The sequence below is a fragment of the Oratosquilla oratoria genome, chromosome 23 (assembly GCF_046742065.1).
Source record: "Oratosquilla oratoria isolate Oo_2021 chromosome 23, ASM4674206v1, whole genome shotgun sequence".
Lineage (NCBI taxonomy): Eukaryota > Metazoa > Arthropoda > Malacostraca > Stomatopoda > Squillidae > Oratosquilla > Oratosquilla oratoria.
The window spans coordinates 39760894-39821841 of NC_134799.1; the positions used below are offsets into that span (position 1 = coordinate 39760894).

General features: G+C 41.5%; 2 protein-coding genes across 9 annotated transcripts; one reads left to right on the forward strand and one right to left on the reverse strand.

Annotated features, from left to right (window-relative positions):
* Positions 1 to 27462: 27462 nt before the first annotated feature.
* LOC143038087 (estradiol 17-beta-dehydrogenase 8-like) lies at positions 27463 to 42181 on the reverse strand. Of its 3 annotated transcripts, none has more exons than XM_076207021.1 (7): positions 42125 to 42181; positions 41030 to 41101; positions 39106 to 39222; positions 38358 to 38551; positions 37732 to 37913; positions 30684 to 30814; positions 27463 to 29625 (listed from the first exon to the last, which is right to left on the reverse strand). In XM_076207021.1, exons 2-7 carry the CDS (start codon positions 41067 to 41069, stop codon positions 29534 to 29536), a joined length of 756 nt encoding a protein of 251 aa, XP_076063136.1. In that variant the 5' UTR covers positions 41070 to 41101; positions 42125 to 42181; the 3' UTR covers positions 27463 to 29533. The 3 variants fall into 3 exon arrangements, with proteins under 3 accessions (XP_076063136.1, XP_076063137.1, XP_076063138.1); XM_076207022.1 differs by lacking the exon at positions 42125 to 42181 and adding an exon at positions 39739 to 39800; XM_076207023.1 differs by lacking the exon at positions 42125 to 42181 and adding an exon at positions 39739 to 39820 and having other exon boundaries at positions 41030 to 41099.
* Positions 42182 to 42802: 621 nt separating this feature from the next.
* LOC143038088 ((3R)-3-hydroxyacyl-CoA dehydrogenase-like) lies at positions 42803 to 60433 on the forward strand. 6 transcript variants are annotated; one of them, XM_076207025.1, is made up of 7 exons: positions 42803 to 43066; positions 52991 to 53073; positions 56465 to 56581; positions 57015 to 57208; positions 57647 to 57828; positions 58194 to 58324; positions 59036 to 60433. In XM_076207025.1, the coding sequence occupies exons 1-7, from the start codon at positions 42990 to 42992 to the stop codon at positions 59125 to 59127; spliced, it is 876 nt and encodes a 291-aa protein (XP_076063140.1). In that variant the 5' UTR covers positions 42803 to 42989; the 3' UTR covers positions 59128 to 60433. The 6 variants fall into 6 exon arrangements, with proteins under 6 accessions (XP_076063140.1, XP_076063143.1, XP_076063141.1 ...); XM_076207028.1 differs by having other exon boundaries at positions 42809 to 43066; positions 53002 to 53073; XM_076207026.1 differs by lacking the exon at positions 42803 to 43066 and adding an exon at positions 51932 to 52008 and having other exon boundaries at positions 53002 to 53073.
* Positions 60434 to 60948: the final 515 nt, after the last annotated feature.

Sequence of the window (60948 nt, forward strand, 5' to 3'; positions counted from 1 at the left end):
CATCGTGATCTTTTGTCCTCCACTGTCATTACATCCCATTGTGACATTTTGTCCTAAGACATTACATCCTAATGTGTCATTTCGTCCTCTAGCGATATTACATCCTATCATGATATTTTGGCCTTCATTGACATTCTGTCCGGTATCCCTTCCTAAAATTACATTTTGGCCTTCAATGACATTATATCCTACCGTGATATTTTCTCCTCCATTATCATTACATCCTATCGTGATATTTTGTTCTCCTTTATCATTACTTCCCATCGTGATCTTTTGTCCTCCACTGTCATTATATCCCATTGCGACATTTTGTCCTATGACATTATATCCTAATGTGACATTTCGTCCTCTAGCGACATTATATCCTAAAATTATATTTTGTCCTATACTGGTACATTGTTCTACATTAATGCTATACTCTACACTGTTTTCCCAAGTACATTCTATTTCCCCTTCCCTTTGGCCTTCTACCCTAAAAAAGGAGCTGGTTCATTACAAACTCCCACAATGAGGTTTGTAAGAACATCTTTGCCTTTGCGGGTAAGATGGATCCCATCACAAGCGTAAAGGTCATGGCGCCTAGAAAAGAGATACCAAGGATCAAGAAAGTGGTATCCCAATTGTGTGCACAAATGCGATATCCTATCATTGATCCCTATGGCTCTACTGTTCCAACACGAACCTGCGTAGATCCTCGGGAGGATCCCACAGACTACGTGACGGCTCCCACGTTCCTTCATCTCCTGAAGGAGGACCTTGTAATTCCGAACAAGCTCCTCTGATCTCACCCTACCTACATCGTTACTACCCGTATGTACAATCGTAACCGTGTTCTTCCGTCCTTGCTCCCTGATGGACCGGGTACAATCAACGATCCCACGGCCCGGTTGACATACAAGCTTGCAACGTCGCTTAGTCTTTCGCTGCAGGATGTCGTCATAGCCTCGAACCATGGAGTCCCCCACCACCAAGAACTCCTGGTTTTCAGCCACTTCATCCTCCAGTAGAGCAAAACGATTGACTAGAGCCAGCGGTTGCTCCACAGGGCACACGTCTACCGAACGCGGGCTCGGCAAACGGGACCCCACGGAGCGCCACTCGCTCATGGCAGTGACAGTAGGTGAAGAAGTGGAACGCTCTTTGGGTTGTGGGGAGGGTTCACTCTTCTCACGGAGCGCACTCCTGAGAAGACGAATTTCCTCCTCACACATCCTGAGACGGACCTCTAGGTTCACGCAACCTTCACAAGCCATTTCGCTCCCCCTTTAGCAATAAAAACGGCAAAGAGAAAATACAAATCAACAACAACAAAAAATCAAAGCGGTCTCTAATAAACTAAATACGCGAAGCTTACTCTGCTTACCTTATACTATTTCTCCTACCTTTGGAATACGGTAACAGAAAACTGTTTTGAAATTAAATAGAACCCTGCACTTTATCTTATATCTGTAACTGTATAGCGCTATACGTATACAATTACAAAAACACAACACAATCACTTAACACTATTCGGAGATATAAAATTCACAGGTATTCACTAGCTGGTGTCTGTGCAGAAAAAAATATATATATACATATATATATGATATATATATATATATATGTATATACATACATATATATACATATATATATATATATATATATGTATGGATATATATATGTATATATATATACATTGTAACGTAATATTAGATATTACGTCATATGTGTAATTATGTTATAGAATTGTGTTCCTTTGTATTACATAACTATGTTCATATTTCTTGTCTATGTATGTATTGTAACAATGTTAAGCAGTAACGCCCGTCCACTATATGTAATCTTGCCTACGTGCGGAGAAAGGTGCGCACTCTTGTAGAACAAACAGACAAGCGAAATCCTGAATAGTTCGGAGCGCACAGATTTGACAGTTACTAAATAAGTAGATTGTTCAAGCGAGTCGAGGGTCTTAAAACTACCCATGTTGACGTGTGTTACCTTACCCTCCTCCCCCCTTTGCGCTCACCCGCACCCTTCACCGGAAGTGTCCCGCTTCCGGTCCAATGGTATATAAGCGGTGGAAATCACTCTCACCTTGTCATTTCCCGCATATTGATCTCTTGATAACAATACAATTTTGGACTCATGAGACGATTGGTGGGAAGTGAACACCCTTTTTGCCTACATTACGTGTCTTATATACATTGCATTACTTTATACTTATATTTGTACTTATTACTTATTTTGATACATGTTCCTGATCTCTTTGTACATAGATAGTACCATATTGTATACGTATCTTGTGTTTCTTATTTGAACGATACTTTCCATATTCTTATAATCATGTAACGGTCCCATTGACCCAACTACCCATTCTCTTTTGTGTTGATTACCTGTAAATATTTTCCATGATATTAATAATTTCGTTTACTAGTTTTATCGCTAGTTTAATATTCCTTTCCTGGAATCTTCTTTGTTACCTTTACTTCTAGTCTTACGAATTATCTAGGCCCTGACCAGATAGTTCAGTCCTACAGTGGCTTCTAGAAGTGAGCTGGTTCTTAAGCACTTATCCGTTATACGTAACGTCTCTTCACATAACCAGCCCGTGTGTGTGTGTGTGTGTGTGTATACATACATAAACACATACATATATATATATATATATATATATATATATATATATATATATATATATTACACCGGTAAACTAATGAAAAAAGTGTCAGTAATTGTATACATCATGACACCCAGTATTGAACATATCTGGGTTGCGTATACTGATGGAAATGGACATACGTTGTTAGTTTCTTCGATCACTACTTTTGGGGCCAGAAGATTTTTCCCACTATGGGAGTCCGTTGTCAGCTGGCGGGGTTCCCACCTCAGCCAATATCAGTGGCCGATGCGACAACGTGATGAGCCTTTAAAAGGCGCAGCAATTATGTTGCTGTGACCCAGGCTCCAGCTGGTGGGGTTCTTTTCCGAATTCCTGCAAGGAAATTAATTTTGTCCTGCATAGAGTTTTCGGATTTAAAGAACGGGACTGAGTCCCTTGACTCCCTGTCAGTCTTTTGTGGCGCAACAATTTGTCCTCGTAGTGGCCGAGGCTCGAGCTGTAAGAAATCTATTTTCCAGCTGCAGCCAAAAGGACTGACCTATGGCCAATATTACCGACTCCATATTGTGCGGTGCAGCAAAGCTGCCGCATCTAGAAGAATCTAATGCAGGAGGTTGCCACAGAGAACCTCGCTGTCGGAGGTCATGTAGCAGGGTCCCTCACAGGCGTTTTATTCACGCACTTTAAAAACGGCAGTAATAATCTTTATCCCCAAAACAGGCACTAACTTAAGACAAGTAAACAATAACAGACCCATATCACTCTTAGAAATACACGGAAAACTCTTCGAAAAAATACTAAATCACAGACTCTACACACACCTCCATCAACAAAACATACTAAAACCGTCACAACACGGCTTCAGACCAGGATTCGGCACACACACAGCTCTGGCCACACTATACCAATCAATTGCAATAGCTAAAGCCCAGAAGCATCAGGTCAACCTGGTGCTCAGGGATGTGAGCAAAGCCTTTGATAAGGTATGGTGGACAGGGCTAAAATACAAAATAATTCAACTACACCTCCACCCATACCTCACACGTATACTTTGTAATTTCATAACAGACAGGAAAGCATGCATACGCATACATCACCACATAGGACAAGAATTCTCCATCACCTGTGGAGTCCCGCAAGGAAGCTCCATCAGCCCAACACTACACAACATTTACATACAAGATATTCCGGAGCCACAGCCGGGATGTCGACACATCATATACGCGGATGACATCACACAAATAATTACACAACCAGGTAAATCAACACGCATGCTTGCGAAAAAGACAGAGCGCGAGATCAAAAGCATCAATGCTTACGAGCGCTGCTGGAAAATTCGCACAAACCAACAGAAATTCACATTAATACATATACAAGGACAAGGGAAGTCACCTGTCACGACAGATGGCATCCAACACAAATACTCAACACATGGCAAAGTACTTAGCTGGAACTTCTCCTCCTGTGGACGAGCAGCCCATGTCGAGAGGGCAGCAGCTTTAGCTAAACGGAGCCTTCACAGGCTTCAACGCTTCAAAGAGCTGCCAACGAAACAAAAACGGACACTTTACTTCGCCTATGTGAGGGAGGAGTGTTCTAACATATCCTGCGATACCACTCCACACACTTCGAAAGACACCACTACAGAAATTACAGAGTGTACAAAACAGAGCACTACAATTCATCACAAACACGAAATGTACAGACAGAAAAACAGCCGAAAAATTACACACAGAAACTAACACTCCAGCAATAAACACGCAACTAAAACTTGGGAAAGATTATTCACACTCGACACACCACTCTTACAAGAACTCACGTCACTACCGGAACACACAAAACAACATAGAAACTGGCCACTAAGTTATGAAAAAACATTAGAAAATCAAACTCCACAATTCACAATATAATCACATTTGAGAAAACTCACATCGACATCATCAAACAACTTGCAGACAGACGAGGAAAATTTATACACCACACCCACTCTCTAACACCCTCCCACCCGACAGGCAAGCTATGACGCGAATGAAACTGTATACACCACACCCACTCTCGAACACCCTCCACCACCCGACAGGCAAGCTAAAGTTTATACACCACACCCGCCCTCAAACACCCTCCAGTAACTCGACACTCATGAATAACTAACTCAGACATAATGGGCAGGAACTAAATCACGTCGGCTGGACCGGATGGGACGCGACGGACACATAGGACACTAACCACGTCGGCTAGACCGTGGAGACCGACCAATACACAATACAAAAATGACGATAGTGAAGTGTGAAGGTGTGGGAGCAAGAGGGGGGGTGGGGGTGGGGGTGATAGGTTTTTTTTTTTTTTTTTTTTTTATTTAACTTATTACGCATTAGCGTCATACAGTGGGGGAGGTTTTCATAATGAATGTAGGAAGGCAACTGGTATGCACATGCTTACACACGTACACATACACTTATATACACATACAAATACATGGGTTGCAGGTAACATATACGACACTGGGTATTGTACATTCATTCAAAGGGGAATAAGACTGAGATGTCACGCAGGGCATCAGGTATTATGAGAACCCACCAAAGCGGGGGTAACGGACAAGTATTTCATCTAATCTATTTTGTGATAGGAGATGACGACAGATTGCATCTAATGGTAGTCCCTGGGGTATTAGATGTTTTACAGTGGGGCACGCTAGGCAGTAGTGCTCGATGGTGTTGGCTAGTGGAGCGTGGCATAGGCGACATTCTGTGAATACAGGCTCGCCCTCCACCCCGGCGACCTGCCACGGTGGACGGTAGCCTAGTCGCAGTCGGGCTGAAACAACATTGTGGCGACGAACCATAAGTCCCTTGCGGCGGTACTTGTATTTGTGGCGGCATACGGATTCGTAGTGGGTGATGGTGACACTGAAGGGTCTCTCGGTGTCCCGTCGACGTTGCTCAGGCAGAAGTGCAGCGGAGCGGACCCTGTTGAGGTAACATAGCAGGGAGAGAGGTCGTCCATCACCACGACGGAGGAGTCGGCAGGCTTCTTTTGCTAGGCGGTCTACTTTGGTGTTGTGGTGCAAACCTACATGAGATGGAATCCAAATAAATTCAATGCGGAGATTACGGATAGTTAGTAGGGATAGAAAGGAAAGGATTTGTTGTACAACAGAATGGTGAGTGGGATGAATAGCGGTGAGGGATTGCAGTGCAGGCTTAGAGTCACATATAATGACAGCATTCACTCCTCTTTGGCAAACGAGACTGATAGCATCTAAGATGGCGTATAGTTCACACAATGTGGAGCTGGAGTGATCTCTGAGTCGACGGCCGACCCAGCCCTCAGGAGGCGGCGGTAGGTCAGGTGAGTAGACTGCTCCTCCAGCTGCACCATCCGATTGTAGTGACCCGTCAGTGTAGAGGCGATGCGGAGCAGTGATGGAGGATGTTACCTGGGTAACATGTTCCAAGGCTAGCTGTAGTTGTAGAAGAGGTGGGTCACATTTTGCTGTAGGAGTGAAGCTAACCACAGGCGATGGTAGCGTCCACGGGGGAGGGCCTGGGGGTATGTCAGCTACTGGTACTTGTAAATCTAGGCTGCGAATGAAGGAGGAGATAGACTTTATAAGACGGCGACCGGGGGGCATGAGGCGGGGGACGGGCGGAGCGGGGCCGAGAGAATCTCTGACCAGTGCTGTGAAGTGCGGTGAGATGTGGGGAAAGTGTATACACTTAACTGTGAGGCAGGTGACATTAGAATAAATCCTCTCAACTAGGGATGGAAGCCGTAATTCCCGTTGCATGTTGACAATTCTGGTAGTCATTGGGCAACCGAGAATGATTCTCATGGCTTTATTCTGAAAAATCTCCAGTGGCTCTAAAGCATATCGAGGAAGTTGAATTAAGGCAGGGGAGAGGTAATCAACAACAGAGCGTATAAAAGTAATATAGACAGTTCTGGCCACGGGGATGGAGATACCGGAAGAGTTGTTGGTGAGCCACTGGAGAGGCCGGAGCCGACGTTGTAGACGATCTAGCAATTCACGAATTACGGTATGAGATTGACGCCGGGCAGAAAGAGTTTCCGAGATTCGTACTGGTGCACCAAGGTAGCAGTACTGGGAGCTTAGTGGGATGATGCAGTCTCCAATCATGAACTCTGGCAGCGTGGCAGGAGGGCGGTAGGAGAAAATCCTGCTCTTCTGTGGGGAAGCAACAAGGCCACAGTTAGCAGAAGCTTGGGAGAGAGAAGTAAGAAAGAGTTGTAGGTGTGTTGGGGAGGTAGTGTGAATACATAGGTCATCTGCATAGCATGTAATTGTGACCTCAGGAATAGTGGGCAAAGACGTGAGGAGACGATGCATAAGTATATTAAAGAGAAATGGACTTAGTACCCCTCCTTGAGGAGTGCCGAGATGAAAATCCCGTGAGGAGCTGTAGGCACCGCTAAAGAAGACACGGGAGGTTCGGTTACTGAGGTAGCCCTTAATCCATCGTAGTAATTTACCCTTAATTCCAAAGTCAATTAATTGATCTAAAATAACGTCTCGGTTTGCTATATCAAATGCACTTTTTAGATCTATAAATGCCACAACACTGTCACGGGAGAGGCGAGAATATAAGTCGACGAGGCAGTGATGGGTGCTGCGTTGGGGTAGAAAGCCGAAGAGACGTGGAGAAAGGCGATCTTGTAGTTGGTACATCAGTCGGGTGAGCAAGATTCTTTCCATTACTTTGCAGAAGCAGGATGTAAGGGAGATGGGCCTGAAATTTGCTGTACCGGGCTTGGGTATGGGGATTATTGTACTCGTGGTCCAGGCATGTGGGATATATCCATCTCGTAGACACATATTGTAGAGGCGAAGGAGGGGGTTACCGGGTACACGGTGCAGTAATCGTAGCACATTGTAGGTAATGCCATCATCCCCAGGGGACGTGGCTTTACCTCTCAAGAGAGCACGTCGTAGTTCATCTTCAGTGATTGGTATATTTTCTTCATCATCCTCTTGCAGCAGAGCATGTACTAAGCGGAGTCCACGAGCAAAAGCACCGGAGGAGAGGGCATCCTGGACGGGGGTAGGTAGGTTGGCAGGGTTGGACTGGTTTGACCACGTGACGATGAGCTGTTCGGCAAATACGGTGGGGGAATGATGACGGGCAGTAGCAGGAGTCTTCTTAATTACCCTGCGAATAAGGTGCCACATGGAGGCTACACTAGTTTGGTGATTAATTCTGTCCGTGAATCTCTTCCAGGAGTCAGTACTTACACATTCTAGGAGGGTTGTCAAATCGTCTCTGGATTGCTGGTAACGATGAAGTAGTTCAGGAGATGGGTTAGTTTGGAACATGAGTCCAACGCGCTCCGCTTCTTTCTGTGCGTCCTGAAGTCGGGTGTCTAGGTACCACGAGTGAGGAGGAGGGCGACGTTGGAGGTGGGGTCGTGATACGTAAAGCCTGTAAAAGTCGTGGGTGGCGGAGACAAGGCTATTGTATAACTGGTCGGGGGAGGAACAGTCTAAGGTAGGTAGTATGCAGGTCATGTATGAAATGTACGTCGGGCAGTATTTGGGGGGTATGGTGAGGCGTAGGCGTGTGATAGGGGGTGTAGGTATCGTAGGAAGAGAATAGTGGAAGAGAAGAGCAATATGGTCTGAGAATAATGCAGGTGCTGAGGAGCACTGGATGCGGGATGATACCAAGCCAGAGGTGAGGACGTGGTCCAGGGTGCCTCCCCGGGAGTGTGTGGCGCCACCTGTGTCCCAGCGGGTCAGATGATGTTGTCGGATGAAGGATAGTAGGTGAACACCAGGGCGGTTAGTGGTGCCAGGACGATCTCCCAATGCAGGATGTCGAGCATTGAAATCCCCTGCGTATATTATACCTTTGATCGTAGGTGGTGGAAGAGTGGTTGGACGAAGACGTGCGGGAGCAGAGTAGATATTGCAGAGCTGTAGGATTCCGCCCCCAATTTCTATCTCGAAGAGTTGGAATGTTATGTCAGGGTCTGTAGAGGAGCGCAGAAGACGGTGTATCAGTGTATTGTGTATGTATGTTAGAAGACCGTTTCGTATCGTATGAATATAGGGGATATATCCGGGAAGGGAGGGTGCCTGTGGTGCAGTGTTGGGCCGGTTTGGAAACGCCTCCTGTAGAAAAATGACACAAGGGTGATGTGTCTGTACATATGCCTTCAATTGTGTGTACTTTTTGTGGTTGGTGATACCATTGATGTTCCATGAAAGGAGGTCTAGGTGAATGTTAGTTACGAACGTTGCGTTTGCTAGTAGGAGACCGGAGTGTGGAGGTGGATGGACGATTCGAGGAAGACTGGCTAGTACTGGGTTGTAACTTACAGAGTTTGTCGAGACGAGTTGCAATGGATTCCATTCTCTCGGCAAGCATGGAGATGGAGGAGACGAGGGTTTGTTGGGATTCCGCCAGTGTGGAGAGTCTGGTGGCAGTAGTAGTTTGGCCTGAGACAAGGCTGTCAATCCTGGTGTCAATGGAGGCGAAGCGGTCCTCGAGTGCTGCACATCGCGCCTGAAGGGCTGCAACGGCCTTACGGAGGGCAGCGTCTTGCTGAGGGGGGGTGGGAGCAGAGAGGACAGTCCGGGCAGGCAGGAGGTGGTGGGGCTGAGGTGGGGCCATTGGTCTGGGTCTGGCGCCGAGTACAGCCGTGCCAGACGTTGACACCTGGCTGTAGACATCGGGGGCACTTCCATTGTGATGGGTTCGGCTGTGGTGGCGGTTCAGAGGTGGAAGTAGTCGCAGATGGGGGCGGGGGCGCACTTCGGACGGGACATTCTCTGGATTCATGGGCGGCGGCACACCAGGCACATTTAGGGGAGGCGGAGCAGTACCTGGATATGTGACCGATACCCCAACACCTGTAGCACCAGGGTCGGTCGTCACGGAGTCTTTGGACTTGACACGGGGGGAGGAGAGGGAGGAAGTCAAAGGTAATGGTGTCGGGGGGTGTTTCGGGGAGGCTCCACACAATAACAATGCGGTTGATGGGGGTACCGTTCTGCATGAAGCGCCTGGCTGAGTGTACTCCTGGGAGCTGTAGGGCAAGCTTGTGATCCACGTCAACGGGATAGCGAGTGAGCAGGTATTGGGGGTACTTACGTGGTCTTTCGGGGGAGTCTTGAGGGAGAAGAGGCAGTGACATAAATTCATTTGTAGTAACTCGGTCCAGGATGTCTGTGCGTTGTCTTGATATGTAGATGAATCGAGAGGTGAGTGCAGCCATCTTAACCTCGGCCGTATCCCGTTGCAGGTGGAAAGTCTTGGTGATAGTTGACAGCCAGCGGAGTTTAACTTCTGTGGATGGGTTCCCGCTAAAGGCCAACTTAATATACTTGTCTCGGGGAGCAAATGCTGGAAGGGCGGGTGAGGGTCGGGTGGGGGCAACGGGAGTAGCACTGTGATTAGGCAGGGTAGGGCGAATAGGAGCCTTATTACACTCACTTGAGGTTCCCTTGATCGTCTTGGCAGCAGGCGGTTGACATTCTCCTGCGGGGAAGGTAGAGGTGTCGTCGGCCCGCCGTTTGGTACTGGGGAGCGCTGTAGACTGGTGGGTATCATGCTGGGTGGTTGTTGGAGGGTGATGGGGAGTGGAGGTAGGATGAGGCAGGTCGGGCCAGTGGTTAACACTAATGTCGTCATCAGTGTCGGAAATCATTAAGTCCTGCTCTAAGCTGGACGCCGCTTCCGACCCCGAGTATTCCATCGAGGAAGGGAGGGCCTTGATAAGAAGGTAGGCTGATTTACTAGCGCGCAGTAGATTGTAGCACTGTAACACAACTTGAGACAGCGTCTCACAATGTCTCACAGTGTCTCAAAATACCTCACAATCCCTCACAATGTCTCAAATGTCTCAAAATGTCTCAGTGTCTCAAAGTGTCTCAAAATTACTCACATTACCTCAAAATGTCTCAAAATGTCTCACAATGCCTCACAATGCCTCACAATATCTCACAATGTCTCAAAATATCTCAAAGCGTCCCAAATATCTCGAAGCGTCTCAAAATGTCTCAAAATGACTCACAATGCCTCACAATGTCTCACAATCTCTCACAATGCCTCAAAATGACTCAAAATTACTCACAGCATCTCAGCGTCTCACAATGTCTCACAATGTCTCAAAATATCTCACAGCGTCTCAAAATATCTCACAGCAGCTGAAAATGTCTCACAGCGTGTCAAAATGTCTCAGAATAACTCACAATCCCTCACAGTCTCACAATCCCTCACAATCCCTCACAATGCCTGACAAGGCCTCACAATGGCTCACAATACCTCACAATGCCTCACAATGTCTAACAATGTCTCACAATGCCTCAAAATCCCTCACAATGCCTCACAATTACTCAAAATGTCTCACAGCGTCTCAAAATGTCTCAAAATGTCTCAATACCTCACAATGTCTCACAATCCCTCACAATGCCTCACAATGTATCACAATATATCAAAATGTCTCACAATGTCTCAACATGTTTCAAAATGTCTCACAATGTCTCACAATGCCTCACATACCTCAATGCCTCACAACCCCTCACAATCTCTCATAATCCCTCGTAATCCCTCACAATCCTTCAACATGCCTCACAATGTCTCAAAATGTCTCACAATGCCTCACAATCCCTCACAGTCTCACAATCCCTCACAATCCCTCACAAGGCCTCACAAGGTCTCACAATGCCTCACAATGTCTTACAATGTCTCACAGCGTCTCAAAATGTCTCACAATGCCTCACAATGCCTCACAATCCCTCACAATCCCTCATAATCCCTCATAATCCCTCATGATCCCTCACAATCCCCCACAATCCCTCACAATGCGTCGAAATGTCTCGAAATGCCTCACAATGTCTCAAAATGTCTCACAAGGTCTCACAATCCCTCACAATCCCTCACAATGCCTCAGAATGACTCACAATGTCTCACAATGTCTCACAATGCCTTACAATCCCTCACAATATCTCACAATGTCTCACAATCCCTCACAATCCCTCACAATGCCTCACAATCCTTCACAACGCTTCACAATGCCTCACAATATCTCACAATGTCTCACAATCCCTCACAATGCCTCACAATAGCTCACAATGCCTCACAACAGCTCACAAGGCCTCACAATGACTCAAAATGTCTCACAGCGTCTCAAAATGTCTCACAATGCCTCACAATGCCTCACAATGTCTCATAATCCCTCACAATCCCTCACAATGCCTCACAATGCCTCAAAATACATTACAATGTTTCACAATCCCTCACATTTTCTCACAATGCCTCACAGCGTCTCAAAATGTCTCACAATGTCTCAAAATGTCTCACAGGGTCTCAAAATGTCTCAAAAGGTCTCACAGCGTTTCAAAATGTCTCAAAATGTCTCACAATGCCTCCCAATGCCTCACAATGCCTCACAATGTCTCACATTCCCTCAAAATGCCTCACAATGTCTCACATTCCCTCACAATGCCTCACAATGTCTCACAGCGTCTTAAAATGTCTCAAAATATCAAACAATGCCTCCCAATGCCTCACAATGCCTCACAATGTCTCACAATCCCTCAATGCTTAACAATGCCTCACAATGCCGCACAATGTGTCAAAATGTCTTACAATGCCTCACAATGCCTCACAATGCCTCACAATGCCTCACAATGTCTCACAATCCCTCACAATGACTCAAAATGTCTCACAGCGTCTCAAAATGTCTCAAAATGTCTCACAATGCCTCACAATGCCTCACAATGCCTCACAATCCCTCACAATCCCTCATAATCCCTCACAATCCCTCACAATCCCTCACAATGCCTCGAAATGTATCGAAATGCCTCACAATGTCTCAAAATGTCTCACAAGGTCTCACAATCCCTCACAATGCCTCACAATGACTCACAATGTCTCACAATGTCTCACAATGCCTTACAATCCCTCACAATATCTCACAATGTCTCACAATCCCTCACAATCCCTCATAATGCCTCACAATCCTTCACAATGCCTCACAATGCCTCACAATATCTCACAATGTCTCACAATCCCTCACAATCCCTCACAATAGCTCACAATGCCTCACAACAGCTCACAAGTCCTCACAATTACCCAAAATGTCTCACAGCGTCTCACAATGTCTCACAATGTCTCAAAATATCTCACAGCTTCTCAAAATCTCATAGCGTCTCAAAATATCTCACAGCGTCTGAAAATATCTCACAGCGTCCCAAAATGTCTCAAAATGTCTCAATTTATCTAAGAATGCCTCACAATCCCTCACAGTCTCACAATCCCTCACAATGGCTCACAAGGCCTCACAAGGCCTCACAAGGCCTCACAATGTCTTACAATGTCTCACAGCGTCTCAAAATGTCTCAAAATGTCTCACAATGCCTCACAATGCCTCACAATGTCTCACAATCCCTCACAATGCCTCACAATCTCTCACAATATATCTAAATGCCTCACAATGTCTCAAAATGTCTCACAGCGTCTCAAAATGTCTCAAAATGTCTCACAGCGTCTCAAAATGTCTCACAATGTCTCACAATGCCTCACATACCTCACAATCCCTCAGAATCCCTCATAATCCCTCATAATCCCTCATAATCCCTCACAATGCCTCACAATGTCTCAAAATGCCTCATAATGTCTCAAAATGTCTCAAAATGTCTCACAGCGTCTCAAAATGTCTCAAAATTTCTCACAATGTCTCACAATGTCTTACAATGTCTCACAATGTCTCACAATCCCTCACAATGACTCAAATTGTCTCACAGCGTCTCACAATGTCTCACAATGTCTCACAATCCCTCACAATGCCTCAAAAAGCCTCAAAATGTCTCACAGCGTCTCACAGCGTCTCAAAATGTCTCACAATGTCTCACAATGTCTCACAATCATTCAGAATCCCTCAGAATCCCTCATAATCCCTCACAATCCCTCACAATGCCTCACAATGTCTCAAAATGCCTCACAATGTCTCAAAATGTCTCAAAATGTCTCACAGCGTCTCAAAATGTCTCACAATGTCTCACAATGTCTCACAATCCCTCACAATCCCTCACAATGACTCAAAGTGTCTCACAGCGTCTCAAAATGTCTCAGAGCGTCTCAAAATGTCTCAAAATGCCTCACAATGTCTCAATCCCTCACAATCCCTCACAATGCCTCACAATGACTCAAAATGTCTCACAGCGTCTCAAAACGTCTCAAAATGTCTCACAGCGTCTCAAAATGTCTCAAAAAAATTCACAATCCCTCACAATGCCTCACAATGCCTCACAATGCCTCACAATGCCTCACAATGCCTCACAATGCCTCACAATGCCTCACAATGTCTCACAATGTCTCAGTGTCTCAGTATCTCACAGTGTATCAGTGTCTCAAAATGTCTCAGTGTCTCAAAATGTCTCAGAGTGCCTCAAAATGTCTCACAGCGTCTCACAGTGCCTCAAAATGTCTCACAGCGTCTCAAATGTCTCACACTGCCTCACAGCGTCTCAAAATGCCGCACTATGCCTCACAGTCTCAAAATGCCTCACAGTCTCAAAATGCCTCACAATGCCTCACAGTGTCTAAAAATGCCTCAATGCCACACATTGCCTCACAATGCCTCACAATCCCTCACAATGCTTCACAATGCCTCACAATGTCTCACAATCCCTGACAATGCCTCACAATGCCTCACAATGTCTCACAATGTCTCAGTGTCTCAGTATCTCACAGTGTCTCAGTGTCTCAAAATGTCTCAGTGTCTCAAAATGTCTCAGAGTGCCTCAAAATGTCTCACAGCGTCTCACAGTGCCTCAAAATGTCTCATGCCCAGTGATGTGGTAAGGAGGTCATCGACTTTAGGAGGCGTCAGGGGAAAGGTGTGCGTCGGAGAGTTAGACGGTGAGGTGCCGCGTCACTCCTATCGAGGTGATTCATGGGTGGAAAAGGAAGGTACTGAAGGTACTGTCTATCACTGGTGTATCCCCAACGTTTTTCTGATGCAAATTCTTACTTTTGATTTTTTACTTATTTGTTTATTTCCCAGATCCTTTGATATGTGTAAAAAAAAAAAGTAGTTAATTTCCGCTACACGTGTAGTGGCTAGTATAGCCTACAAGGTCCTTAAAGGGATGCTTACGAATTTAAAGTGTTTAATCAGTGGGGACCAAAACAGAACGCAGCATTCGAGATGAGGTCTACAAGAGTGATAAGAGTATCACATTTTTCAGTCATGTGTTCAAGCGTTCTTCAAATAAATCCTTCTATTTGCTGGACATTTTTTGCAGCTTTTGTACACAGGAGGATCAGTTTTAGATACTTAGAGCCTATGACACCTAGTTTTTTGCTTAATCTGGTTTCTGAATCTGAGTAACTATCGCTACAAGTATGAAGTCAATCGCATTAAAATGTCTGTTCACTCTCAATGATTTCTCTGACGTACCTTTATTCATCCTCATGAGAATTCAAGTTCGCCGTTTCAGAATCCTATATATGCCTGGGTCTTCAGTTAATATGTCGAAATGGGTCATCTCTATATTTTTCAATGTCTCATGCTGCGCCACACCACTGCTCGACCTAGGACTCTCTTCAATGCACTTCTTGGTAACTCTTAGAGTTTCACGTGAGGAGGTGTCTCACATTTATTAATGAAATTCATGATGAATATAATTTACTCTGCGGTTGTTTATTCAAACGTAGGGAATTTAAATTTATTTTGTGATCTGGTGTCATACAAGTGGCCACATTATTTACAAATACTTTACACATTTGTTTTTCAGTTCAGCTACCCTAGTTACAGCTATTTGTCTGTCAGTAAGATTATGCAAGAACAGCATTTTTTATTAATTGTACAGTATCCATCTAAAATGTCCTCGACAACAAGCATTCCCATTCATAAATAAACTGCATCTCGAAAATGCCTTCAGACCAGTACGTCTCCGGAATAGAATGTCTTCTGGAGAGTTTTAGATAAAACAATAATGATAATAAAAAGAGAGAAATAATGTATATCATATATATAATTTCAGACAGAAATAATTTTGGATATTTAATTGGCGATCCCCTCATGCAGGAAAAGAGAAGACTGGGAGAAATCACTTCGGGTTGCGTCAAAATATCAGCCACACCTAAACACACCCTATCCTTACACCACCGCCCCTCCATTGCATAATATCATCTATACTCAGCCACTTTCCACTCATCCCTATATCCTGCCTTCTCTCCTTCTTGCTCAGCACACATCCCCCTCTTGCTCAATGCTCCCTTCACCCCATCCATTCAAAAAATGAATAAGTTTGATTCAAAATATCTAGTTATTTTGACCCATTATCAGTTGATTTGCTGTTTTGGCAAAGGTGGATTGGTGAAGTTTGCCCCGGGGCGGCAATTAGGCATGTAAAAGATCTAGTCCAGTCACCCTAAACCACATTTAAGACACCTTGTGTCACATTAACCCACACTATATCTCACCAAGTCACCTCACGGAGTACAAAATCACAGCCCGAAGTATGTTTTACTATCACAAATTCGTTTAACACCATTTGAAACAGAGGATAGTGTCGTCTTTATCTCACCATACGCAGATCGGTCATATATGCGTTGTAAGCTCTCATCCGGGAGGGTAATAGCTGTCGATCACGAGTCCTACATTCGATCCACGACCATGGTGATTCACTATCATTTTTAACACAATTTGACTGAAATATTCCTATCGACATTTGTCTTCTGAAAAACTCCAGCTAACCACAGTTTCTCTGCAACTGTTTTCTGTGCTCGGGACCTCAGAGGCAATATGGAGACTAGCTTACAGGGCAAAGTGGCACTTGTTACAGGTAAGTGGACAATTTCGTAAGTGCACTATCATACTACTATAAGTGAATGAGAAAATAAGTTTTAGCATAAAGACTAAAGTGGAGTAGTGTAAGAAAAGTAAACACAAGATAGATAGAATTACTATTGTCACACTTATTTGTGAACAATGACGCACTGGTAGGGTTATCGTCACATAAACAAGAAATTGGAAGTTAGAATATCTAAACCTAATGGAATTGTTTAGTATTAGCCTTGGAGTGAAATAAACTTATTAGTCATTTGTGAGGGGCAGGTTGAGGCAATTCATCTGAGTTATTTTATCAGCTTTTTCTAGTTGAGGGATTCTTAAAGACTGAAAAAAATTGATTTGTGTAAGTCAAGATATATAGATATAAAGGTCTCTCTTTTGCGAATAAGTAGATGAAATTCCAGCGGTATTTCTCCGGGCACTAGCAAGGAGGAGAGATCAATGACGAGGATGGAGGGAAAAGGAAGGGAAACGGCGGAGGGAGAAGGGTGGATGGAAGAGGGAAGAGAGAAAGGCGTCTGGAAGAGGAGCGAAAAGGACCGATGGAAGAAGACGGGGAAAGTAGAGAAGAAAAGAGAAACTGTGGAAGGAATAGGATGGAGGGGAAAAGGGGGGAGGGAGGAGGAAATTGAAAGAGTGGAGGAGGAAGAAGGTGGAGTGAGGAGGGAAGACATTAGATGAGGGGAGAAAGGAAGTTCTTTTAACACACGCACGCACGCACACACACACACACACACACACACACACACACACACACACAAACACACTTTTGTCGGATGGACGGCGAAGATTGGAGTTCTGAAGAAAAAGTTAAATTTTCGTGGATCTCAACGCAAAGGAAGTACCTTACTGTATTTACAGGGAAGGGGAAAGCTCGTGGTGTAGTGAGAAAGTGAGGAAAAAGGAGAAAGAGAGGGATTACTGAGGGAAATGGAAGGAAATGAGGAAGGTGAGGACTTGGTCCAGGAGGTCAGGCGTCTTGTAAACAAGAGAAGGACCGATGATTTTGGTGAAGGGATTAACAAAAATGTAAAGAATAGAAATATAGATAAGATCACAAAACAAAAAACATCTAACGTTCGCAGGAATAAAACACAAGGCTCCACTTCACCCGGAAGAGGTTAATGCTCGTTAATCACCTTAAGATTGACGTTAATTATCCGGTCGAACGCCTCCTCCGGGACGTCGACAACAGGGGCGAAGTGGACGATGGGTGAGGAGGGACCTGCTTTACGGAGGCGATGCCCTTCGTCACCGATTCCTTGTTGGCGACGTCCATGTGCACCGTCACATGGTTCTTCGGGCCAGCATGGAGGATTGTTTTACAAGAAAAGTGATAATAACAATGAAAACTTAATTTGAAAAATTTGCAGAGGCCATAAAAGTAGCCATTAAAGAGGATGGGAAATGGGGATTGTGTGTTACTGACTGGACGCCGCTAGACGAGTGGGAGAGACTAAGCAGATGGAGAGACGAGTTAGAGAAATTTGCAAGGGTGATGACTGATTATATGTATATACATATATGTGTGTGTGTGTGTGTGTTAGTGTGTGTGTGTGTGTGTGTGTGTGTGTGTGTGTGTGTGTGTGTGTGTGTGTGTGTGTGTGTGTGTGTGTGTGTGTGTGTGTGTGTGTGTATGTGTCTGTGCAAGTGTGTGTATGTCTGTGTGTGTGAATGCATGTATACATATGTATATATGAATGAATGCGTATGTATACGTGTGCGCGCGCATATGTGTGTGTGATTGAAAGCTGTTTCTCTCCCGAATGAGAGTTTTGACAGACACTTACTCTTAAGCATTGCAAGAGTCTCCTGAGCACCAGCGAAGTTGATGTCAGCAACAGCAACCCGAACTCCTTGTTCCAGCTGCTGGCAGACTTCTCTTCCCATGCCACTGCCATCACCTGTAGGTGGTTGAGAAAATTAATCTTAGATGGTAATCGAGAGGCTAATATATAACATGTTATGCAGAAAAAATAATAATAATGAAAATAAATATATAGGTAAATATATAGGTGTTATCTAGGTATCAAATGAATACCATATACTCTACTCCCGTCCTGGTTTGCCCCCTCCCCCTTCCACACACACACAGCAAGGCAATACGGAGATAAGACCTTGCTCCATTCGCTGCCCTGAACCCGGCCGGGGACCGGCGTATGTTATATATATTACATATATGGCGTATGTTATATATATATATATGGCGTTTGTTATATATGTCATATATATGGCGTATATTATATATATTATATATGCAATATATATGCGTATATGTGTAAATCCGTCTATGCGTATAAATGTATATATTATATACTGTATATGGCGTATATCATATATATGGCTTATATTATATATATGGCGTATGTTTTATGTATTATATATATTATATATATTTTATACATTATATATACACCATATATGTAATATATACATATATATATATATATATATCATACGCCATATATATAACATACGCCATATATATACATATATATATATATATATATATATATGTATATATGTATATTATATATATTGTATATGTTGTGTATATTGTGTATATTTTGTATATTTTCTATATGTATATTGTGTATATTGTGTATATTTTGTATATTGTCTATATTGTGTATATTGCGTATATTGCGTATATTGCGTATATTATAGATATAGATATAGATGTTATAGATATTATAGATATTATAGATGTTATATTATATATATTACATATAGTATATATATTGCGTATATTATATATATTGCATATATCGCGTATAATATGTATATTGCATATATTGCGTATATTATATATATTACATATATTACGTATATTACATAAATTGCATATATTGCGTATGGTATATATTGCAATATATGCAATAATATACGCAACATATGCAATATAATATACGTAATATATAATACGCAATAAATATAATATATATAATATACGTAATATACGCAATATATACAATATATATAACATACGCAATAAATGCAATATATATAATATAGGCAATATATGCAATATACGTAATGCACGCAATATATGCAATAGATATAGTTTACACAATATATGCGATATACACAATATACGCAATATATACAATATGTATAATATACAATATACGTAATATATATAATATACGCAAAATATGCAATATATATAAAATACGCAATATGTGCAATATATGTAATATACACAATATATGCAATATATATAGTATACGTAATAATATAATATATATAATATATAATATAATATAATATAATATTAATATAGTATATATGATATATATAATATATAGAATATATATATGTAATATATACATACGCCTTATACGTAATGTACGCAATGTACGCAATATACGCAATGTACGCAATATACGCAACATAAGCAATATACGCAATATACTTAATATATATAATATATGTAATATACGCAATATATAATACATGCAATATATATAATATACGCAATATACGCAATATATATAACACGCAATTTACGCAATGCATATACTATACGCAATACATGCAATGTATAATATACGCAATATATGCAATATATATAATATATGCAATATATATTATATACTCAATTTATGGAATATATATAATATACGCAATATATGCAATATATAATATACGCAATATATGCAATATATATAATATATGAAATATATGTAATATATATAATATACGCAATATATATATATATATATATATATATATATATATAAGTATATATATTGCAATATATACAAAATATACAATATATGCAATATATATAATATACACAATATATACAATGTAAAAATATATATATATATATATATATATATATATATATATATTTATATATATATATATATATGTATATATATATATATATATATATGTGTGTGTGTGTGTGTGTGTGTGTGTGTGTGTGTGTGTGTATTATACATATATATATATATATATATTGCAATATATGCAATAATATACGCAATATATGCAATATATATAATATACGCAATATATTGCATATTTACATTGAGTATATTGCGTATAGTATATATATTGCATATATTGCAAATATTGCGTGTAATATATATATATATATATATATATATATATATATTGCGTATATTATATATATTATATATATATTGCGTATATTATATTGCATATTTATATTGTATATATTGCGTATAATATATATATTGCATATATTGCGTATATATATTGCATATATTGCGTATATTATATAGCATATATTGCGTATATTATAGATATTGCATATATTGCGTATGTTATATATATTGCATATATTATATTGCATATATATCATATATATTGCTTATATTGTGTATAGTACTTATATTGTATATATTGCGTATATTACGTATATTGCATATATTGCCTATATTACGTATATTGCATATATTGCGTATATTATATATATTATACGCAATATATTGCGTATATTATATATATTGCATATATTGCATATGTTATATATATTTCATATATTGCTTATAATATATATCTTGTATATATTGCGTATATTATATATATTGCGCATGTTGTGTATATTGCATATATTGCGCATATTACGTATATTGCGCATATTGCGCAAATTGAGCATATTGCGTATATAGCGTATATTGCCTATATTATAGTTATAGATATTATAGATATATATATATTATATAAATTGCATATATTATATATACTGCGTATTGTATATATTACATTTATTGCGTATATCATATATATTGCATATATTGCGTATATTATATATTGCATATATTACATATATTGCGTATATTATATATTGCATATATAACGTATATTATATATATTGCATATATTGCCTATATGTATATTGCATATAGTGCGTATATTATACATATTGCATATATTGCTTATATATATTGCATATGTTGCGTATAGTATATCTTGCATATATTACGTATATCATATATATTCCATATATTACGTGTATTATATATATTGCATATATTGCGTGTATTATATATATTCCACATATTGCGTATATATATATTACGTATATTGCGTATATTATATATATTGCGTATATTATATATATTGCATATATTGCGTATATTATATATATTGCATATATTGCGTATATTATATATATTGCATATATTGCGTATATTATATATATTGCACATATTGCATATATTATATATATTGCATATATTGCGTATATCATATTTTGCATATATTGCGTATATTGCATATATTTCGTATATTGCGTATATTGCTTATATTGCGCATAATGCGTATATTATATATATTGCATATATTGCGTATATTACGTATATTGCATATATAGCGCATATTGCGTATATTGCGCATATTACGCATATTGCGCATATTGTTGATATTGCGTATATTACGTATATTGCGTATATTATAGATAATATATATATATATTATAGATATAGATACAGATATATATATATTATAAATATTTGATATGTTATATATATTGCGTATTATATATATATTACATATATTGCGTATATTATTTATATTGCATATATTGCGTATACTATATATATTGCGTATATTATATATATTACATATATTGCGTATATTATATATATGGCATATATTTCGTTTATATGTATTGCATATATTGCGTATATTATTGCATATATTGCAATATATATATTGCATATTCATATTGCATATATTGCGTATATTACTTATATTGCATATATTGCGTATATTACGTATATTGCATATATTGCGTATATATATTGCATATATTGCGTATATATATTGCATATATTGCGTATATTACGTATATTGCATATATTGCGTATATTATATATATTGCGTATATTATGTATATTGCGTATATTACGTATATTGCATATATTGGAATATATATATATATATATATATATATGTATATATATATATATACATATATATATATGTATATATATATATATATATATATATATATATATATATATATGTATGTATATATATTGCATATTTATATTGTATATATTGCGTATAATATATATATTGCATATATTGCGTATATTATATATTGCATATGTAGCGTATATTATATATATTGCATATATTGCGTATATTATATATATATATCATATATTGAGTGTAATATATACAGCCTATTGCATATATTGCTTATGATATATATATTGCATATATTGCATATATCATATATTGCATATATTGTGTATATTATATATATTGCATGTATTGCGTATATTATATATATTGCATATATTGTGTATATCTTATATATTACGTATATTGTGTATATTGTATATATTGCGTATATTATATATATTGCATATATTGCGTATATTATGTATTGCATATATTACGTATATTATATATATTACATATATTATGTATATTGCATATATTGCGTATATTACGTATATTGCGTATATTACATATATTGCGTGTATTGCGTATATTGCGTATATTGTTTATACTGCGTATATTGTGTATATGGTATATATTGCATATATTGCGTATATTGCATATATTGCATATAGTGCGCATATTGCGTTTGTTGTGCATATTGCGCATGTTGTGCACATTACGGATATTGCGTATATTGCGTATATTATAGATATTATATAGATATTATAGATATAGATATTATATATATTATATACATTATATATATTGCACATATAGACATTGCGTATTATATATATTACATATATTGCGATTATTATATATATTGCATATATTGCGTATATTATATATACAGTATTGCATACATTCTGTATATTATATATATTGCATATATTGCGTATATTATATATATATTTATTGCGCATATTATATATGTTGCATATATTGCGTATAATATTGCATATATTGTAATATATATATATATATATATATATATTGCATATTTATATTGCATATATTGCGTATATTAGATATATTGAATATTAAGTATATTATATATATTGCATATATTGCGTATATTATATATATTACATACATTACATATGTTATATACATTGCATATATTGCGTATATTATATATATATTACGTATATTGCTTATAATATATATATTGCATGTATTGCGTATATTTTATATTGCATATATTGCGTATAATATATATATTGCATATTTTGCGTATATGTTATATATTGCATATACTGCGTATATTGCGTATATTGTATAATGCGTATATTTCTTATATTATATATATTGCGTATACTATATAATTATATTGCATATATTGCGTATATTACGTATATTGCATATATTGCGTATATATCGTATATTGCATATATTGCGTATATTATATATATTGCATATATTGCGTATATTATATATATTGCATATATTGCGTATATTATGTATATTGCATATATTGCGTATATTATATATATTGCACATGTGTATTATATATTTGCGTATATTGCGTATATTATGTATATTGCGTATATTGCGTATATCATATCTATTGCATATGACGTATATTGCATATATTGCGTATATTACGTATGCGTATATATATATACATATATTGCATATATTGCGTATATTATATATTGCATATTTTGCGTATATTATACGTATATTTCGTATATAGCGTATATTGCGTATAATGCAATATGTATATTGCATATTTATATTGCATATATTGCGTATATTATATATATTGCATATATTGCATATATTCTATACATTACGTATATTTTATATATTGCATATATTGCATATATTGCGTATATCATATATATTGCATATATTGCGTATACTATATATAGCATATATTGCGTATATTGTATATTTTGCATATATTGCGTATTATATATATTGCATATGTTGCGTATGTTGTATATATTGCATACATTGCGTACATTGCGTATATTGCGTATATTACGTATATTGTGTATATTGCATATATTGCGTATATTACGTATAATGTATATATTGCCTATATTACGTATATTGCATATATTGCCTATAATATATATTGCATATATTGCGTATATTATATATATTACACAAAATATATACAACAAAGTCAGTAGAAAGGGACGTGTGTCCTTTGGGTAACTGTTGCAAGATGATTGAAAGGACGAGTCAACCCTTTAGATTGTAGTGTTCTAGTCAACACGTGTAGTTACCCCTGTAAGACTCGTGACCGCCAAGCACTGTACAAAACTATAGCCACTTAGAACATGTGTTCGATTAATTCATATTAATATAAATAATAACATTCACTATAGTAACTTCATTTATTTTGTAAATTAAATAAATAATATCCCTTTGTATTTTGTAACAAGGATATATATGTATTGTAAAAATATTTTAAATGATTACATACTTAACACAAGGAATCCAGAATTTCGGCACCATTTTTGTATATACTATCATCGACATCGTCAAAAAGTCTTAACGACTATACACTAACCGAGCAAGTGGGTCTGCCCCACATCTATCATAACTCTTACTTCCCTCCCTTTCACTCTTTCCTTCCACTAAACCCCAAAATCTCCCCTCCCATCCTCTCCCCCATCTTATCTACCCTGCCCTCTATAATATAAATAAACATCAAATAACCGAGCAAGTGGGTCTGCCCCACATCTATCTTATCTCTAACTTCCTTCCATTTCATTCTTTCCTTACACTAAACTCCCAAATCCCCCACTCCCTCCCTCTCCCCTATCTTATCTATCCTGCCCTATAACTAATAAACATAGATCAGTCATGAAATTGGCTATAGATATGCTAGCTTCTATAAGGAAGAGTACCAGCTGTTTGCACTGAACACCCCAAGGGTGCATAAGGGTAAATACACCTCGGCGATCTTTTGATCTTACGGGTACATTCCGACGAGAACACTACCAGCCGTCGGCGCAGAGTACGATAGTGCTCATTACAAATGTGCCCAAGGGAACCATATCACGGCAATCTCAATAGTGTGTTCTGACTCCCCATTATGAAAAACTTCCCATACCTTGTCCCTACAACTCGTTTCAGGCTTTGTCAGCCTTGAGGTGGCAAGTGCAGACTAGAATTGAGAGCCCCCTGGGCATGACACCCGCCCCCCCCCCTCCTTCATGTGAGGACCCTGCTGTGGACGTTGTTGGATGAGTGTTTTATGGCGCATGGATAATCTTACATGTAGTGCGATTTTGTCAGAGGTAGAGTATCTTTACTATAAAATGTAACTATTATTGAAGGTAGCTTACAAAGATGAGGTGTTCGCTAGTTCTGTGTGTGATGAAACCTAACTTGTGACGCATACGGTTTGTATACCATGAATACCGACAGTGAATAATCTCGTATGAACTAGGGTGGTTTTGGTTGGTTTAGGGTGATTCTTATGTAGGGGTTAGGGTGATTTTCATGTAGAGGTTAGGATGATTAGAGTTACAATTAAAGGGACTGACCTTAATCGTCCACGGAGCTGCCGCTCAACTACTGCTCACTCACCATCACCGAACACACGAAACCCAGATAAGCCGGATAGAGTTGCCATTTTTATTTATTCATCTATTAGTTAATTAATTATTGTTTTTCAATTGTCTGTTTTTTTTCTATTTTCTCTTTTTGTTATTTTTTGGATTTATGAGGCTTTCATTTATCCGAAACTCAATCTTGCGGCGGAGCGGAAAAGTTCGTTCATAGAATCAATTGGTGTGCACGCCGTGCTGCTGTGAGCGGCAGTGCTCAGACGAGATATAAGGTGGTTTTACATAATCAAACGTGTTGGTCAACTCGCTCATCAAACCTCCAACACAACATGTTTGAAGAGTTGTTACACGTTCAGACCAAACAGACAGACAACCTCAGTCGATGCCAAGAGGAGAAGGGGGCAACATGTCCCTTACTCAAGACGAGGTGATGGCAATTGGGATAATGATTGCCCTGAACGAAAAGAAAAGGAAGCGTTCAAAGTGGACAAAGGACTGGTTACTGAAAAGGGACCACATTTCTCATACCAACTTAATGAAGGAGCCGAAATTACACCCAGATGATTGGCGAAATTATATGCGCATGGACGAATCAACATATTTAGAACTTCTGGGTTTGGTCACTCCATTCTTTCGATTTCACCTTCCACAATGCTATATGATTCCTATATATGTCAATGAAATCCACCATAATTTCCCTTTCCTTGTCCTTAACGGCACACGTTGAAAATAATCGGCAAGTCTGTTACGGAAGGAGCTGCTATATATATGTTACCTCCGCGAGATTTGCGTATGTATGACAGTTGGAGACTGATGCGTGTTCAGACGTTCATGCATGGACATGAACGAGCAAGCTCCGCCCACAAAAGTCAGGCCAGATCAGACATCCGTCCAACACGTTGGTCCAACATGTTTACCCCTTTCACATGTTCAAACATATTCTCAAACATCATGTTGTCAAACGTGTTGGCCAACATGATTGACCGTGTAAAACCCCCTATAAAGAAGGCAGGGCACCCATCGACTTTAGGTGGCGTGAGGGGAAATTTGTAAATGTAGATGACGCTTTGGGAGGGCTGACGTGAACTTTGTAAATGCAGATGACAGAGAGGGCTGACCTTAATTTTGTATATATAGATGACCCTTTTAAATATTTACCCTCAATGATGTGTTGAATATACTTCTGTCACAGTAATACTGCTTTTTGCCATGTACTGATGTAGGGTGAGGTGAGGGAACATCGACCTATTAGTAGAAAAAAACTACGTAATAATAATTTTTGTACCTGAGAGAGTGCATACTGTGCCCAAAACAAACTACACAACATGGCCCACACATGATATATTCATAAATTCTCAACTCAGAAAATAAGCGTCATATTTTGCACTTAATTTTTGGGGGACCTCGGTTGAGGTCCCCTACCATAGGGGAACACCGACCGGGGAGTGTGGGGAACATCAACCCTTTTTTTTTTTTTTTTTTTTTTTTTCTTTTTTTTTCTGAAATCAACATATATGATAACCTTATCCACCCCATCATTATTAAGTCATAAAATGGAAGTTAAGACACCTTAGATTATATTTGAGCAATTTATCGCCTAATTACATACAAACAGGTAATATAAGACAAAAAACTATATACAAAGGCATATCTTAGCCTGTAGGCTATTACAGGCTCAGAAATGCATGTTGAAGGCAATCAGACGGAGGTACACCTTAACCGGGTCGGCCTGCTTCTTGGTAGCACCCACATTATTTACGAACAATTTATACATTTGTTTTTCAGACCAGCCACCCTAGTTGTCTATCAGTAAGATTATGCATGAACAGCATTTTTTTAAATAAAGTGTACAGTATCCAACCAAAATGTCCTCGCCAACAAGCTTTCCTATTCATAAATAAATTGCATCTCGAAAATGTCTTCAGACCAGTACGTCTCCGGAATAGAATGTCTTCTGGAGAGTTTTAGATAAAAACAAACAACAATAATGATAAAAAAGAGAAATAATGTATATTTGATATATTTTTCTGGTAGAAATAATTTTGGATATTTAAATTACAAGACACAGTATATCCACTGCTGCTTCACTTAATCAGTGATCCCCCTCTCCATTCCCTCATCCGTCCATAAGTACACCCTACCCCCCACACCCGCTGCCCCTCCCTTGCATAACAGAATCATCTATACACAGCTACTCTCCACTCATCCCTATCTCCTGCCCTCTCGCTTCCTTACTCAATAGACATTCCCCTCTTTGTCAACGCCCTCTTCACCCTATCTATCCATCTCATCTTCGGTCGTCCCCTCAAGTTCATTCCATCCACCTCTACCTCCCTCTCCTCTTTATCTAATTTTTCTTCACCCATTCTTTACATGTGTACAAACCACCCCAATACTTTCATTAGCTCTATCTGGCATTTCCTTTTTCACTCCCGCTCTCTTCCTCACCTCCTCGTTTCTTTATCCAACCTAGTAACCTATACCACACGATACTTCTCAGACATTTCATCTCATACACATTCAAACTTTTCCTCTCTTAAATTCCATGTCTCTGCCCCATACAAAGCCGTCGGTACAATCACACCTTTATAAAATATCCTCTAAGCATCCATTCTCAGATATCTATTTACCATGATACTTTTTAATTGCCTCAGGTATCTACTTGTTTTTCTTAATCTTCAATTTACCTCCACCTCCACTCCTCCCTTTCTTGCCACATGCTACCCCAAATACCTAAAGATAGCCACTTCCTCCAGCCTCTCACTAACTTCCTTAATCCCCTCTCTGACCCTGCCACAATCGCATTGTCACCAACAAACAACAACTGGGTCACCTCTCACTTTTCTGTGTCTTGCTACATTGTTTCAGACCCAGGGCAGTGGGTGGGATACAGGGATGACCTGTCATCCATGAGGAGCTAAGATGAAAGGGAGGAAAGGGTGGTGGATGGAAGTGAAATGGGTGGGAGTAGTTACGCACCTTTGACTTGGCTACCCACATTATGAGGGTGAAAAAGCTTTGGGTATATAGACAGACATTACTATAGCTTGACTTGAATGATATGTGAAGGTAATATAATGGTGATTCTGCTTTTTTGATTAAGTAACTAGGCCGTTGCATTTATGGCCTACAGACGTCTATAGTTTTTTTAATCATCTGGCCAGCATTTGATATATAATTATATATCAAATGCTGGCCAGACCTTCAGAGAGTACAAAAGCACTCGCGAACAAGATGTGAGTACCCTTGCAGTAAAGGTGCAGTCACACCAGAGGCGGTCCTTACTACGTCAACAGACAATCACCACCCCGTTCTAAATCTTGTACGCTCTCGCTACGTCAGTTTTGAGCAGAATCAAAACTGGTCCACGTCCATGCCCTCCTTACAGTTCACAATGAGCCATCACTGCGTACAGCGTATCGGTCCCCACTGCATCCAAGCCGGTCCTCACCACGTCCTGGCAATTTTGGCAGGACGTGGTGAAGACGGGCTCTGGTGTGACTGCCCTATAAGGGAACAACATCGCATTCTTTGCAAATCAGTGACACGCTTTATGTTCTCCGTCATCTTTGGCACTAGACGATTTCATTCAGGTGAGGAGTAAGACTTGGACTTGGGGGATTAAAGGATTTGTTGACGAAATCCTTTACATCGAGTATCCACCACCAATCCGAACTTCAGCTCCAGTCATGTAACTGCTCCGGTCCGACAACAGAAAGACGACCAACTCGGCGATCTCTGCGGGACGAAGAAAACGGGGAGAAATGAGATAAAAGAATGGGAATTGGCGTATGAAGAGGTGTCTAGAATTTAGCTCTTTTATTCCTCCCTTTTTTTTTTCGAAGATTGATGTGTAATTGCAAGGGAAAGGTAATTGATGTAGGCGAAAACAGACAAATCAGTTGTTCTGATTTTGCTGTTATTGCTGCTGCTGTTGCTGTTGCGGTTTTTGTTGCTGTTATTATTTTCACTTTGACCCCGTATGACGTATGAACTACACAAGTTAGTTGTTACTTTAGGCGACTTTAGTGATATGAACTACACAAGTTAGTTGTTACTTTAGGCGACTTTAGTGATGCCTTGTCAAGGTTGTGGTGCCAATTCATTAGGTGCCATAGCTCTCGAGGACCTGACATGAGCCTGTCATCCCTATCATGGTTCTCTGTACTGTGGGCAATTTCCTTTTTCGAGAAATTATTTTTGCCATAAAAAACGAGATATCAATTTTGCCATTAAAAGCGTTCAGGTGAGTAAAAAGGATATAAAGAGAATAAATAATTCCGATACGGTGAGCTCCGGCAGCATTGCACCTTTGGCCCAGAGTCACGCGGCACTCTTTTATGATTGGAGAATGCTCCACCCACTTCAGTACGAGTCAAATTCTCGCGCGCAGCATCGACTGCCATATGTACGATGCATCATACTACTTGAACTATAAAATACAAAGTCACTATTATATTACTCGTTCTCTTTTACTCTGAGTAATGATAAAAACACAGGAAACGTGATCAAACCAGTTCACAGAATCCGGGGGTCACTCGTGTACTAGAAAAAATATATATGATTAAGACGCCGAGGCAGGCATCTTCCTGGACCCAGCCTCGCCTCATGAGACCTACGAAGACATCATTGCACCGAAGAGGATAAGAGTTCTGCCAAATCTTATCTTCTACTCTCCCTTTCAGCTACCACTCTTAAACCTCTCAATCCACTACCTCTTCGGAGTAATCCCCAAGGATGGAAACGCTCATGAGTGATCGGCGACGTTGTACGGTCACCTGAGGAACCTTCCTTACCTTCGGGGCGTCCCACCCTACCGAGAGGGATCTGGGGTACAAAACGTAGTTTCAACTCCTCCATGACCTCCTTCGACACAATGGGCGTGTCCGTCAGACCCGGAAGGACAGCGTTGACCCGGATCCCCTCACTCTCAAGTGTGAAAGTCGGAGTTAGTGAAGATCCTACACCCGGAGGCGCTGAGTGGCTGTGGTTAAAAACCGTCATTTGTGCTCTACGTGCTTCGAGTGTTGGGTTGAGTAAGCTAATATAACCTAACGTATTCTAACCTTCTTTGGCATATTGTTATGAGTTGTCATGACTCGTGAAATGTATGAAAGAGAACCACAAAGTCAAAACATTCTCGAAGTCGGGGAGGCAAACCGCTGGAAGAAGAAAAGGAGGAAGAAGAAAAAGACAAAAAAGAAGTCAAAGCAGAAGAGGAAAACAAAGAATAACACAAGGGAGAAAAATAAAAAAAGAGGAGGAAAAAGGAAACAGAAAAAAGGAAGAGGGAAATAATGAAAATAATAATGATAATAATGATAATGATGATAATGATGATAATAATGATGATAATGATGATAATGATGATGATAATGATGATAATGATGATAATGATGATAATTATGATAATTATGATAATGATGATAATGATGATAATGATGATAATGATGATAATGATTGTAATGATTGTAATGATTGTAATGATTGTAATGATTGTAATGATTATAATGATGATAATGATAATGATGATAATAATGATAATAATGATAATGATTAATGATAATCATGATAATGATGATAATGATAATGATGATAATAATGATAATAATGATAATGATTAATGATAATAATGATGATACTGATGATACTGATGATAATGATGATAATGATGATAATGGTGATAATGGTGATAATGATGATAATGATAATGATAATAATGATCATGATAATGATGACAATGATGATAATGATGATAATGATAATGATTTACTCACTACGGTAAATATAACAAAAGAAAAAATTAAAAGGTGTATAGATAAACTCAAAGTTAATAAAACACCAGGGCCTGACGGTTGGCATCCAAGAATCTTAAAGGAAATGAAAAATTAGTTTGTTGTTCTATTAGAAATTATTTTCAAGAAATCCATCATATCCGGAGATGTCCCAAGAGAATGGAAGCTAGCTAACGTTACTCCCATATTCAAAAAAGGTGACAAAAAGAAGCCAAATAAATTACTTCAATCGTAGGAAAAATAATGGAAACTATCATCAGAGATGCTATCGAACATCATTTAGAAAGTAACCGTTTGATAAATGATAGCCATCATGATTTCAGACGGAAACGTCCTTGCGTGACTAACTTACTCGAATTCTACAACACAGTTATCTCGAATTATGACAAAAGGAACGATATAGATTTAATATATCTAGACTTTGCAAAAGCTTTTGATATCGTCCCACACGAAAAACTGCTTACTAAATTAGCTTTACACGGAATAAGTGGTAGCCTATTAGGTTGGACTAGTAATTGGTTGAATGGTCGAAAACAGAGAGTTGTTTTAAATGGAAAAACTTCTAGATGGAAAAATGTTACAAGTGGAGTTCCTCAGGGTTCCGTTCTTGAACCACTTCTATTCATAGTATATATAAATGATATAGACCATGGACTAAAATCTACTGTTTCCAAATTTGCTGATGATACAAAACTGTGCGGAGTGGCAAATGATCACTTAAACCAATTAGATATTCAAGAAGATTTAGATCAATTACAGCAATGGTCTGAAAAGTGGCTAATGAAATTTAACACAAGTAAATGCAAGGTAATGCACATACGTAAAAATAACAGTAAGTACGATTACAAGTTATTTGGAAATTCGTTAACAAAAGTGGATAGTGAAAAAGATCTCGGCGTAATTATCAGTAACGACCTCAAATCATCTAAGCAGTGTATTTCAGCCTCTGAGAAAGCCAATAAGATTCTAGGACTGATTGCACGATCTTTTGATTTCAAAAGTCCATCACTCACTAACAAACTATATAAATCGTTAGTTCGTCCACATTTGGAATATGCTGTTTCCGTATGGTCACCGAATCTCATTAAAGACATTGACAGACTGGAAAAAGTACAACGGTGAGCCACAAAAGTAATTCCAAATATCAAAAATAAATCATACGAAAATCGATTAAAACATATGAATCTGTTTTCCCTAAAAAAAAACGTAGACTCAGAGATGACTTGATACAGGTCTTTAAGATTTTAAAGGGAATTGACAACATCAAAAGTGACAAAATTTTCACATTGAATGAGAATCAGACAAGAAACAATGGTCTCAAACTGTCCGGAGATAGATTCAATTTGGAAGTAGGTAGAAACAACTTTGCCAACCATGTAGTTAATGAATGGAATAAACTTCCTGCACAGGTAGTGCAATGTAGTTCAGTTCAAAGCTTTAAGAATCATTTAGATAAACACCTAAGCAAGATGCTGTAATGATTATAATTTATTTTATATTATTTGTTTTTGTTTTGTTATCATTTGTCTGTCTGATTTTCATTTATTATTAGTTATATGTCAATTTATTATTATTTACTATTTACCTGTTTGTTTATTATTTAACTATACCTATGCATTTATTTATGTACTTTATTTGTTATTCACATTATCATTTTTTTATTTGTTGTTTTAATGTTATTATGATTTTTTTCACATCCGACCTAGATATGGACCAAAAGGTCTCCTGTCGGCATGCTCCGCCTTTGTAATCCTTTGTAATGATAATAATGATAATAATAATAATTATAATAATAATAATAATAATAATAATAATAATAATAATAATAATAATAATAATAATAATAATAATACATACATACATACATACATACATACATACATACATACATACATACATACATACATACATATACCAAGGCTTTTTCCCCCTTACAAGGGGGGTAGCCAAAAAGGAAAAGGCACAAAATCATTCCCACCCATTCCATCCCTGAATACACTCCACACCCCTCCACCTTCCCTCTTATCTTAGCACCTCATGGATGACGGGTCATCCCTGTACCTTGCCCTGGGTCAGAAGCAGTGTCGCAAGACACAGCACATCCACAGCAAGGCCGCTTCATTAAATCGGCGACCCCCCTCTCCGTCCCCCCATGCATAAAAGGAGAGGACGGGGAGAAATCCCTTCGGGCTGCGTCAAATTTTGCTCACACATACTACCTCACCCCCCATCCCCCCGTCCATTCCACCTCATGCATCACAACATCATCCATATACAACAATTCTCCATTCACCCCTGTTTTCTGTCCTCTCCCGTCCTTCCTCAACAGACATTCCCCTCTTCCCCAAAGCCCCCTTCACCCCATCCATCCACCTCATCCTAGGACGTCCCCTCATGTTCACTCCCTCCACATCTGCCTTCCATACCTCTTTTACTAGTCTTTCTTCACTCATTCTTTCCATGCGTCCAAACCATCCTAATACCCTTTCATCAACCCTATCTCCCAACTCCCTTTCCACCCCCGTTCTTCTCCTCACCTCCTCATTTCTCACTCTATCTAGCCTAGTAACCCCCATCATACTTCTCAGACACTTCATCTCAAACACATTCAAACTCCTTTTCTCTTCCTCTCTTATGCTCCAAGTTTCTGCCCCATACAGTGCTGTCGCAAGACACAGCACATCCACAGCAAGGCCGCTTCATTAAATCGGCGACCCCCCTCTCCGCCCCCCCCCCCCATGCACAAAAGGAGAAGACGGGGAGAAATCCCTTCGGGCTGCGTTAAATTTTGCTCACACATACTACCTCACCCCCATCCCCCCGCCCATTCCACCTCATGCATCACATCATCCATATACAACCATTCTCCATTCACCCCTGTCTTCTGTCCTCTCCCGTCCTTCCTCAACAGACATTCCCCTCTTCCCCAAAGCCCCCTTCACCCCATCCATCCACCTCATCCTAGGACGTCCCCTCATGTTCACTCCCTCCACATCTGCCTTCCATACCTCTTTTACTAGTCTTTCTTCACTCATTCTTTCCATGTGTCCAAACCATCCTAATACTCTTTCATCAACCCTATCTCCCAACTCCCTTTCCACCCCCGTTCTCCTCCTCACCTCCTCATTTCTCACTCTATCTAGCCTAGTAACCCCCATCATACTTCTCAGACACTTCATCTCAAACACATTCAAACTCCTTCTCTCTTCCTCTCTTATGTTCCATGTTTCTGCCCCATACAGTGCTGTTGGCACAATCACTCCTTCATACAGTCTCCTCTTAGCATTCATTCCCAAATGTCTATTCCTCATTACACTCTTCAATCCACCAAGGCATTTACTCGCTTCTCTCAATCTACATTCTACCTCCACCTTCACTCCACCTTTTCCTGCCACATTTGCACCCAAGTATCTAAACTATCCACTTCCTCCAGTCGCTCTCCCTTAATGCTCACTTCCAGTCTACTGCCACTTTCACCCCTTGTACATCTCATCACCTTACTTTTACCCACATTTATCTTTAGCTTTCTTCTATCACATACTCTCCCAAACTCTGTCACCAACTTCCTCAGTCCCTCCTCCGATCCTGCCACAAGCGCAGTGTCGTAAGCAAACAACAGCTGGCTCACCTCCCATTTTTCTCCATTTTCTTTAACCATCTCCAATCCCTGACCCACTACCCTTGTATTTACCTCTCGCACTACCCCATCCATGTATAAGTTGAACAGCCAGGGCGACATAACGCATCCTTGACGAAGTCCCACCTTTACCTCAAACCACTCACTCTCTCCATTTCTAATCCTGACACAAGCTCTACTACTCTCATAAAAACTCTTGACAGCTCCCAAAAGCTTTCCTCCTATCCCATATATCTGCATAATCTTCCACAGTGCCTTTCTGTCTACCCTATCGTAAGCCTTTTCCAGATCCATAAAAGACCAAAAAACATGCTTCCCCTTTCCTATAGCTTTCTCACATATTTGTCTTACCACAAAGATCTGATCTACACAACCTCTACCCGTCCTAAATCCATACTGTTCCTCACCAATTACTCCCTCTGTTCCTCTCCTAATCCTCTCAATCAAGATCCTCCCATAAGCCTTCCCAACTACACTCAACAAGCTAATCCCTCTGAAACATTAGATAACCTCACCAGCCAGTCCACTATCACTGTACCTCCTTTTTTTAGACATTCTGCATGGCATCCATCCAGACCAGGTGCCTTACCTGCTTTCATCATCTTTACAACTGCCTTCACTTCATCCTTCCTTATTTCTCCTCCATTTCCTCACTCATCACGGTCATTTTCTTAGCATTTCCCACTGCAACTATCTTTCCCTCCCTATCCTCCTTCACATTTAGCAACTCCCTAAAATATTCTGCCCATCTTCCCCTTACTGCCTTCTCTTCCATTATCATCTCTCCATCTGCACCTTTTACCTTTTCTTCTCTACTTGATTCGCCTCCTCTTCCTCTCTTAATTTCTTTCCAAAACATCTTTTTATTACTTTCAAAATTTCTGTCATACTCTTACCCCACTTCACATCTGCTCTCCTCTTTGCCTCCTTTACCTTTTGCTTTACTTCTCTTTTATTTTCTTTATACCTCTCATATGACTCCCTCGTCCTATTTTGTAACCAATCTGTGAAAGCTCGCTTCTTCTCTTCTACAACCTTCTTTGTTTCCTCATTCCACTATTCACTACCCTTCCTTCTATTTCCTCCTGTTCTTCTTGTTCCACACACCATCCTTGCACACTTTGTGACTCCCTCCTTGAACCATCCCCATTCCTCCTCCACACCTAGCTCTACACTATCCTTCACACCCTCCCACTCCTCCTTCAGCTTCTTGTACTCCTTCTCCTTTTCCTTTTCATTTAAAGAGTTCACTCTAAGCACCTCCCTACCTTTTGTCCCTTTCCTCTTTCTCCATCTATCCTCCACTCTCAACTTACCTTCCACCAAAAAATGATCTGATATTCCACCACCCTCTCCCCTTAGCACATGTACATCCTTAACTCTTCCTATCACAGTCCTATTTACCACTACATAATCCATCAACGCTCTGTCTACCACCCTTCCATCCACCACCCTCTCCCATGTGTACTTATGCTTGACTTTCTTCCGAAACACTGTATTTGCTATCATCAACTCTCTTTCTAGACACATTTCCACCATCAACTCTCCACTATGATTCTTTCCTGGAACAAGTATTTCCACTTGGATCGTAAGAGGCGAGAAGAAAGGGACGGGAAGTGGGACTAGGCATCCTTCTCCTTGTAGCCCCACAGGGGACATTCCTAAACGAAAAAGTAAAGGCATAAGAGGGTCTGGGAGTTTTCCGACCAGCACCGTAAGGTTTGGGTCTTTTAATGTGCGTGGATGTGGTACAGATGAGAGTAAAAGGGAAGAGATAGGTAGTATGTTTGTGAGAAGAAAGATGGATGTGTTGGCTTTGAGTGAAACTAAGTTGAAAGGGAAGGGTGAGTGTAAGTTTGGGAGTGTAAGTGGGAGGTTATCAGGAGTGAAGAGTGGGCGAGGGAGGGAAGGGGTGGCTATTCTAGTGAGTGAAGAGATAGGTAAACGTGTAGTGGAGTGGAAGGAGGTTTCCTCAAGGATAATGTGGATGAAGGTGAAACTGGGAAAGGAGATGTGGGTCTTTGTAAGTGCATATGGGCCTGGCAGTGAGAAGAGTGTAGAAGAAAGAGAGGCCTTTTGGATAGATTTAAATGAGTGCATAGAGGATTTAGGGAGAAATGTCAATGTAATAGTACTGGGAGACCTTAATGCTAGGGTAGGAAATTGTCCAATTGATAATAAAAATAATAATAATAATAATAATAATAATAATAATAATAATAATAATAATAATAATAAAAATAATAATAATAATAATAATAATAATAATAATAATAATAATAATAATAATAATAATAATAATAATAATAATAATAATAATAATAATAATAATAATAATAATAATAATTATGATGATGATAATAATAAAGATAATAATGATAAAAATTTCTATTGAAGACCTGGTTTGCTCACCTTGCCAGTTCCTTTGCAAACGACTTCACCAGAGCAATCATTCCGGCCTTCGAAGCCGAGTAAGGACCAAAGGTGGTTTCAGGAGCGTAGGCACCGAGACTGGAGATGGAGACCAATGACCCTTGCTTGACCTGGGCTTCCCTCAGGGCCTGAGCCACCGCCTGTGTTACCAGGAAGGTCCCCTACGGAATAAGATATGGCGGACACGTTGAAACACGTCGATTGAAAAAAGATATATATTTTTTCTCATTTCATGTTTACAATGCTTTGTTTCTTAAAATATTTCCCCTTGCATTTCTTTTACTGTATTTTATTTCTTCCGAATTATTCTTTGTTTTACTTAAGTCTTTGCTTGTTTTATTTTCGTTTTTGTTTCTTTTTGCATTTACTTTGGTTTACTTATTTCTTTTTCTTCCCTCCGACCTCGTAAGGGACCGAAAGATCTGTCCAGCAAGCTTTGCCTAAGTAACTCATCGTCACTCATTCTTTCCTCCCGCCACGGTGACATATTTCGTACTCTTTGATGATAGAATGCCACATCACAGAACAAAAAACATCTAACGTTCGCCGGAATAAAACACAAGGCTCCACTTCATCCATTAAGGAGGTTAATTCTCGTTAATCACCTTAAGATTAACGTTAATTATCCTGTCGAACGCCTCCTCCGGGAAGTCGACCAAAGGGATGATGTGGACGACGCCTGCGCAGTGGGCGAGGAGGGACGGGGGACCCCCGAGGACCTGCTTTACGGAGGCGATGCCCTTCGTCACCGATTCCTTGTTTGCGACGTCCATGTGTATCGCCAGATGGTTCTTCGGGCCTGCATGGAGAATTATCTTACAAGAAAAGTGATAATAGTAATAATAATGAAAAACGCATTTGAAAATATTGCACAGGCCATAAAAATGCAATTGAAAAGTTTGCAGAGGCAATAAAAGTAACCATTAAAGAGTATAGGAAATGGAGAGTGTGTGTTACTGACTGGACGCCGCTAGATGAAAGTGTGGGAGAGAGAGACTGAACAGATTGTGAAGAGACAAGAAAACTTTGCAAGGGTGACTACTGATTTTATGTATATATGTGTGTGTGTGTGTGTGTGTGTGTGTGTGTGTGTGTGTGTGTGTGTGTGTGTGTGTGTGTGTGTGTGTGTGTGTGTGTGTGTGTGTACTTATATGTGTATGTGTGCGTGCATGTCTGTGCATGTGTGTGTTTATGTCTGTGTGTGTGAATGCATGTATATATATGTATATATGAATGAATGCATATGTGTGCGCGCGCGTGTCTGTGTATGGTTCAAAATGGTCTTTGGTCACATGCTAGGCTCTTGATCGACAGTTGCTTCTCTCCTGAACGAGAGCTCTGATAGGCACTCACTCTTAAGCATTGCAAGAGTCTCCTCAGCGCCAGCCAAGTTGATGTCAGCAACAACAACCCAAACTCCTTCTTGTGCCAGCTGCTGGCAGACTGCTCTTCCTATGCCGCTGCCACCACCTGTGACAGAAAATTAATCTTAGATGGTACTCGAGAGCTGATATATAACATGTTAACAAAAACATATATTATAGATAAATAAACAAATAAATAAATAAATGACGGATCAAGCGTCTGGTACCAAGTTCCCCGGTGTTCCCTGGGTACCAAATGGATACCTTACACTCTACCCACCTATTGGTTCAAACCTCCCCCTTCCACACACACACAAGGCAACAGGGGGAGGAGAGTTTTTCCCCCTCACTGCCCTGAACCTTTCTTCGTGGGCCACAAAATAGGTTTCGCTTAAAACGTTCTCCGACAGCCCCATAGTATGCATTCCATGTAAAAAATATCTTTATTTTTTTTTTTCTTGAAAACCTTATCCAGCATCCTATTAGTATGCATGCCTAGTATTGATTATCTTTCTTGAAAAGTGAGGGAGAATAGTTCGTAAACAAACCCACAGAGAATTTCCTTGATACAGTACGACTCAAAGATGATAAGTATCTTAGGGTTGTTTCCCCGTTTACTTACCTGCTTGTGTATATTCATTGACTTATTTCTGCATCCAACCTCGCTATGGTCCAAATTGTCCGCTGTCGATATTCATGTGATCCTTTATATAAAATAGTACAGACAATATATCCAACAAAGTCATTACAAAGGGAAGTGTGTCCTTGGGGTAACACTACAAAGGAGATGATATTTCAACGGGTGTTGTTGTTATGAGGACGATGAAATAAGGTCATTACTTCCCCATTCTTATCTTGGTTATGGCCCAGTGGCCAGTACAACCCTCAGGGGCTGGGATTCGGTCTCCGGACTGAACCCAAGATATTGATTTATAAACTATGTATTTCCTCCATCTTTTTGACATAAGGAGAGGTGAAAATCAGTGACTGCTCTCCTCCTCTTCCCAAAATCCGGTGACATGGAAACAGCCCCACACTTCGTACAGAGGAGGGCCCAATCACCGTTGTCACCTGCAACTGATATCAATAAGATAAGACGCTCAAGGGGCACGAAAGATAAATCGTGTTTTTGGTATATCCAGATTATCAGTGAATTTTGCCAATTCAGGAACCATGCAACAGGCATCGGCCGAATGCATAGACCCGGGTTCCCTTTTTAACCTTACAGTAATATCCTTTCTTTGATAAGTTAGTCAATATGTAGATGTTACCTTGATAATCACTTGTGTGTGTGTGTGTGTGTGTGTGTGTGTGTGTGTGTGTGTGTGTGTGTGTGTGTGTGTGTGTGTGTGTGTGTGTGTGTGTGTGTGTGTGTGTGTGTGTGTGTGTGTGTGTGTGTGTGTGTGTGTGTGTGTGTGTGTGTGTGTGTGTGTGTGTGTGTGTGTGTGTGTGTGTGTGTGTGTAAGTGTATGCGTGCGTGTGTATGTGTTAAAAGAACTTCCTTTCTTCCCTCATCCAATGTCTTCCCTCCTCACTCCACCTACTTCCTCCTCCACTCTTTCAATTTTCTCCTCCCTCCCCCTTTTCCCCTCCACAGTTTCTCTTTTCTTCTCTACTTTCTTCTCTTCTTCCCCTGAACCTTTTCGCTCCTCTTCCAGACACCTTTCTCTTTTCGCTCTTCCATCCACGATTCTATTAGGTTTAGATATTCTAACTCCCAATCGCTTGTTTATCTGACGATAACCTTATCATTGCGTCCTTATTCACAAATAAATGTGACAATAGTAATTCTAATTCTCTTGTGTTTACTTTTCTTAGACTACTCCTTTTTAGTCTTTAGTCTTTATGTTAAAACTTATTTTCTCATTCACTTGTACCAGTGTGATAGTGCACTTAGGAAATTGTCCACTTACCTGTTACAAGTGCCACTTTGCCCTGTAAGCTAGTCTCCATATTGCCTCTGAGGTCCCGAGCACGGAGAACAACTGCAGAGAAACTGTAGTTAGCTTGACTTTTTCAGGAGACAAATATCGATAGGAATATTTAATTCAAATTGTGTTAAAAATGATAGAGATCCATCAAGGTCTTAGGTCAAATGTTGTACTCGTGATTGACAGCTCTTACCCTCCCGGATGAGAGCTTACAATGCATATATGACCGATCTGCGTATGGTGAGATAAAGACGACACCATCCTCTGCTTCAAATGGTGTTAAACGAGTTTGTGATAGTGAAACATACTTCGGGCTGTGGTTTTGTACTCCGTGAGGTGACTTGGTGAGATATGGTGTGGGTTAATGTGACACAAGGTGTCTTAAATGTGGTTTAGGGTGACTGGACTAAATCCTTTACATACCTAATTGCCGCCCCGTGGCAAATTTCTTAATGAGGCCTCCCTTCACCAATCCACCTTTGCCAAAACAGCAAATCAACTGATCATGGGTTAAAAAGAGTAGATATTTTGAATCAAAATTATTCATTTTTTCATGTAGACATTTTAGCTATTGTCTTGCGAAATAATTCAACAGCTTTTATATTTTGTATTAATGTCTCTCTTGCAGAAAGAGTAGGGGAAAATATTCAATATTTTGTTTATTCTAACGCAAAAAAATTTCGATTACGGTAAAATATTCAGGGCTTCTTTGGCCTATTTTTTCATTATTATTAGTTTGTCAGCCCCGCCCCTCCCACCTGTTGTAAATATTGTTGGATGAGCATTCTATGGCGTTTGGATAACCTTACATGTTGTAGTGCGATTTTGTCTAAGGGAGAGTATATTTTCTGTAAGACGTGACTTTTATTCAGGGTAGCTTACAACGATGTGGTGGTCGCTAGTTTTGTATGTGATGGAACCTGACTTAGTGACGTATACGGTATGTATGCCGTGAATACTGACAGACTGACAGTGAATAATCTATTAATCTCGTATTAATTAGGGTGGCTTTGGTTGGTTTAGGGTGATTCTTATGTAGAGGTTAGGGTGATTAGGGTTACAATTAAAGGTACTGACCTTAATCCGTTCACAGAGCTGTCGCAACTACTGCTCGCAGCTCACTTAACAATCACCCAACACACGAAACCCAGATAAGCATGAAAAAGTTGCCACTTTTATTTATTTACCTATTATTTGATAAATTAATTTGTTTGTCTATTTCTTTATTTTCTCTTTTTATTATTCTTCAATTTTGCAAGGCTCTCACCTACCCGAAACTCAATTTTGCGGCGGAGCGGAAAAGTTCTTTTATAGAATCAAGTGGTGTGCACGTCGTGCTGTGGTGAGCGGCGACGGTGCCCTTATATGTGATAGGGAGTTTTTTTTTTTTTTTTTTTTTATTTAACTTATTACGCATTAGCGTCATACAGTGGGGGAGGTTTTCATAATGAATGTAGGAAGGCAACTGGTATGCACATGCTTACACACGTACACATACACTTATATACACATACAAATACATGGGTTGCAGGTAACATATACGACACTGGGTATTGTACATTCATTCAAAGGGGAATAAGACTGAGATGTCACGCAGGGCATCAGGTATTATGAGAACCCACCAAAGCGGGGGTAACGGACAAGTATTTCATCTAATCTATTTTGTGATAGGAGATGACGACAGATTGCATCTAATGGTAGTCCCTGGGGTATTAGATGTTTTACAGTGGGGCACGCTAGGCAGTAGTGCTCGATGGTGTTGGCTAGTGGAGCGTGGCATAGGCGACATTCTGTGAATACAGGCTCGCCCTCCACCCCGGCGACCTGCCACGGTGGACGGTAGCCTAGTCGCAGTCGGGCTGAGACAACATTGTGGCGACGAACCATAAGTCCCTTGCGGCGGTACTTGTATTTGTGGCGGCATACGGATTCGTAGTGGGTGATGGTGACACTGAAGGGTCTCTCGGTGTCCCGTCGACGTTGCTCAGGCAGAAGTGCAGCGGAGCGGACCCTGTTGAGGTAACATAGCAGGGAGAGAGGTCGTCCATCACCACGACGGGGGAGTCGGCAGGCTTCTTTTGCTAGGCGGTCTACTTTGGTGTTGTGGTGCAAACCTACATGAGATGGAATCCAAATAAATTCAATGCAGAGATTACGGATAGTTAGTAGGGATAGAAAGGAAAGGATTTGTTGTACAACAGAATGGTGAGTGGGATGAATAGCGGTGAGGGATTGCAGTGCAGGCTTAGAGTCACATATAATGACAGCATTCACTCCTCTTTGGCAAACGAGACTGATAGCATCTAAGATGGCGTATAGTTCACACAATGTGGAGCTGGAGTGATCTCTGAGTCGACGGCCGACCCAGCCCTCAGGAGGCGGCGGTAGGTCAGGTGAGTAGACTGCTCCTCCAGCTGCACCATCCGATTGTAGTGACCCGTCAGTGTAGAGGCGATGCGGAGCAGTGATGGAGGATGTTACCTGGGTAACATGTTCCAAGGGTAGCTGTAGTTGTAGAAGAGGTGGGTCACATTTTGCTGTAGGAGTGAAGCTAACCACAGGCGATGGTAGCGTCCACGGGGGAGGGCCTGGGGGTATGTCAGCTACTGGTACTTGTAAATCTAGGCTGCGAATGAAGGAGGAGATAGACTTTATAAGACGGCGACCGGGGGGCATGAGGCGGGGGACGGGCGGAGCGGGGCCGAGAGAATCTCTGACCAGTGCTGTGAAGTGCGGTGAGATGTGGGGAAAGTGTATACACTTAACTGTGAGGCAGGTGACATTAGAATAAATCCTCTCAACTAGGGATGGAAGCCGTAATTCCCGTTGCATGTTGACAATTCTGGTAGTCATTGGGCAACCGAGAATGATTCTCATGGCTTTATTCTGAAAAATCTCCAGTGGCTCTAAAGCATATCGAGGAAGTTGAATTAAGGCAGGGGAGAGGTAATCAACAACAGAGCGTATAAAAGTAATATAGACAGTTCTGGCCACGGGGATGGAGATACCGGAAGAGTTGTTGGTGAGCCACTGGAGAGGCCGGAGCCGACGTTGTAGACGATCTAGCAATTCACGAATTACGGTATGGGATTGACGCCGGGCAGAAAGAGTTTCCGAGATTCGTACTGGTGCACCAAGGTAGCAGTACTGGGAGCTTAGTGGGATGATGCAGTCTCCAATCATGAACTCTGGCAGCGTGGCAGGAGGGCGGTAGGAGAAAATTCTGCTCTTCTGTGGGGAAGCAACAAGGCCACAGTTAGCAGAAGCTTAGGAGAGAGAAGTAAGAAAGAGTTGTAGGTGTGTTGGGGAGGTAGTGTGAATACATAGGTCATCTGCATAGCATGTAATTGTGACCTCAGGAATAGTGGGCAAAGACGTGAGGAGACGATGCATAAGTATATTAAAGAGAAATGGACTTAGTACCCCTCCTTGAGGAGTGCCGAGATGAAAATCCCGTGAGGAGCTGTAGGCACCGCTAAAGAAGACACGGGAGGTTCGGTTACTGAGGTAGCCCTTAATCCATCGTAGTAATTTACCCTTAATTCCAAAGTCAATTAATTGATCTAAAATAACGTCTCGGTTTGCTATATCAAATGCACTTTTTAGATCTATAAATGCCACAACACTGTCACGGGAGAGGCGAGAATATAAGTCGACGAGGCAGTGATGGGTGCTGCGTTGGGGTAGAAAGCCGAAGAGACGTGGAGAAAGGCGATCTTGTAGTTGGTACATCAGTCGGGTGAGCAAGATTCTTTCCATTACTTTGCAGAAGCAGGATGTAAGGGAGATGGGCCTGAAATTTGCTGTACCGGGCTTGGGTATGGGGATTATTGTACTCGTGGTCCAGGCATGTGGGATATATCCATCTCGTAGACACATATTGTAGAGGCGAAGGAGGGGGTTACCGGGTACACGGTGCAGTAATCGTAGCACATTGTAGGTAATGCCATCATCCCCAGGGGACGTGGCTTTACCTCTCAAGAGAGCACGTCGTAGTTCATCTTCAGTGATTGGTATATTTTCTTCATCATCCTCTTGCAGCAGAGCATGTACTAAGCGGAGTCCACGAGCAAAAGCACCGGAGGAGAGGGCATCCTGGACGGGGGTAGGTAGGTTGGCAGGGTTGGACTGGTTTGACCACGTGACGATGAGCTGTTCGGCAAATACGGTGGGGGAATGATGACGGGCAGTAGCAGGAGTCTTCTTAATTACCCTGCGAATAAGGTGCCACATGGAGGCTACACTAGTTTGGTGATTAATTCTGTCCGTGAATCTCTTCCAGGAGTCAGTACTTACACATTCTAGGAGGGTTGTCAAATCGTCTCTGGATTGCTGGTAACGATGAAGTAGTTCAGGAGATGGGTTAGTTTGGAACATGAGTCCAACGCGCTCCGCTTCTTTCTGTGCGTCCTGAAGTCGGGTGTCTAGGTACCACGAGTGAGGAGGAGGGCGACGTTGGAGGTGGGGTCGTGATACGTAAAGCCTGTAAAAGTCGTGGGTGGCGGAGACAAGGCTATTGTATAACTGGTCGGGGGAGGAACAGTCTAAGGTAGGTAGTATGCAGGTCATGTATGAAATGTACGTCGGGCAGTATTTGGGGGGTATGGTGAGGCGTAGGCATGTGATAGGGGGTGTAGGTATCGTAGGAAGAGAATAGTGGAAGAGAAGAGCAATATGGTCTGAGAATAATGCAGGTACTGAGGAGCACTGGATGCGGGATGATACCAAGCCAGAGGTGAGGACGTGGTCCAGGGTGCCTCCCCGGGAGTGTGTGGCGCCACCTGTGTCCCAGCGGGTCAGATGATGTTGTCGGATGAAGGATAGTAGGTGAACACCAGGGCGGTTAGTGGTGCCAGGACGATCTCCCAATGCAGGATGTCGAGCATTGAAATCCCCTGCGTATATTATACCTTTGATCGTAGGTGGTGGAAGAGTGGTTGGACGAAGACGTGCGGGAGCAGAGTAGATATTGCAGAGCTGTAGGATTCCGCCCCCAATTTCTATCTCGAAGAGTTGGAATGTTACGTCAGGGTCTGTAGAGGAGCGCAGAAGACGGTGTATCAGTGTATTGTGTATGTATGTTAGAAGACCGTTTCGTATCGTATGAATATAGGGGATATATCCGGGAAGGGAGGGTGCCTGTGGTGCAGTGTTGGGCCGGTTTGGAAACGCCTCCTGTAGAAAAATGACACAAGGGTGATGTGTCTGTACATATGCCTTCAATTGTGTGTACTTTTTGTGGTTGGTGATACCATTGATGTTCCATGAAAGGAGGTCTAGGTGAATGTTAGTTACGAACGTTGCGTTTGCTAGTAGGAGACCGGAGTGTGGAGGTGGATGGACGATTCGAGGAAGACTGGCTAGTACTGGGTTGTAACTTACAGAGTTTGTCGAGACGAGTTGCAATGGATTCCATTCTCTCGGCAAGCATGGAGATGGAGGAGACGAGGGTTTGTTGGGATTCCGCCAGTGTGGAGAGTCTGGTGGCAGTAGTAGTTTGGCCTGAGACAAGGCTGTCAATCCTAGTGTCAATGGAGGCGAAGCGGTCCTCGAGTGCTGCACATCGCGCCTGAAGGGCTGCAACGGCCTTACGGAGGGCAGCGTCTTGCTGAGGGGGGGTGGGAGCAGAGAGGACAGTCCGGGCGGGAGGAGGTGGTGGGGCTGAGGTGGGGCCATTGGTCTGGGTCTGGCGCCGAGTACAGCCGTGCCAGACGTTGACACCTGGCTGTAGACATCGGGGGCACTTCCATTGTGATGGGTTCGGCTGTGGTAGAGGTTCAGAGGTGGAAGTAGTCGCAGATGGGGGCGGGGGCGCACTTCGGACGGGACATTCTCTGGATTCATGGGCGGCGGCACACCAGGCACACTTAGGGGAGGCGGAGCAGTACCTGGATATGTGACCGATACCCCAACACCTGTAGCACCAGGGTCGGTCGTCACGGAGTCTTTGGACTTGACACGGGGGGAGGAGAGGGAGGAAGTCAAAGGTAATGGTGTCGGGGGGTGTTTCGGGGAGGCTCCACACAATAACAATGCGGTTGATGGGGGTACCGTTCTGCATGAAGCGCCTGGCTGAGTGTACTCCTGGGAGCTGTAGGGCAAGCTTGTGATCCACGTCAACGGGATAGCGAGTGAGCAGGTATTGGGGGTACTTACGTGGTCTTTCGGGGGAGTCTTGAGGGAGAAGAGGCAGTGACATAAATTCATTTGTAGTAACTCGGTCCAGGATGTCTGTGCGTTGTCTTGATATGTAGATGAATCGAGAGGTGAGTGCAGCCATCTTAACCTCGGCCGTATCCCGTTGCAGGTGGAAAGTCTTGGTGATAGTTGACAGCCAGCGGAGTTTAACTTCTGTGGATGGGTTCCCGCTAAAGGCCAACTTAATATACTTGTCTCGGGGAGCAAATGCTGGAAGGGCGGGTGAGGGTCGGGTGGGGACAACGGGAGTAGCACTGTGATTAGGCAGGGTAGGGCGAATAGGAGCCTTATTACACTCACTTGAGGTTCCCTTGATCGTCTTGGCAGCAGGCGGTTGACATTCTCCTGCGGGGAAGGTAGAGGTGTCGTCGGCCCGCCGTTTGGTACTGGGGAGCGCTGTAGACTGGTGGGTATCATGCTGGGTGGTTGTTGGAGGGTGATGGGGAGTGGAGGTAGGACGAGGCAGGTCGGGCCAGTGGTTAACACTAATGTCGTCATCAGTGTCGGAAATCATTAAGTCCTGCTCTAAGCTGGACGCCGCTTCCGACCCCGAGTATTCCATCGAGGAAGGGAGGGCCTTGATAAGAAGGTAGGCTGATTTACTAGCGCGCAGTAGTTTGTAGCACTGTAACACAACTTGAGACAGCCGGTACGAGTCGTTAACGACGAGCACTGGATTCAAGTAGTTGACGGCGATAGTTTCGCACCTTCAGGTGTAGGTCCGTTCTCGACGAGAGCCAAGCACGGAATGTGATAGGGAGGTCATCGACTTTAGGTGGCGTCAGGGGAAAGGTGTGCGTCGGAAAGTTAGACGGTGAGGTGCCGTGTCACTCCTACTGAGGTGATTTATGGGTGGAAAAGGAAGGTACTGACCACGATAAAACTGTCTATCACTGGTGTATCCCCAACGTGTTTCTGATGCAAATTCTTACTTTTGATTTTTTACTTATTTGTTTATTTCCCAGATCCTTTGATATGTGTAAAAAAAAAAGTAGTTAATTTCCGCTACACGTGTAGTGACTAGTATAGCCTACAGGGTCCTTAAAGGGATGCTTACGAATTTAAAAAGTGTTTAATCAGTGGGGACCAAAACGGAACGCAGCATTCGAGATGAGGTCTACAAGAGTGATAAGAGTATCACATTTTTCAGTCATGTGTTCAAGCGTTCTTCAAATAAATCCTACTATTTGCTGGACATTCTTTGCAACTTTTGTACACAGGAGGATCAGTTTTAGATACTTAAAGCCTATGACACCTAGTTGTTGTTTTTTTTTTCTAATCTGGATTCTGAATCTGAGTGACTATCGCTACAGGTATGAAGTCAATCGCATTAAAATGTCTGTTCACATTCTCAGTGATTTCTCTGACGTACCTTTATTCATCCTCATGAGAATTAAAGTCCGCCGTTTCAGAATCCTCTATATGCCTGGGTCTTCAGCTAATATGACGAAACGGGTCATCTCTATATTTTCCAATGTCTCATGCTGCGCCACACCACTGCTCGACCTTGTACTCTCTCCAATGCACTTCTTGGTAACATTTAGAGTTTCACGTGAGGAGGTGTCTCACATTTATTAATAAAATTCATGATGAATATGATTTACACTACGGTTGTTTATTCAAACGTAGGGAATTTAAGTTTATTTTGTGATCTGGTGTCATACAAGTGGCCACATTATTTACAAATACTTTACACATTTGTTTTTTCAGTTCAGCTACCCTAGTTACAGCTATTTGTCTGTCAGTAAGATTATGCAAGAACAGCATTTTTTATGAATTGTACAGTATCCATCTAAAATGTCCTCGCCAACAAGCATTCCCATTCATAAATAAATTGTATCTCGAAAATGTCTTCAGACCAGTACGTCTCCGGAATAGAATGTCTTCTGGAGAGTTTTAGATAAAAACGATAATGATAATAAAAAGAGGGAAAGAATGTATATTATCTATATTTTTTTCAGACAGAAATAATTTTGGAAAAAAAAAAAGACTGGGAGAAATCCCTTCGGGCTGCGTCAAAATATCAGTCACACCTAAACACACCCTATCCTTACACCCACCGCCCCTCCATTGCATAATATCATCTATACTCAGCCACTCTCCACTCATCCCTATGCCCTGCCTTCTCTCTTCCTTCCTCCGCACACATTCCCCTCTTTCTTAACGCCCCCTTTACCCCATCCATCCATCTCATCTTCGGTCGTCCCCTCATGTTCACTCCACCTCTGCCCTACTCACCTCTTTTACTAATCTTTCTTCACTCATTCATTTCATGTGCCCAAACCATCCCAATACTCTTTCATCAGCTCTATCCGTCATTTCCTTTTCCCCCTCTGCTCTCTTCTTTGTTTCTCTATCCAACCTAGTAACCCCTACCATACCATATATCTCAGACATTTCATCTCAAACACATTCCATCTTTTCCTCTCTGTCTCTTTTGAATTTCATGTCTCTGCCCCATACAAAGCCGTCAGCACAATCACCCCTTCATACAATCGCCTCTTAGCATCCATTCTCAGATATCTATTTTTCATGACACTTTTTAATCTTCCAAGACATTTATCTGTTTCTCTCAATATACAATTTACCTCGACCTCCAGTCCTCACTTTCTTGCCACATGCGACTCCAAATACCTAAAGGTATCTACTTCCTCCAGCCTCTCTCCTTTTAGACTTATTTCCAACTCATTGCCATCCTCTCTCCTTGTACATCTTATCACCTTGCTTTTACCCACATTTACCTTCAACTTTTTCCTATCACATACCTTCCCAAACTCCGTCACTAACTCCCTTAATTCACTTTCTGAACCTGCCATAAACGCATTGCCGCCAGCAAACAATTGGTTCACCTCCTAGTTTTCTGTGTCTTGCTACATTACTTCAGACCCAGGGCAGTGGGTGTGATATAGGGATGACCCGTCATCCACGAAATACTAAAATGCGAGGGAGGAAAAGGTGGTGGATGAGAGTGAAATGGATGGAAATAGTTACGTGCGTTTGACTTGGCTACCTCCCTTTTAAGGGGGAAAAAGCTCTTGATATATAGATAAAATTACTAGAGATTGGGTTCAATGATATGTGAAGGTAATATAATGTTAATTCTACATTTCTTGATTAATTAATTAGCCTGTTGTATTTATGGCCTACAGACGGTTATAGATCCTTGATTTATCTGTAGGCTAATTATATATATCAAACGCTGCGAAAAGAGGATTACTAGACCCAACGTCTATATGATTATATATTACATATGTAATTGTATATCATATATGATTATGTATAATTGTAGATTATATAGACATTAGCCAGACCTCCAGAGTACAAAAGCACTCGCGAGCAAGAGGTGAGTACCTTTGCAGTAAAGGTGCAGTCATACCTGAGGCGGTCCTTACTACATCAGCAAACGGTCGTCACCCCGTCCTAAATCTTGCACGCTCTCGCTACTTCAATTTTGAGCAGAATCAAAACTTATCCACGTCCATGCCCTCCTTACAGTCCACGCTGGATCATCACTGAGTGTAGCATATCGGTCCCCACTGCGTCCAAGCCGGTCCTCACCACGTCCTGGCAATTTTGGCAGGACGTGGTGAGGACAGAAGGGAACATCACATTCTTTGCAAATCAGTGAAACATGGAGAACATAAAACTACATCTTGTGCCCCAGATCTCTCTCGATAGGGTGGGCTGCATGCGGTACTGTTTGCCATTTAGCACTCCGTTATCATTCCCTCTGGCTTGAATAAGGGGCCGGTTGTCACTGCCTAGAAGAGGGACAAGGGACCGCCAGGACTGCAACACCTACCGCGGCACTGCGTTATTCAGTGATCTGGGCAAGGTACACGCCTATCTGTTTGTTTGTTTGTTTTTTTTGTTTGTTTTTTTTTTGGGGGGGGTATCTGGTCGTTTCGCTACATGGCCAGTTCGCTACGAACCCTTTTGCTACATTGTTTCGGTCGTTTCGCTACATTGTTCGGTCGTTTCGCTACACTTTTTTTCGCATTTGTGGTCCGAATATGATAAAAAATACGATGTATGCAGGTTTATAAAGTAACTTTGTGGACGACAGAAGAAGAATCTGCCTAATGGGGCGATTTGGCGATAGATAAAATAGTTTTTATCGGGCCTAGTTTTATCGAATCGTCAGGCAGATAATTATAAAATAGTGACAGTGATTTACGCACATTATCACAGCTGGGCGCGTTCCTCAGTGCGTTCCGCTTTAGTTTGGCTACGGTTAGCGCTCCCAAACTATTAAAGCAATATAGGTGCCGATATAGGGTATCTGGCCGTTTCACTACATGGCCAGTTCGCTACCAACCATTTCGCTACATTCTTTCGGTCGTTTGGCCATGTAGCGAAACGCCCTGTAACCAGTAGGAGTGACGCGGCACCTCACTGTCTCCCTTTCAGACTCACACCTTTCCCCTGACGCCGCTTAAAGTCGATGGATGCCCTCCCTCCCTTATCTCCTCTGGGCACCGCCACTCACAGCGGCTTAACGTGGACGCCACCACCTGATTCTTTGAAAGAAATATTCCGCTCCTCCACAAGGTTGAGGTCTGGGTGGGTGAAAGCCCCGTAAACCTAAAAAAGAATAATAAAAAGAAAAAATAGAAAAGATAGACAGATAAATTAAACATTTAATCAATCAACTAATAGATAAATAAATAAAAATGGCAACTCTATCCTGCTTATCTGGGTTTCGTGTGTTGAGTGATGTTGAGTGAGCAGTAGTTGAGCGGCAGCTCCGTGGTCGTATTAAGGTCAGTCCCTTTAATTGTAACCCTAATCACCCTAACCTCTACATAAGAATCACCCTAAACCAACCGAAACCACCCTAGTTCATACGAGATCATTCACTGTCAGTATTCATGGTATACATACCATATGCGTCACAAGTCAGGTTCCATCACATACAAAGCTAGCGTACATCACATCGTTGTAAGCTACCTCCAATAATAGTTACATTTTATAGTAAAGATACCCTACCTCAGACAAAATCACACTACAACATGCAAGATTATCCATGCCCCATAAAACACTCATCCAACAGCATTCACAGCAGGGTCCTCACATGAATGAGGGAAAAGGGGGTCATGCCCTGGGCACCGGCAGTTCTAGCCTGGACTTGCCGTCTACAAAGCTGACAAAATAATGATAATGGAATAAAAAGGCTCAAAGAAGCCCTGAATATTTTACCGTAATCGACGATTTTTGCGTTACAATCAATAAAATATTTTCCCTTATCCTTTCTGCAATAGGGACATTAAATACAATTTGTAAAATCTGTTAAATTATTTCGCAAGCCGATAGCTACAATATCTACATGAAAGAATTATTAAGTTTGATTCAAAATGTCTACATTTTCTTTTTCTTTGTTTACCCATGATCAGTTGATTTACGCTTTTGGCCAAGGTGGAAGTGTTGATGGGAGGGAGGCGTCACTGAGAACTTTAAACAAGGGCGGCCCTAATGCATGTAAGAGCTCTGATCCACAGTCACCCAAAACCATATTTAAGACACCTTGTGTCACAATAAGACCATTTGAAGCAGAGGATAGTGTCATCTTTATTTCACCATACGTAGATCGGTCATATATGACCTCAAAGCTGGGAGGGTAATAGCTGTTAATCACGAGATAAACATGTGATCCAAGACCATGGTGAATTGCTTTCCTTTTTAACATAATTTGAATGAAATATTCCCATCAACATTTGTCTTCTAAAAAACTCGAGCTTATTACAGTTTGTCTGCAGCTGTTCTTCGTGCTCGGGACCTCAGAGGCAATATGGAGTCTAGCTTACAGGGCAAAGTGGCACTTGTTACAGGTAAGTGGACAATTTCCTAAGTGCACTATCACACTGCTACAAGTGGATGAAAAAAATAAGTTTTAACATAAAGACCAAAGTAGAGTAGTGTCAGAAAAGTAAACACGAAAGAAATAAAATTACTGTTGTCACGCTTATTTGTCCACAATGAGGCAATGATAGGGTTATCGTCAAATAAACAAGAGACTGGGACTTAGATTATCTAAAACCAGTGGAATCGTTTAGCATTAGCCTTGGAGTGGAGTAAACTTATTAGTCATTTGTGAAGGGCTGGTCGAGACAATTCAGCTGAGATATTTCATATTTTTCTAGGTGAGGAATTTTTTTTTTAATTAATCAATTTGATTTGTGTAAGTCAAGATATATAGATATAAAGGGCTCTCTTTGTAAATCAGTAGATGACATCCCAGCGGTATTTCTCCGGACATTCCTCAGGGAAGAGGAAGGGAAACAGTGGAGGGAGAAGGGTGGATGTACAGTAAGATGGAAGAGAAAAAGGTGTCAGGAAGAGGAGCGAAGTTGTTGAAGGGAAGAGGAGGGAAAGAGAAACTAAACTGTGGAAAGAGACGGATGGAGGGAGAGAGGAGGGGAGAGAAGGAGTGGAAGAGGGAGGAGGGAGAAGTAACGGTGGAATGAGGAGGGAAAACAGTAGATGAGGGAGGAAACTCAGGAAATGAAGTTCTCTTCACACACACACACACACACACACACACACACACACACACACACACAACGACTCGGTGGAGTCCCTTACTGTCACTACGGCGGTCCGGGTTCGAATCCTGCCCAGGGCTGAAATAGTTTCAGTATTGCTGCGCTTCGAGTCGTTACTCCAACTCTCGTGGGCGGGGAGTTGGAGGTGTGTGCGCGTGTAAGGTCACAGTATTACCCATAGATCGGTCATACGAGCTCTGAGCTCTCTTCCGGGGAGGGGAAATAGCTGTCGATCACGAGTCCAGCACGTGATCCAAAGACCAAGTTGAATTACAAGTGATTATCAAGGTGACATCTACACACTAATATCGTACTTATCAAAACAAGGATATTACTGTAAGGTGAAAAGGAGGACCCGGGTCTATGCATCCGACCGATGGCTGTCGCACAGTTCCTGAGTTGGCCAAAGTCACTGATAATTAATAGATATAGCAAACAACACGACTTATCTTTCGTGCCCCTTGAGGGTCTTATCTTACTGATATCAGTTGCATTGGAAACCCGCAGCCTCACAGCAGGTGGCAACTGTCTTCGGGCCCTCCTATAGATCTCTGTACGAAGTGTAGGACTGTTTCCAAGTCACCGGACTGTAGGAACAGGAGGAGAACAGTCACTGGTTGTTACCTCTCCTTGTGTTAAAAAGATGGAGGAAATACAGTCATAATTTATAAAGCAGTATCTTGGTGATGCTGGACGATGCAGTGAAGATCGTAGGGATGGGAAGTGGCTATGTTCGACCGGAATGTAGATCTCTGATGTATTTTCTCAGCACGTGGAATCCGCTGATCCGCAGCTGCTGTCGTAGAGTTATTGTTTCGGAGGAATGCAGTTTTGTAGAGTGAAGTTTCGTATCTCACCGCTGTTGCCACCAGAATGTAGATTTGGAGTTTCGATCCACATTCACTGGTTTGGTGAGATAAACTAGTTGAGGTTGTCTTCGCTTTAATGTCTCAGTCTTCTCTGTTTTGCAAACAAGGGCAACCTTGGAGAAAGACTGGGAGGGGGATGCCAGATTCTAATTTACACGGGTACAAGTAGACTGTTGCCATAATGATACATTATTTCCTTAATCTACTATTTGCAATGCATGGACTGCGTCTGGACTCTCAGTATCCATGCATGGGATATATCTACATAAGAATTACAAAGGATAGAGAATATACAAGAAATATGTAATAAAGAAATTAAACATTGACGCAAGTTGATTCTGGTAAGGTTGCCAATGACGAAAGTATCTATTGTTCTCGTAGGTGTTGGACGTAGTTCGAAACGTCTGGCTCTATGGTCTTTGTTCAGATCCGATGACAATGGAACGTCCCCTGGGAGACAGGTCCAGTACAATAGCGGGTCCCCTGAGAGTTGTCTGGAGACGGTGAAGTTCCCTGTCACTCCATATGCGTGCGTGGGCGCGTGTGCACACTAGACATCTAAAGGATTGATTCTTCCTTTCAATAATCTTGCAACAGTTACCCCAAGGACACACGTCCCTTTGTAATTACTTTGTTATATATACTTTGTGTGCTACTTTATATAAAGGATCACATAAATATCGACAGCGGACGATTTGGTCCATAGCAAAGTTGGATGCAGAAATAAATAGATATACACAAACAGGTAAGTAAACAAGCAAACAACCTTAAATGACTTATCCTCTTTGAGTCCCACTATATCTGTAGGTTTGTTTACGATCTACTCTCCCTCTCTTTTCAAGAAAGCCAATAATTGCCATGCATACTAATGGGATGCCGGATTATGTTTTAAGCAAAGGAAAAATCAATATAGACGGTTTTTACATGGCATACATACTATGGAGGGGTGTCTGCTGCGGACGGCGCGCGTCTCCTCCTTGTGTGACGAGTCCCCATTGTTGTCCTGGCGCGGAGGGCGCACGTCTCCTCCTTCCTGCCCTCCCTCCGTGGATCCGCCCTCAACGGCAGACGGCCGTAAGGTGTGTGTCCTCCTTCCGTCCTGGTGCCCTCTTATACATCCGGGAGGGTGAGGGAGAGTGGGTGGGCATGGATCTGCGCATGCGCACAGCAGTAGACCTCGTAGGGACAGTTGGCAACACTGAAGCCAAGCATGACCTCACGCCACCTTCGACCGGGTCAGGTGTGCTGGGTCACCACCACTCCTTCTTGCTTCGTCTCGGCCAAATCACGTGGTCAGTGGATGATGAGGCGTCCGCGCCGACAGCCTCCCAAGTCTCGTCACGTGACCCACGTGACAGGGGGGTGTCAGAGAACATTTTAAACCAAACCAATTTTGAGGCTCACGAAGAAAGGTCAGAGGGATGGAGGGCAGCCGGACTCCAAAATAATGATGGTTTAAGACCCCAGCACCCATAATCCAGAGAGTTTCATTATCATGTAAGATTCCCACGGTCCCCGGCCGGGTTCAGGGCAGTGAATGGAGCAAGCTCTTCTCCCCCTATTGCCTTGCTGTGTGTGTGTGGGAGGTGTGTGTGTGTGGGGGGGGGGGGCGAACCAGGACGGGAGTAGAATACAAGGTACCCATTTGATACCCAGGTAACACCGGGGATCTTGGTACCAGACGCTTGATCCGTCATTTATTTATATACTTATATATTTATTTTTATCATTATCATTTTTTCTGCATAACATGTTATATATTAGCCTCTCGAGTACCATCTACTATTAATTTTCTCACCCACTTACAGGTGGTGGCAGCGGGATGGGAAAAGCAGTCTGCCAGCAGCTGGAACAAGAAGGAGTTCGGGTTGCTGTTGCCGACATCAACTTTGCTGGTGCTCAGGAGACTCTTGCAATGCTTAAGTGTAAGTGTCTATCAAAGCTCTCATTCGGGAGAGAAGCAGCTTTCAATCAAGAGCCCAGCATGTGACCCAAGACCATGTTGAACCACACGCACACACATACGGGCGCACACGTATACGTACGCATTCATTCATATATACATATGTATACATGCATTCACACACACAGACATACACACACAAGCACAGACACTCACACACACTAACACACACACACACATATATATATAAAATCAGTCGTCACCCTTGCAAATTTCTCTAACTCGTCTCTGCATCTACTCAGTCTCTCCCACTCTTTCATCTAGCGGTGTCCAGTCAGTAACACAATCCCCATTTCCCATCCTCTTTAATGGCTACTTTTATGGCCTCTGCAAAATTTTCAAATGCATTTTTCATTGTTATTATCACTTTTCTTGTAAAACAATTCTCCATGCAGGCCCGAAGAACCATCTGGCGGTACACATGGACGTCGCCAACAAGGAGTCTGTGACGAAGGGCATCGCCTCAGTAAAGCAGGTCCTCGGGGGTCCCCCGTCCCTCCTCGCCCACTGCGCAGCCATCGTCCACTTCACCCCTGTTGTCGACGTCCCGGAGGAGGCGTTCGACCGGATAATTAACGTCAATCTTAAGGTGATTAACGAGTATTAACCTCTTCTGGGTGAAGTGGAGCCTTGTGTTTTATTCCTGCGAACGTTAGAGGGTTTTTGTTTTGTGATGTGGCATTCACCAATGAGTACGATGTATGTCACCGTGGCGAGAGGAAAGAATGAGTGACGATGAGTTGCTTAGGCAAAACTTGCTGGACAGATCTTTCGGTTCCTTACGTGGTCGGAGGGAGGAAAAAGAAATAAAAAAGTAAACCAAATCAACTACAAAAGGAAACAAAAACGAAAATTAAAGAAACTAAAGACTAAAATTCAAGAAAAATTCGGACGAAATAAATAAGGTAAAACAAAAAAAATATATATTATAGGAATAAAGAGGAATAAAGCATTGTAAATATGAAATGAAACAAAATATAATATAATATTTTTTCGGCGTGTTTCAACGTGCGTCCTTATTTTGTAGGGGACATTCCTGGTGACACAGGCGGTGGCTCAAGCCCTGAGGGAAGACCAGGTCAAGCAGGGGTCACTGGTCTCCATCTCCAGTCTCGCCGCCTACGCTCCTGAAACCACCAATGGTCCTTACTCGGCCTCGAAGGCCGGAATGATTGCTCTGACGAAATCGTTTGCGAAGGAACTGGCAAGGTGAGCAAACCAGGTCTTCATTGGGAATTAGTAGTAGTAGTAGTAGTATCATTATTACTAGTAACGGGCTGCGCCCGACCCCGCTACACGGGGGCTCGGCCCTTCGAGCGAACTTTTCTCGGAGGCGTCTTCGGCCAATCAGTTGCCTCTGTTACCGTGACGTCACTGCTCTCGATCAATCAGTCTCCGTGTCCGTGATGTGACCACTATTTCAGCCAATCGGGGGCCGGAGAGGACAGGTCCCTTCAGGGGTTTCCGGTTTCCGGTCTGATTTACACTTTGTACATTATTTACAAGAGGTGCCACAGCCACTCAGCGCTTCCGGGCGTAGGATCCTCACTAACTCCGACTTTCACACTTGACAGTGATGGGATCCGGGTCAACATTGTCCTTCCGGGTCTGACGGACACTCCCATCGTGTCCAAGGAGGTCATGGAGGAGTTGAAACTACGTTTTGCACCCCAGATCCCTCTCGGTAGGGTGGGACGCCCCGAAGGTAAGGAGGCTCCCTCAGGTGACCGTGCGACGTCACCGATAACTCATGAACGTTTCCAGCCTCGGGGATTAATCCGAAGAAGTAGTGGATTGACAGGTTTAAGGGCAGTAGCTGAAAGGGAGAGTTGAAGATAAAAATTGTCAGAATTCTTATTTAAGTGGAGTATTTTCCAATCATAAAAGAATGCAGCGTGACTCTGGACCAAAGGTGCAGTGCTGCCGGAGTTCACCGGAGCGGAATTGTTTATTCACCTTATATCTTTTTTTTTTTTTTTACTCATCTGAATAATTTTATCTAATTTTATGGCAAAATTAAATCCTCGAAAAGGGAAATTGCCCACTGTACAGAGAAACGTGATAGGGATGGCAGGCCTGTGTCAGGTCCTCGAGAGCTCTGGCACCTATAGAATTGGCACTGCAACCCTGGCAAGGGATCACTAAAGTCGCCTAAACTGGCGACTAGTGTAGTCCATGCGCCATACAGGGTCAAAGTGAAAATGATAACAGCAATAACAACATAAGCAGTAGTAACAACAATAGCAGAACAACTGATTAGTCTATTTTCGCCTTCATCAATCCCCTTTCCCTTGCAATTATTCACATCTTAATCGTCGAAAAAAGGAGGGAATAAAAGAGCTAAATTCTAGGCAGCAGTTCTCACGCCAATTCCCATTCCTTTACCTCATTTCTCCCCGTTTTCTTTGTCCCGCAGAGATCGCCGAGTTGGTCGTCTTTCTGTTGTCGGACCGGAGCAGTTACATGACTGGCGCTGAAGTTCGCATTGGTGGTGGATATTCGATGTAGAGGATTTCGTCAACAGACCCCTTTAATCCCCCGAGTTCAAGCCGTATTTCTCCCCTGAATGAAATCGTCTAGTACCAAAGATGACAGACAACATAAAACGTGTCACTGATTTGCAAAGAATGTGATGCTGTTCCCTTATAGGACAGTCACACCAGAGCCCCGTCCTAACCACGCCCTGCCAAAATTGACAGGATGTGGTGAGGACCGGCTTGGACGCAGTGGTGACAGGTCATCTCTGTATCATACCCACTGCCCTGGTTCTGAAGCAATGTAGCAAGACACAGAAAAGTGGGAGGTGAACCAATTGTTGTTTGCTAGTGACACTGCGCTTGTCGCAGGGTCAGAGAGGGAATTAAGGGAGTTAGTGACGGAGTTTGGGAAGGTATGCGATAGGAGAAAGTTGAAAGTAAATGTTGGTGAAAGCAAGGTAATGAGATGTACAAGGGGAGAGGATGGCAATGAGTTGGAAATAAGTCTAAAAGGAGAGAGACTGGATGATGTAGATATCTTAAGGTATTTGGTGTCGCATGCGGCAAGAAAGGGAGGAGTGGAGGTGAAGGTAAATTGTAGATTGAAAGAAAGAAATTACTTGGAGGATTAAAAAGTGTCATGAGAAATATCAGAACGGATGCTAAGAGAAGATTGTATGAAGGGGTGATTGTTTTGACGACTTTGTATGGGGCAGAGACATGGACTTTAAGAGAGGCAGAGAGGAAAAGTTTGAATATGTTTGAGATGAAATGTCTGAGAAGTATGGTATGGTAGGGGTTATTAGGTTTGATAGAGAAACGAGGAGGTGAGGAAGAGACCGGAAGTGGAAAAGGAGATGGCAGACAGAGCTGATTAAAGAATATTGGGATGGTTTGGACACATGGAAAGAATAAGTGAAGAAATATTGGTAAAAGAGGTGAGGAAAGCAGAGGTGGATGGAGTGAACTTGAGAGGACGACCGAATATGAGATGGATGGGTAAAGGGGGGGGGGTTGAGTAAGAGGGGCATGTCTGTTGAGCAAGGAAGGGAGAAGGCAGAAGATAGGGATTTGGAGATTGGTTGTGTATAGGTGGTACTGTTATACAAGGGAGGGGCGGCGGGTGTAGGTGTAGGATGTATTTACATATGAATGATATTTTGACGCAGCCCGAAGGGATTTCTCTTCGTCTTCTTTTGTCCTGCATGAGGGGATGGAGAGGGGGATCGCCGATTAAGTAAAGCGGCTGTGGATATACTATGTCTAGTAATTTAGAGATCCAAAATCATTTCTGTCTGAAAAATATATCAAATATACATGATTTTTCTTTTTATTGCTATTATTGTTTTTTTATCTAAAAATCTCTAGAAGACATTCTATTCCGGAGATATACTGATCTGAAGACATTTTGGAGATGCAATTTACTTATGAATGGGAATACTTGTTGGCGAGGACATTTTGGATGGATACTGTACAAATTATAAAAATTGTTGCCCATGCATAATTTTACTGACAGACAAATACATGTAACTAGGGTAGTTAGGCTGAAAAACAAATGTATAAAGTATTTATAAATAATGTGGCCACTTTTACGACGCCAATCACAAAATAAATTTAAATGCCCTGCGTTTGAATAAACAACCGCAAAGTAACTTACACTCATCATGAATTGCATTAATAAATGTGAGATACCTTCTCACGTGAAACTCTAAAAGTTACCAAGTACATTAAAGAGAATCCAAGGTCGAGTAGTGTTGTGGCGCAGCATGAGACATTGGAAAATATGGAGATTACCGGTTTCGCTATATCAGGGTGGTCGATGAATGGAATAAACTTAGTAACCATGTAGTAA

Bases quoted from the DNA above. Each gene is read 5' to 3' on its own strand.
- LOC143038087 (XM_076207021.1), bottom strand. From the start codon at position 41,069: ATGGAGACTAGCTTACAGGGCAAAGTGGCACTTGTAACAG. The intron at 37,914-38,357 runs GTGATTAACGAG...CTTATTCCGTAG, and splicing joins TAATTAACGTTAATCTTAAG to GGGACCTTCCTGGTAACACA. The intron at 29,626-30,683 runs GTAAGGAAGGTT...TTCGTCCCGCAG, and splicing joins TAGGGTGGGACGCCCCGAAG to AGATCGCCGAGTTGGTCGTC.
- LOC143038088 (XM_076207024.1), top strand. From the start codon at position 52,600: ATGTCTACATTTTCTTTTTCTTTGTTTACCCATGATCAGTTGATTTAC. The intron at 56,582-57,014 runs GTAAGTGTCTAT...TTCTCCATGCAG, and splicing joins GACTCTTGCAATGCTTAAGT to GCCCGAAGAACCATCTGGCG. The intron at 58,325-59,035 runs GTAAGGAGGCTC...TTTGTCCCGCAG, and splicing joins TAGGGTGGGACGCCCCGAAG to AGATCGCCGAGTTGGTCGTC.